General features: G+C 53.7%; 1 protein-coding gene across 2 annotated transcripts; it reads left to right on the top strand.

The window, feature by feature from the left end:
- Window positions 1-9,399: 9,399 nt before the first annotated feature.
- Window positions 9,400-69,766, top strand: RUNX3 (RUNX family transcription factor 3). 2 transcript variants are annotated; one of them, XM_006189509.3, is made up of 6 exons: window positions 9,400-9,912; window positions 41,183-41,457; window positions 43,284-43,440; window positions 51,076-51,180; window positions 62,024-62,182; window positions 66,941-69,766. In XM_006189509.3, exons 1-6 carry the CDS (start codon window positions 9,855-9,857, stop codon window positions 67,483-67,485), a joined length of 1,299 nt encoding a protein of 432 aa, XP_006189571.2. In that variant the 5' UTR covers window positions 9,400-9,854; the 3' UTR covers window positions 67,486-69,766. The 2 variants fall into 2 exon arrangements, with proteins under 2 accessions (XP_006189571.2, XP_032351406.1); XM_032495515.1 differs by having other exon boundaries at window positions 61,990-62,182.
- The last annotated feature ends 313 nt before the right edge of the window (window positions 69,767-70,079 follow it).

Raw genomic sequence — 70,079 nt, 5'->3', positions numbered from 1 at the left:
ATCTTCAAAGATTTCAGAGTGAAAAAAAATAGGCTATTTTCAGAGATTAAGAATTAAAATGCCTTTAGACTTATCAATAACAGCACAAGAAACAAGAAGACAACAGAGAAATACCTTTGAAGAGGGAAAATTATTTTAACCATGATCTTTATGCCCAGGCAGACTACCCATGAAGTATGACTAAAGATGTCATCAAATGTTACAAGCTCACAAATAAATCCACCTCCCATGTACCCTTGGGAAACTACTGCAAGATGTGCTCCATCAAAACAGGGGAGTAAATCAAGAAAGAGAAAAGACCCAGAAAACAGGGCCTCCAGTGTGAGGGGGCTAAGAGAACCCCAGAATAATAGTGTAGAAGGATCCCAAGCTGAAAGCTGAGTAGCAGACCTAGAGAGCAACCCAGTCTGGACTGGAGCAGGTTAGGAGATTCCAGAAGAGAGGACTCCAAAAAGATAAATGAAGAGATGTTATTGAATTTCCTAATAGGGGATTTGGACAATTAGTGGAGAGTTTGGGGATAAATTTGTGGTAAGCACACAGAAAATTATGCAAGTGAACAGCTAAACAAATAACAACTCCAGGGAAAACAAAAAGCCATGCAAGCAAGGAAATGTAATCAGAGCACACTCTATGACCCAGCTGTGAAAGCCTTTACCCAGTTGAAATACTAACCTTTACAAGGGAAATACTAACAGTTACATCTAACCAAAATAACTACTATCCTGGGAGGATAGAAATGGCACATGTTAAGGAGAAGGTGGAGTGGAAGGAACCAAATCCTCTTCCACAGTGGAACGTCAGTAGATAATGCCTAAAACTGAAAAATCACAATGGACTTGGTAAGAATTCTATTTAGAGAAATAGAGAAAATATGAAAAGAAACAGTTAAAGGAGTTGAAAGTGGTTTTCTCTGAGGAGTGGGAAGGAGTGCCTTAGAGGACTATTTATAAACCATGACCATGCATAACAGTTAAAATAAAAATGAAAAGACAAGCAAAGCAGACTTCTTTAGCCAAAGTGATGAAGGACAGAGTCCCTCTCCCCTCATTCAGCCTAATCCTTGGCACCTCCCTCCTCGAGGGCACCCTAAGCCACTAACTCACAGGCATCATTTAAGAACCAATGACCAACATGACGAAGTGTGGATAGGAGAAGCTCAGGCCCTGAGACAGGTGGTGAGGGAGTGATTGGTACCCCACCGACTGTGCCAACGCATCACTTCCCTGATGTCATGGCAGCTCAGACTGGTTGAGAGAGGATACTGATGAGGGTGCATATGAAATAATGAATCCTTACCTGCAGAGTGGAGAGACGCCCTAGAAATCACACACCTGCCTCGCACAGACAGTTCCCCTAAAGGACAGGCTGGCCTGAGGATGTTTTCTGGTCTAGAGTGAGCCTCGCCTAGCAGAGCAGCAAGAACTGCTGGAGAATCACGATTCTTAGAACAACCGTCAGTATTGAGAGCTGGAAGTTGGTGGATACACACGCCAGCTCCCTGGTTCCTGGGAAGCATTTCTGTGCGGACTCCTCCTAGTTCCTCTGAGGGTTCCCAGGAGGGTAGAGCTGCAGGTGTCAGAGCAGCAAGCTGTCACCCTTGCACCCTGTATGGGCTGCCTTACCTTCCCTGTGCCACTCCCCCCACTCCCTCACCCCTGCTTCATGGGATGACCTCCCAAAGACTGCTGACACTTATTCCTTAGATTCAAGGTCTGTTTTTGGAGGAATTCAGCCAAAGACAATGATCTCACCCTTCTTTTAACAGATAAGGAAAAATGACCCAGAGAGGGAAAAAGAACTTGTCTGACTTCACACATCAAGTTATTTGCAAAACTGGCATCATGGAAAGAGCATCAGGACACAAGTGAGGTGGTATAGAACTTGGTCTTAGCTGTGTGGCCAAGGGCAAGTTCCTGCCCCTCTCTGAGCCTTGGTTCCCTCAGCTGTCAGCCTTGGCCCGTAGCCTCACTGGCCAGGACATTCTCCTTACCCCTGAAAGCCCCTCTTCCTACAATGCTGCCACTTATGTGCAGATGCTCAAAGCGTCCTATTTAAAGTCAAGAAAATGCACACACACAGTGAGGAGGAAGCCACAGCCCTGGATGGTAGCTAATTCTTTAATTTCCTTGAGGGCTGCAGAAATTCCTGGGATGCTAGATCGGTGGCATATGAAATGCCCCACCATTTCCCAACCACATAATGACACCCCCCCTTCCTTTTGCTGGGTCAGCAAATTTGCTGGCCGGCACACCCCTGCAAACGGGGTCATTGTGATTGAAAGACAGAGAGAGAAAGGGAGAGAGATGGGGTGTTGGGCATTAAGATCAAATCATTTTTTTTTAAATTACAACCCTATCCAGGCTCCTCTAGGGGCCCAGGCCCCTCAAGGAAAGCAGCAGGGATTGGGGGGTGGGGTGGGAGGTGGGGATAGAGATGGCAGCTTCTAGCAAAGGCTTCAGGAATTTCAGCAGAGGAGGTTCAAATCCCAACTCCACTGCTTCCTAGAGCTGCAAACTCAGGCAGGTCCCTTTCCTCCTTGAAGCCTCAATTTCCTCCGCAGGAAAATGGGCATTAAGGAGAATAATTGTACCCCTCCCTCCCACACACACACCCCCCATTTGTTGGGAGAATTAATTGAGGCCCTAGGTGCCACGCCCTGGAAGCCCAGAGGTGGGGGTGAGTGTTGAAGCCAGGGGCCCAGGATCAGCAACACTGCCGAGAAGCCTGGACTCCCCGTTTGCTATCCAGGTGATTTTGAACCCCTTCATCCGTTTCTCTGAGACTCTGTTTCCTCAGCTGTAACGTAAGACCAACTAATGATAAAATAGACTGTCTGGGTTCAAATCCTGACTCCATGCCTTCTGAGCTGAACTTGGGTAAGTCACTTAACCTCTCTGAGACTCAGTCTCCTTATATGTTAAATGATCTGATTATTGTGAGAACTAAGTGAGTTAATTTACTAAGTCCTTGGAGGAGTAGCTGGCATGCAGGAAGGGCTAGTTTATGATTATTGTTAAGTTTGTGGGGAGAACACACTGAAAGAAGTGAGGTATGAGGTGGGGGCAGGCCCGGCCCTAAACAAGCGCTCCCTGAACAGGAAAGGAAGGAGCCCTGGGCCAGGTCTGGAGTGGTGTGGCACCGGGGGGGGGGGGGGGAACGGGGTGATGATGGGGGGGCCCTTCCTTGCTGCCCCCCCCCCCCCGCTGAGGAATGCCCACCTCCGGCAGGGTTTGTGGTCACACAAAGCTGGTCCCTCAGCAGGTCTAAGCCCCTGGCAGAGCTCTTTGATGCTAAAAATAGACTATTCCACTGAAAAACCCAAAGAAAAATCGTTTTATGAGCCAAAAGGGGCTGCAGTTTGGGGTTTTCTTTCTTCCTCTGAGGGGCCTGGGACTCTGAGGAGGAAGCAGGTTATGGGCGAGGCTTTCCAGGTCTCAAAGGACCACAGGAGAAGTCTCCTGTGAGAGCTGACCAGTGTCTCAGGAAGGACACCTTCGGCCGGGGTGACCTCTCCAGCCCTGTCCTGCAGACTGGGACCCAGGTTCATTCAGGTGGCCGTCGACTGGGGTCGGCTTCCAGAACCCAAGAGAGTCAGGGCTGCTGGAAGCAGAGCCTCGGTGGGACTGGGTGGCAGGAATCTTTTGGGGGCACCAAGGACACTGGGGAAGTTGCCAGTCAGCCACACGCCCCTCTCTGCCACCACCACCCAGCTCCACACGTGCCCTCCTCCCCTGCAAGCACAGCACCCTCACCCCCCACACACTGCCACCTGCCTGCCCAGGGCTCTCAGGCTGGTAGACAGAAAACAGTAACAGAAGAAGAGCTTACCCTGGCCAGGTGCCCACCTGTGCTCTTCCCAGGGGTTCCCTCCTCACCTGCACACCCTGGGAGAAGGCTTTTGATTTTCCCCATCTTACAGGTGAGGGAGGTGAGGTTCACATAGGACCAGCTGACATTGCATGGCCAGGAACTGCCAAAGTTGTGACCTGAACCCGCTTTCCTGACTCCAAGGCCCCAGCACTCAACCTCCCTAGGGGGAGAGAAAAGGGAGGTCAAGGGGGTGTCCTGGGGATGGCTGGACGTGGTGACAGTACACCTGCAGTAGAAAGCATCTTATCACACCTGTGACTGCCTGTGAGGCCCCCCCTTCTTCGAGCCTCAGTTTCCCTGGCTGTAAAATGGAGACAACCACCTCTGCTCTGTCTGCCTGGTGTGTTTGTGTGCAGGTGGCAGTGGGATGGCGACAGGGCAGGTGAGTGCAGGTGGCTCATTATTTCAAGCACAGGGAAAAGTCTGGCCAGAGAGAGAGGCAGCTTGCCTATTCTGGGGGAGCTGGGTAGAACCCAGCCTGTGCTCCTCTCCCAAGTTTGCTAACCCTGTTCAGGGGCTCTGTTACTTCTCCACCCTCTTCTTTTTGACAGAGGGCTATGGCTAAAATGTATCCAAACCCAAATGTGCACTAATGGTGGAATTTCCCCTAAGAGGAAAGGCTGAAAATGGAATTACTGGGGTCCCTGGTGAAGCAGACACTGAGAGGAAAGATCATTACAAGATTGTCTTCAATGCCACTAAGCCTATGGCAGCTATAGGGGATGGCAGCGAAGCGTCCAGCAAAGGGAGGGCCTGGAGAAGGGGGCTGAGACAGGAAGGTGGAGGAGAGGGAGGGGTTTGGTTTTGAAGGGGGCACCTTGAGCAGTTTTTCGAAACAAACAACAGGAAAGAGAGAGGTTGGGGGTGGGGAGGGGAGAAGCCCAGAAAGCAGGCGGAGGGCAGGTTGGGTTTGATCCTGCTTCCTCCACCTGCAAACTGGGTGACCTTGAGCAGGTCTCCTCAACTCTCTGACTGCCCTCTGAAAATGGCAGAAGTCCGCTGAGCATGGTTGGCTGTCTTGAGAGCCCACCATTGGAGACTTTGTGCGTAAAGCTCTCGCTATGTGCATCCCACGTGGTAGGTTCTTAGTCAACAATCTTTAGCTTGGCCTGGGTATCCCGGCCCCTAGGAGGGGCTGCGTGCTTGCAAGCCTCACCCCCTGCCCTGAGCTCCCAGTAGAGCTGGGATGGGGGGAGGGGGCATCTCATCTTGAAGTCTCTGTGCTAATCCCTGAAGGTGGAGGCCCTGGGCAGCCTGCAGCAGATCTCAAATATCATTCCAGCACCTTCCTCAGACCCAGCACTGTGACTGGCTGGTAGAAAGCCAGAATTTGAACTCTAAGACAAGTGTCCACCTCAAATCTGCTACCTGTTGGGTCCAAGCTGGCTGTACTGACTCCTGGAGGCTAAAATTGGGGATTAATCCCTGGGATTCGTCTTTTCCTCATCAGAAAAGAGAAGAGAGCCACATCTATCCAGCAGGTTGTTGGGCGGGTCCAGTGGGTTCAGGAATGTGCCATCTCTGTAAACTGTAAAGTTCATAGATGGGCCCAGCAGCCAATGCTCATAATTCTCCAATCACTGTCACCCAAGGTTGCAATGAAAGTATCAGCTCTGCACACAGGTTAAGAAGACGGATTTTACCACCATTCACAGTGGGTATTTTCCTAACGGACCCCCATGTAAATGGCTCATGGGGTCACTGGTACTTCTGGTATCATAAGCCAGTCGATGCCCTTGGCTAGCATATCCCTCACTGGGATCCACACCTTCTGGTCCCACCAGCCCACTGAGCTGTCAACTTGCCAAACATCTGATGGGTTTGTTCCCAAACCCGTTTATTCCAGTAGGGTTTCTGTGGTTACAGAACTTCATTGGGTACCACGCTAGTCCTGGGCCACTTGGTCCTCAGATCCATCTACTCCCTCCCTTGTTTGGCTCTATAATGCAGAGGTCTGATTCCACGAAGTTGGCTGGCTCCAGCTCCATTCGACTGATTGGAGGCACTGAGAGAGGATGATTAGATGAAAGAAAGAGAGAAGTTCCTTTATTCTTTGTTCCAGAGGACTCTGTGGCTCCAGCAAATGCTCCTGCTTCCACTGGGGACCCTCACGACACCACTTCTCCTTGTGTCCCTCTTGCCAAAAGATGGCAGTGGCTTCCTGCCCTGGCTGGTCTTGGGGCTCCCCACCACCTCTCTTTGGCTTCTCAGCTCTTCCATCACCTGGGTTTCTGATAACCCGGCACTAACGTCAGACCCTCAGTTTCCAGCACTCAAAGTGGCTTCTGTTTTCCAGACTGGGACCCTCACTAGTGGCGATGTGATGTTATCAATGATATGATGCAAGACAGGGTGTCTGTTTCTATGAAAACTAGGCTGAATACCTTGGAAAGACTCGGTGTAGGCAAGTTGCTAAAAAATGGATTAGGTATGGGTGGAACATTGTATAAGATTGGGCAAAAGAGTAAGATCTGGATGCTACCGGATGCTAACTGCTTCATAAGCATCTTTACATCCACATTCCACTTGAAAGAGCACAATCCTGGAAATTGTAGGAGATGCCTTCTAGGTTGGTTTAAGACAGAAGAACAAGAGGGAGGCCATTGGTGCATTTGGTGTAAGTTTAAGGGTAAAATAAATAGTTAAGGAACATTACTATTTTTTTAATGCTTCTATTATTCAACCAAATTTTTGTATTAACCTCATCTAAATGGTTCAGAGGTTTCTATGGTGTTGGATTTTTTTTTCCCCATTGGAGAACAGGAGGACTGCCCACCGCATGTTGAGAGAGTGCATGGTCAGAAGTGGCAGGAAAAGAGTCCTAGGAACTGGGCACCTACAACGTGCCAGACACACTCACAGTTGTTGCCCATTTACTCCCCTTTGCCATTTTGAGAAGTGAGTAAGGTAGTTGGTCCCATCTTACAGGCTAGGAAGTGGACTCAGAACTAAAAAAGCCTCTTGCCCACCATCTCGCAGCTCATAAGGACCAAAGTCAAGCTTCAGGAAGGTTCTTTCTGCTTCCCTGGGCAGCCTCCATTCCAGGGGTTCATTCAGAGTCTGGCCCATGCTTCTGAAGGGGCACACAGAGATGCTAAGCCTCTTGAGGGAAGGACCAAATCTGTCACTCAGTAAGCATTTGCCACATGGTCCCAGGAAGGCATTAAGCCACCTGCTGCACAGAGGTGACTCTGGGCTCAGCAACCCCTCCTGGGCCCCCTCCTGGGCCCCCTGCCTGGGCCTGAGCTCAGCTTCCCAGGCTGGGGGAGTCCCTCAGAGTGACCAAATTATAGGTGTAATGGGGGGCCCACTCTTGTGTGTGGAAAAAAACAGCGAAGTGTGTACGGTGGTATGTTAGAAACTGGAGGTGGTGGGGTCGGCACAATGGAAACAGCTCCTGGGCTGGGAAACAGAAGGCCCGGGTTCCACTGACTCACGGGGGAGCTCGGCTGAGTCTCCACCCCTCAGGGGACCTCAGTTTCCACTTCTGTTAAAGGAGGGGTCTTCCTAGTTGTGTCCATCTCTGACCTATTTCACAACATGGCTGACTCCAAAATGCTCCAAATTTAACCAGGGAGCCAAGGCCCCTTGGCAGGCTCTGCCTGTGCTGCTGACCCCTGCGAACCTGCCCAGGCTGGGCCAGCTGATGCATTTACAATGGGGACAGACTGTCCTCCTCTGTGACTGTGATGGTTCTTTTCCTGCGCTTACTCATAACGGAATCCCAATTGCATCACCGAGACTCAGGCAAGGAAACAGAACTTCATGGTGCTCTCACCCAGTTGCCTGTCCCTCTGAGGAATGTGTTATCCCCATTTTACAGGGAAGGAAACTGAGGCCCAGAGAAGGGAAGTGATTTGGTCCATGGTCTTGCAGCTCGGATTCAACAGAGCTGTGCCTGAACTTGAATCTGACTCCAAAGCCCTGTGGCTTTCACCATAAACCTGCTTCTTCCCTGGATGAATTAAACCCCTACCACCACCACCACTACCACCAATTCACCATTTAGGAATGGAAGAGTGAGCCTTCATGAGGATCCAGATGAGGCACAGACAGCAAATTTCCAAGGGTGTCCTCCTAATGATCCAGTGAGGCTGTGGGCAGAAGCAAGTCTCTGTGGGAACTTGGATAAGCCCCTCTCCCTCCTGGATGACCCTTCTGCTCCGTGTTAGCCTATAGAGGCCACCCTGAGTCCAAGGCTGGGGCTAGGGCCTGGCCCCAAGCTTGGGGTCCCTAAGAGAGGCCAAGAGGCTCTCGAAAGCCTTGGGATTTAGCTTAGAGGGCACTTCAGGGCCCTGCAGTGTCAGGGCTGAGGCCCAGGATGTGAGCCAGAGGTTGACATTCTAATTCCACTCACAATGCTGTGTGGCCTTGCACAAGCTGATGTCAATATTCAGGGTCTCAGTGGTCTGGCCCATGAAATGGGAGAGTAGAAATTGCAAAGGAAATGGTAAAGTCACCCCTCTCCCCTAACCTGGCTTCTGGAACACGGAAGTGGAGAGTTGAACCATCTTCCATGTCTTTTCTGCTTTTGCATCTGTCTGGGAATTGAAGGATTCAAAAAGAGGGCTGACAACGGGCCCAAAGGAGCCAGGGGAGGACACCGAGAGCAAAGGCGGGGAGGCAGGAAAGCCCAGGCACGTGAGGCTGGAACAGAGAACCCCAAAGGGGTGCACAGGTGGGCAAAATGAGCAAAGGGCCTCGAGTGACAAGCGTGGGCCTCAGACCTGAGCTCTGCATAGGGCCCCTGGCAAGGCCATGCACCCGCTTTCCCGAGGAAAGCCCTTCTCGGCAGACAGGCCTCAGCGTGAGTGCTGGTGACGCCCCTTCACGTGTTTCCCTTTGTACCTAATCCCAGCTCCCATAAAATTGCCCTGCAGTGCCACCCAGCCACACATGTGGACGCCTTTCCCAGCTGCAGGGGTGGTGGACAATAGCAGGGTGTCAGCTGCAAGCAGCCTGGGGCGGGGGGCTTGGAGGCGATCTGGGGTCCCAGCACCCAGTGCAGGCCCTGCGGGGCTCCGGGCTGCCCGGGCCGATACTGGACTTGATTAAAAAGGAGTCTCCCACAGGATCCAAACCACCGGCCCAGCCGCTCCCTCTCCTACCACTTTCGGTTCTGCTTCTGGGCCGCGTGCTGAGGCTAGCCCAACAAATAAAAGCCATCCCTTTTTTTCTCTCTCTCTCTTTCTTTCTTTCTTTCTTTTTTTTTTTTTTCTAAAAAGAGAGAGAGGCAACCACAAGATCTTCTAAGAGGCTGTGACATCACGACCCAGGTGACCACCACCCAGCCAATGGGCCAAGGCCGCGAGCTGGCTTCTTGCATCCTGTGAGCTGAGGTTGGGTTGACACTGTGAAGGCCTGGTCCCTCAACCACAGAACCACAAGGCCAGGCCCTCGGCTGCCTCCGGGGCCCTGCGCTGGAGCTGGTTGGCTCCCGGTCCTCCCACCCCCGGGCCGCCCTCGCACCCACTGAGCTGGGCTCTGCAGGGGGTGAGCCTCATTCATTCATTCCGTGGTGCTTGATGCTGGGCTGGCTTTGCTCTCACTGCCCTGCGACTCCTGCCTTGGCTGCTGAAAGCCCCTTCCCGCCATCTAATGATACACTCTGCATACGCTTCTGTTGAAAATTTGTGGCAAGACATTCCTGTGGGACCGGGAATCCAAATTCTTGGGTACAAACAGAAACTTACTTTCCTTGGGGATTTTTTTTCTCTCTCGCTCACACACACACACACACACACACACACACACACACACACACACATACACACACGCTTGCGTTCTTTCCTTTTTCTTTTTCACAGCAGTAGGGGGGGAAAAGAGACGAAACAAAACAAAACAAAACACAAAAAGCAACACCACCACCACCACCCTTTTATTTTCGAAAGTAGCTAGGAAAAAATAAAACAGCGGCCAACCAAGTCCATCCCAACCCAAGCCCCTGAAGGGCTGGAACCTCGCCTTCCTCCGAGCGGGGCATGGCATCCAACAGCATCTTCGATTCCTTCCCGACCTACTCTCCGACCTTCATTCGCGGTGAGTAACGATCGCCCTTTCGGGTGGGGAGCTGTGGCCAAGCCCCGGACTGTGTCCCTCCGCTGCCTGCCCTGGCTGCCTTCAAGCGCCTGGGCTGTCTACTTTAATCCGCTGGCTTCTGAAAGCCCAAGGTGGGAAGAGGGCTTGGTAGCCACCGTGGTCTCCTGGAGTAGAACATCTTTGTGGGACTTTGCTCCCCGCCTGGTGGGGACTGTTGGTGGTGGGGGCAACGGCTACCACGAGACCTCAAGACCTCAGAGGCCAGACCTTGGAGGGTCGTGGGGTGGGGAGGACACAGGGGTGTCCCAAGGCTTCCTGCCTCACCCATGGGGCTCTGCAGCCCTAGCCCCTGGCCCACCTGGAGAGCTCAGACCTTCCACCTGAGCTCAGACACTCAGACACCAGACACCTGGCTGGCTTCTGGCCAGAGGTGTGGAGCAGGCAGGGGGTAAAGCGACACCTTGGAATCCAGAGACCTTCTCCCACCTTGCATCTCCCGAGTAACCCCTGGGGTGAGAGAAGCAGAAGGAGGAGGAGGCTGCAGGCTTTTGCTGGGAACTTGCACAGCTCTGGGTTGCCCTGAAACTGGATCAGCTTGGTGGGGTGGGCCTCGGGAAGGTTCGTGGACTTAGTCACAGGGGAGAAATAAGTGCTTCTGGGGGGCTTCTGCCTGTATTCATGGCCTAGAGGGACCCAGAGGTCTGGGTTGTGTCCCTCAAAAAGGATAAGTTTCCAGGACACCCCACTTGGAGCCTCTGATTGAGCCTGGAACTCAAGGGGAGACTTTTTCTGCCTCTGTCTGGCCTGTAAGGTGCTATGCCTGGGCCTCGGACAACCCCCTGATGCCTTCCTCCCTGCCAGAGGGAGCCCAGGTGGGGCTGCGGCACCCAAAATTGGGGGTCAAGAGGCCCTGAGTCTGAGTCCCAGCTCAGTGGCTACCATGCTGAGTGGCCATAGATAAGTTACTTAACTTCTCTGTGCCTCAGATGGCAGTCCCTCTGGCTGTGACATTCTGATTACCTGAGACTGGGAGTGGACTCTGTATGAGGGTAGTGTCTCTGGGTTAGACACGGGGATGAGTTCTCCTCCAGAACAGGGGGAGAGAGTGGCATCCAGAACACCAGGGTTTGGACGGCTGTTGTTGCCTTTTCTCAGCTGAGGTGGTCAGCCGAGACACAGACGTCGGTCTGACTGTCCATCTGCCCTTCTGCCCATCCGCCTGTCCCACTGCTGGCTAACAGAGTGACTCAGAGCCGGCTCTGGGCAGGGACTGAGGCACACTTGGGTGCTTATTGTCCAAAGGTTTCTGCAAGGGCTTATCTGACATCTGAACCTTTTCCTCCTCCCGGGAGAGAAGCTGAGGCTGGCTATGTGGCTGCAGATGGGGACTGAGTTGGGGAGGGGGGCCTGCTGTCCCCGTGGCGGGGACACTCCCATCAGACCTGACTGTGGCTGGTAACCAGCAGCAGCCCCAGGTCTGGGATCCAAGAGCCGTGGGCTCCTTCCTTCAAGCTGCTCTTATTATAACGCTGTTTCCTTTGTAGTCCTCGGAGCTAATTAAAGGCAGTTCTGTGGCAAGAAAATAAGAGTTTATAAAAACCATTTGCTGGGTCTCTGTAATCTGTATTTCTCCTTCCACGAGCAAGAAGGAGAAATGTCGAGTTCAAAACAAAGGAATTTCGGGAGACCGGACTAATGGGCCACCCACCTAGGATGGGTTTCTGAGTCCACGGGGCCTGAGAAATGGTGGAAGGTGGCAGGGAGGGGAGGGAAAGGAGAGCTGGTGGCTTTGGGCCCAGGATGTGCACAGAAACAGGAGGCTGCTGGGCAGAGCCAGCTGCTTCCTGGAGGACAGGGGTGCAGATGTGCCTTGTACGCTGGGGTATGGGGAGGCCTCCTGGTCTGGGGTCTGAGGCTTTCCCTGCAGTTCCATGTTCTGTCCGCACTGTCTGGCCCCATCTCTCCAGCCCACTTCTATTCCCCATGTTCTGCTCCCTTCAGGGCATCTGTCTCCCAAATTCTGTCTCTGGGGCTCACAGGACTCAGCTGCCAATTCTCCCCCAAAGAGATCTGACCCCTGGGTCCTGCAGGGCTCAGCTACCTGCTGCCCATGCAGGGTCCTTAACCTGCTCTGAGCCACGGACCTTTCTGGAGTTTCAAGAAGCCAAGAATTGCATTTTCAAATGCATAAAACAAAATACAAAGTACTATGAAAAAACCTAAATCTATGGAAAGAGAGCTATCAAACTATAAAAAAGCAATTTTGTGACATCGTGACCACGTGCCTTTGCAGTAACAGAGTGAAAAGATAGTCACAGCGGAGACAGTTACGGAGTCACGCAGCTGTGATGAGCATGCACAGTATTTTAAGAGAAACTGTGATGGCCCTGATGGGACTGAAAAGTATTTGTGATTTCCTTTGGTGACAAAATCACTGTGGAAATTTGTTAGAGATCAGTGAAAGGAAAGATGTCATGTGTTTCCCCACCAAGTTCACGGGTCTCAAGACATGACTGCCCCTAGAGAGCTTTTTAAGTTGGATTCCAGATTCCAGAATGCCTCTCAGTTCCCTAGGACAAAGAGGTTTGGGAAGAGGGTGGAGAGACATTTGATTTTCACGTAAAGTAGAGGGTGGGGAGGAGCAAGAAGAGGATAATGTTTAATCCAAAGAGCTGGCAGACTGATGGCAGAATTCCAGGCACTGAGATGGAGGTGTGAGAAGGCGAAGGGAGATACTGGGGTGCCCCGGGCCCTGAGCAATTCTCCACCTCCCCTCCTCTCCTCTCTTGGGATTCTCCCAGGCAGGAGAAGGGATATGAGTCCTCTCTGGCAAACGGGGAAGCTGAGGCCTAATGACACACTGCGTGACTATGGGCAAGTCCCTTCCTGTCTCTAGGCCTTGGTTTCCCCACAAATATGGGTGATGGCCTTGAGGATGCCCGAGGGCCCGCCCACAGCTCCACCGAGGGCCGGCACCTTTATTCTGGACCTGCTGCATTAGGTCCTTCTCTGTATCCCCCAGGACGTCCCGCTTGCAGCAGGTCCCCCTCACAGCACCCCACAGGAAAATCACTCTCCCCAGGACACTGAGGAGGGAGGGAACCAGAGGAAATGGGCCTAAATTGCCACAGGCAGGAATCAGGAGGCCCCCGGGAGAGAGAGGTTTTTCTTTATTCAGTAATTCCACAAAAGCTTATCAAGGAGCAGAGTTCTGAGACTCCAGCTGGGGCTCTGGCATCAGACTGTCTGGGCTCAGGTCCTGACTCTGCCTTTCACTAACTGTGTAGCCCGGAGCAAGTTCCTTTACCTCTCTGTACCTCTGCTCCCCCATCTGTAAAATGGGAATGATGATTACACTAACCTCACGGGGCTTTGGAGGGAATTAAGTGAGCAGGGTGCCGGGCACAGAGTAAGTGCTCAATAAATGTGCTCATTTTTAAAAATTACCATAAGCCTGGAGCTCAGGTACAAGGGTGACTAGGTCAGGGTCTCTACCCTCAAAGAGGTCACAGTCTGGTGTAGAAAGAGATGAGTCAACCAAAAATTGCACTGAGGTATGATAAAAGTTCATCAGGGTACCAGGGGCTGGAAGATCACCTGGGGGGTTGAGAGGACAGTTCCCTGGAAAAGTGATGCTGGTGCTGGGTCTTGCAGGGTGAGGAGGTGACACATGGGGAAAGGACATGGGCCAACGTGTGGAGGCAAGAAAGGATGAGACAACGCAGGGCGCCTCCTGGGAGGGCTGGAGGGCACGGTGCAGGGTGAGCTGCCAGAGGGGGACCAGGACAGGACCGTCTGGCCGGAGCTCTCTCAGCCGTGGAGGGGGGGTAGTTGCCGGTAGCTGCTCCCCTGAGGACACCTGGGAGAAATGGGAAACGGCCTCTCAGGCAAGAGGCACGTCTGTGTGGAGGCAGAGGGTGAACCAGATGGCCCTGGGCAGGTCTCGCTGGGATGGTCTGACTCAGAGCTCACTGGACAGGGAGGGAGCTGCCCTGACCAGAGAGGTCACTCACTGCGTTCTTTGCTCAGCTCTGGGCAGTGGCCGAACATCGGGGACTCTCCCGAGTCCCAGGCACCCCAGGATGGTGGGTCACCCTGAGCAGGACACCCTTGATGGCCTCCCCTCCCCCACAACCCCAGGAGATGAAGGGACTGACCACCAGCCGTCCCACACCCACCATGGCGCTTGCCTGGCGCCACCTCTGCGGGGCCCCTTTGACGGCGGCTCCTGAGGCCGCCCTGCACACACCCGTCTCCTCAGACCACCCTGCCTGTCCAAAGTGCCCCCGGGGCTGGAAGGGCATTCCTGGGAGTCCCCCTCAGCCACAGGGTCTGGGCGGGCATGAGCTGGCCCCACACAGTGGGACTGTGTGTCCAGGCCTCACCCGCGCCCACTACGGCGGCCGGCGGCCCCCAGCAGCCCCACTGGTCACATAGAGAGCCCATTGACACCTCAGCCTTGAGGTGGCTGCATCAAAGCTGAGCTTGCTAGGCCACCTGAGGGGGTGGGGGAGTGTCCAGGAGGGGGGCGGCCAGGAGTCGGATGCCCCTGAGCAACAGGGCCTAAAAACCCGAACTTCCAGAAGGCTCTTCCAGAGGGCAGGGAGGCAGCAGCATGCCCTGACCCCAGCCTCACCTCTGAGCCAGTCTAGACTCCTCCATGGGTGGGGAGACAGAGGCCTGGGCTCAGGGTTCAGGGGGGCAGCTGTAACACAAGCCCTGACTCCCATCTCCTGGGGATGCCTTGTCTACAGACCCTTCCTCAAATCCCCCACGCAGAGTGTGCCCCACTGGCAGCTGGGGAGTCTCACCCAAACTTCAAGACTGCACTCATACTCACTCTCTGCCAGGAGTCTTCCCCGGGACCACCTGCAGCCACCAGGGAGCCCTGGCCGCCTGGATCTTCCAGGACCCGGGCAGCCGTGGGACTCAGCCACTCATTCCCACCTTAGCGCCGAGCAGCCTGCCTTCCATGGAGGAAGTGAAAGGGAGGAGGAAGGGAGGAAAGGAGGGCTTTACCTCTCAGGTGGTTTGGAACCCGGGCCCACTAGCACCTGCCTTGAACCAGCACCTCCTGCAGGAGGCCCCAGGACACAGCAGGGTTAGGAAAACGGGCCAGAGAGAGACCTGGTCCTGCCATGGGACACCACAAGGAGCAGGAACAGTGAGTGAATTCAGGACAATGTTGGAGCTGGCCGGTAGAGAGTGCCTCTGCCTTGTTTTATAGATGGGGAAACTGAGGTCCAAAGAGGTGTGTGGTCTTGTGTGAGGCTGAATTTCGCAGCAGGAACACTGACTTCTCTCAGCTACCCGAGGACCAGCCATCACCCTCGTGCATGGTTTAGGAGTCAGACCAGGTTTAAGCTGTTCAGTAGCCGGGGGACCTAACATGTTAGTTCACCTCTTTGAGTCTGTTTCCTCCTGTGTAAGACGGAGCTTCAGTGGTTGCAAGAGACAACGTGGCCCTGCCCTGAAGCCCCGCAAGCCACGCATGGTCTGTAGTGAGCGCTCACTCAGCACAACCACCTCCTCCAGCCCCTCGGCTCTGCCTCTTGCCACTTGGCAGATGTTCACACATCTCACCCCACTGCTCCATCTCCAACACTGACCCCCTTGTGTTGCAGACGTATGCATAGCAGAGACTGTAAAGGGACTTCCAGACTCCTTGTCAATGGCTCCCAGAATTGGGGATGGAGAAGAGGGTGCTCTCTGGGAAAGAGGCAACATGAAATGCAGTTATGAGCCCAGGCTGCAGCCAGGCCCTGCCACTTCCTCACCGTGTGGCCTCGGATAAAGTGCCTCACCTCTCTGAGCTCAGTTTTCTCATCCATAAAATGGGGGAGAAAACACAGTAGCTGCTTCAAGATTTGTTGGCTGAGATCATGTGTATTATGTGCTTAATACAAGGCTTGGTGCAGAGGCAAGGCCTCCATAAATGCTGGAAATTATTACTATTTCATGTTCTCGCTCCTCCTGGACAAAAGTCTGACTCTGAACAGGATGGGGCAGGTAATAAACCCACCTCTCTCCTCTCAAGGCCCAGCCTAATGGCCGCCTCTTCTGGGGAGCCTTCCCAGGTCCCCCCTTCTCCCCTCCAGGCCTCAGGAGTGCCCTGCCCCCACCCTCACCCACCCCAACCCCCCTCCTGTCCAGAATGGTGCTCCTGGGAGCAGGTGAGGTTCGGCGCTTCTTGCTGAGTGGATGGAGGAGAGGGAGGGTGAAAGGACCAACACTGACCCCCGAGAGGGTTCCAGCTTCTCCCTTCACTTCCCCCTTTGCTGTCTGGCTCATTCTTTGAAGTGCTTGCTGATGGGAGCCCAAGCTCTCACGTCCAATCGGCACAGCCTTGTGAAGGTTTAGGTTCCTCTTTGGGGTTTTCTTTTGCGTCTGGGAAAAGTGTTTTTGGCAAAAGGTTCAGACTTACGTGTGGGCGGACAGGGCAGATGCCTGTAACTTATGATTCGTAGGGGTGACTGAAGTCAGCCCCCCAGAACATCCTTCATTGTATGACACGGAGCCTGAAATTCCGTTGCAGCACTCTGCCCCTTGGGGGTCAAGTGTTGTCCAGCTGGGATTTTTCAGAACAAGTGTCCCTCTTGTCATGCACACTTCAGTGTCAGTGAGTCCACTGTCTGCTCATCTTTGTTAAGAGGAGACTAGCGACTGGGGTTCGAGCAAGCAGAAGGTGTTACAGGAAGGAAAACTTGGGGCACTCAAATGAAAGGAGGTGAAAGGAAAGGGAGGGGGAGGAGAGGAGAGATTCATTTTGGTCACGCCCTGCCCCAGCCGCAACTCACCCGAGTGCCCAGTGGCTAAAGACCAACACTCAAGAAGTGCCCCCACCCTGAGGGCTTCCCTTCCGCCTTCCGTCCTTCCTCAGTGAACCTGACATCTGCCCTCGCCCCCCACGCATGGAGGAAGCCCTGCTGAAGGCCTGCCCGCATCTCTGGGCTCCCTTGTGTCACTGGGTGACACCTCAGGGCCAGGATGGTTGGGGTAAGGAGCCCCATGTTCGGGGTGGTGGGGGCTCGTGGTGTGAGCCTGGTTCTCCCCTACAGAGCAGTCACATCCCTTCCCAGGGGCTGGAGGGGCATCTGTGGGAACGAGACCACCTTAGAGAAAAGACTGGGAGGAAAATGAAAATGTTGCAGTTGCTGCTACATGATGCAATGATGGTGGGGAGCCTTTATTTCTAGTTCTCTTGGTGATTGTAGGTTTTCCAAACTTTTAAACACTGAACATGTATTACTCGTAGATTAGCGGGAGCACTCTTTAAAAAAAAAAAAAAAAACAAGAGAGAGGAAGAGGCAGGCCCACTCTCCCAGGAGCAGGTGAGCTGGGCCTCCCGTCAGCCGGGGCTGCAGCATGGGGCTGGTCTGCTCCCACCCAGCCAAGGCGCCAATGGCCACCCTTCATCTTTCTGCCTCTTTCCAAGTTGCCGTGTCTGTCACCCTCCTCCGCAGCCCTCCCTCTCTGGCTGTGGAGCAAGGGTCTGCCTGGGCTGGGCAGAGCCGTGAATATAGCAGGTGCTTGGGAAATGCCTGTGGCCTGCATTGTGGTCCCAATCTGAAGACAGTTTCCCTGCACAGGGAGGGTTTCCCTGGGTTCTCCCATTCCCAGTGCCCAGGATTTGGGATGTGATGTGGGCCAGCTGGTGCTGCTGATCATTCAATGGACGTTTACTGAGCATCAGCTGCAGGCCAAACACTGTTCTGGGTACTGAGGATTCAGGAACGAACAAAACAGAGGTGCCTGCCCTCCTGGAGCCGAAATCCTAGTGATGTGTGGGAAGAACTGGCGTCAGGAAAATGCCCCAGGGAGAGAGGTTAGCTGAGAGGCTTATGCCCTTTCTATTGATGTAGAATCTCAGCCTTCTAGAACTTATGTAAACGCACCCATTACTGCACCCATCACAGCTCTGTGTCCTGGACATCACCACCTCCACTGCAGACATGAATAAACAAACAGATGCAGAGTGATGGGTGATGTGCCAAAACTAATATTTCAGAGGAGGAAGACACTGAGGAAGGGAGAAGGGAACCACATTTGTGGATGACCTTCTGTGTGTCAGGCACTGTGGTAGTTCCTTTGTGAACGTATCTCATTTCAGTTAATTAATTCATCTCTAATCCATGTAGTAGGTGTTATCGATATTATCCCCATTTTACAGTTGGGAAAACTGAGGTTCAGCTGAGGAAAGTAACCAAGGTCATATAGCTTGTAACTGGCGAAGCCCAAATTCATGGCAGAATCTGTCTGATATCAAAGCCAGCCCAACAAAACTCTTCTTTCTACCTGGCAGACATCTCTTAAGGTCCAGGCTCACCACCTCCATGGGGCCCTCCCTGATTCCTCCAGTCCAGATGACTCATACTCTCCCCTGTGCAACCAGAGTACCTTCAGACTCTTCTCAAAAACTTCCAGAAGGCTTCCTAAAAGGGGTAGAATCTGAGATAGGTAGATTTGGGCAGGAAGGAACATTGGTGGTCCAGGCAGAATTAATGGCATGGGCAAAGGTAGGGAAGAAGGACCATGTAGGGAAGACTTCTTAGAGATGGAAGGGCTTGTGGGTCTTATGGCGATGTTGAGGGAGAAGAGGCTGGAAAGCAGGTGGGCCGGGCCTAGAGTTTGGGCATGGCCTCAAGGCAGTAGGGGTCCAGGCAGGATCGAGCTGGGCAGTGATATAGGGCAGAGCATCCTGTGATGCACTGGGCCGCTCTCTGAAATAGGCCAATGTAGACGTGCGCCTTGAGCTCATATAAGTGTGTGAACAGAGACCACAGGGGCCCTCCCGCACCCGCCCGCGAGCCCTATTTTTATCACTCTCTAGACACACATCGGAGCAACCAAAGCAAACTTGTTCTCAGGCACGTAGAGTGCGCCATGGATCGGCATGTCTGTGGTCTGATGAGGACAAGTTGACGGTTCAGAGCCGTCAAAACAAGACCCAGGGAGAATCCCAGGACGAGTGCTGTCAACACAATTTGCAGGGCACAGTGCAAAAGGAAAATGCACAGCCCCTTGTTCAAAAGTCATTACGAATTTCAGGAAGGCAACCGTAGAACATGAAACCCAATGTTCAGCTCTTCTAAGCAAGGGACCTTTGTGACTGTGTGGCCTTCGCGCCAGTGAAGTCGGCCCTGCCTAGAACAGCCCGAGGCTGGAGGGGCCCTGGGCCTGAAAATAAACTTCTGTCTGCCTTTCATTCTTCTGGGCTTCATTCCTTTGACTTGTGCAGGCCTCCATTCTTCATGAGCCCACAGTTTAAAAAATAGTAATAATAAATGAAGTCTTGGGTGGGAACATACTTTGAAGCTTTTAGAACCAGCAAGAACATGAAGGAAAACATGAATCCGCCCAGCATCCCCACCCCACCTGCGTTTTAGGTTGTAGCTCACCTGAAGGACCTAGGAAATTTAAAAATAAATTCTGTAATCTCAAGACCCAGAGAAAACTGCTATCATTTAGTGTATTTCCTGCTAGACTTTTTTCCCTGAGTCTGGTTTTTGCCTCTAGAAGGTCTCTTCCCTCTATGGGTGAGGCCGCACAGAGACTTATGACATACCCAGTAACCTCACTGACAATGTTAATCATCGTTATGCATCTATGTCGGGATATGTAGTGGAAAAGTCTAGAGCAATGCAGTCCAGTCGGACTCTGATGATGAAAATGTTGTCTGCACTGCCTGATACTGTAGCCTCTCACTGCATGTGAATATTGAGCACTTAAAATGCACCTGCCAGGTCCACAACTAGTGCGACTGAGGGACTGAATTTGTAATATTTTATTTTAATTATTTTAATTTAAATAGCCACATGTGGCTAATGGCTACCTTGTTGGACCATCCAGCTCTAGAAGAGTGTATGCCCGACTGTGAGCCCAGGTTATCTCTTGAGGTGAGAGTATGGAGTTTTTCATTTTCCAAATCAAAATGTTTGAAAAATCTTATACACAATAGTCACAGATTGCTTTTGTAAGCAGAAGAAAGCTATGAAAGATTTTAAGTAATATATTCAATGCTATAGGGAAAACAAAACTTTAGATTTTTAAAAGCATGTCACCAAGGAAGACTGATCTGGGCAGAATGAGATCTATTTTTATTTTCGCTATCAATGTTCAGGAGAAAGACTGGGGTTTAGAATCAGAAGCTGTGGGTTTGCCTCCCGTATCTGCCTCTTACTGGCTGTGTGGCCACTGAACCTCTGTGAACCTCAATTTCCTCATCTGTAAGATGGGGATATTGATGCTACTGACCTCCCCGGGATGCTGTGGGGACTGAAATCAGACAATGGCTATGAGAATGGAGGGGACCAGCTGAGCTGTGGAAGCGAGTTACTGGAGGTGTTTTCTGTAGAGGTGGAAACTCTCATCTCTGTGAGGAATCTGCTCACAGCTCTCACTCCTGTCTGCCCATTCCTAGAAACCAGGAAATGAGGAGGACATCTCCCAGCGTGTGTTCAGCAGATGTCATCAGCGTGTGTTGAGCAGAAAGGCAGGGGACTCTGTGACCAGATAAGATTGAGAATGAGTGTATCAAACAATGTTCATTAGAGGGTTTTGTTGCAGGACTTTTCAGAGCTTTTGATATGCTAACGAACACTGGGTTCTCCAAGGGGCTGATGTGCTGAGAGCCCGCATTGGGAAAAGCTGCTTTGGAGAGAGCTGTCAAATCCACCGTGGCTACAAGTGCCGTGGGAGAAGAGAGTTATCTTTCCAAGGACTTAAGAAATTGTGTGAGACTTGAAAGGAAAATTTGCTGAGTCCTAAATACAAAAGGAAAAGTGCAAAATTGAAGCTAATAAATGCATCCTTGTCTAGAAAATATCAATTATGATAACTCAACTCTTTTTTTCAATAGGACCTGATTTTTTAATTTTTAATTTTTTTAACCTTTTTTATTGAATTATAGTCAGTTTACAATGTTGTGTCAAATTTCAGTGTAGAGCACAATTTTTCAGTTATACATGAATCACCTCTTAAATAGTCATATTAGCAGTAAACACTTACATAGCTCTTACCACATGCCAGGCACTAAGTGCTTCACATAGCTTTACTCATTTAATCCTCATTAGCCTACAAAATAAATGCTATTATTAAGCCTGTTTCATCGATGAGAAAACAGAAGCCCAGAGAGGTTAAACCACCTGCCCAAGATCATCCAGCCGCTCGATGAGATTGAGACCTGCATCCAGGGCCTTGCACCTCACCACAGCACAGTGGCTGAGAGTTAATCAAAATTTTCCCAGATCAAGGAACATCCCTTGGTTTCCACTGGCCTCCTTCCTGGGAAGAGCTGGGGGCACTTCCACAAGCCTGGCCAATCAGAATCAGCTCTGTCACTTTTTTGCTGAGTTGAGTTATTGCCTTTTCTGGGCTTTAGTTTCCTCATCTAAGAAGTGGGCCAGTAATCATTTGAGGACCAAGAAGGGGGCGGTTTGTAAAACACAGTGCACAGTCTAATTAGAAGGTGGTCCTCTCCTTCACCAGTGCATAGTTCGGGAAACTGAGGCATGGAGCAATGGGAACAGGGGGAGAGGTAGAGGGGAAGCTGAGCCAAAGTTGAGCTGAGAAAGTACTCAAGGAGCCAGGCCAAAATCCTGTGGCTGGCCCAAGTCCACACATGGCACAAGCAAAGGGCTCCCTTCTCATTTGGCAGGGCCCCTGCCATCCTTCTCATAGAAGCACTTTGGTGGGGGCCTCTCCCTCTGGGATCCTCTCCCTGAGCCTCCTAGCTCTCTTAGGGGTCCCTCCCATCTAGTGCAGGTTCCGTTTAATCCAGTACCTGCCCAAAGCCTACTGCCTGGGCATCCTGCAGAAGTCCTCTGGAATTCTCCTCTTGGGTCCCCTGTGCGGGGTGAGGGGCACACAGACGTGCCTTTGCCCCTGTTCATGGACCCCCTGGCTTGCCACAGGTATGCTCCTCTGCCCTGAGTCATCTCTGAAATTGACTGTGTGCCAGTACGGGGCTCGACACTTCATAGAACCAGCACTAACTCTCACAACCCCACAAACTCGGTGTTTTTCTCCCTATTTTGCAGAGGAATAAAGTGAGGCCCAGAGAAGTAAAGCCACTTGCCTAAGTTCACACAGTGTATAGGTTATGGAGGTGGGGTTCGAACCCAAGCTCTGCTCACCACCACCACGGAGTCCCCCATGGGCGCAGCCCAGTGCACAAAAGGCAGCTCTTGAGTACACATGCTCAACTACACACCCCATGCTCCCTCTGCACCCCTGCATGTCAAGGGCTTTGTTGCTGGGGTGGAAGTTGGGTGACTGGCCCTCCTGTCTGAGCTGGGTCCCTCCCTCAGAAAGGTCCATCTTCACAGGCTGTAACCCATGGGGTGGTGCAGGGCTCCAAGCTTGGAAGGGACCCCTGCACTTGGGTTTAATGCTCTGCGGTTGCCTTTTGCCATTCTTAAGAACTTTATCTTTGGACCGGTGCTTTATAAGCGAAGTCCAAGTCCGATGGGACAGTGGAGCATGTGCAGGGCCTTGGAGCTTGGGCTCTGTCCTGCTTCACCATGGGGAGTGGGCCCTGGGCATGAGTGGGGAGGACAGGTGCACATGACTCAGACGTAAGTTTTCGGGTGGGGACCTGGGTGTCTGTGAGGGTTGCACTCACCCTACAAGTATGTCCATGTCCAAGGAAGTGCCTGGAAGAAAGCAAAAGACTTTTTTTCTGCTTTTTGAATAGGGGCCTTGTATTTTCATTTTGCACCGGGTGCCACAAATGAAGTAACTGGCCCTGCCTGAGGACTGAGGGGAACATTGAAGGGGCCCCAAAGATACAGCGCAGGTTGAGAGGGAGCCCAGATCAGACCGGCGGTGCTTTTTCCTACGTGAGAGGAGGGAGAGATAGCTCCTAAAGTCTCCTGGGGTATCCCGGGCCTTGTCAGGAAGAAAAGACCCCGTTCAAAGGCTTGGGGACATGGAAGTCCCCTCATCAGTGGCTGCCCTGAACTCAGCAAGGCTACCTGGGGCTGCTGAGTGGGTGTGCTCCAGCTCAGACTCCTGGGTGGCCCCATGGTCTGCATGGAGGCTCACCCTTTGGCCAAGGCAAGAGAGGAGCTGGGCTTCTCTGCCCCTCTAATGGGGCAGGCCCCAGGCCTACACCCAGCCCCCTGCCCCAAGGAGGCTTGGCACAGAGTGGTGGGCCTGGGGTTGTGGGTGGGCTTCTGATGGCCTCCCTGCCCAAGGGGACAATGGACAGATGAGGAGGCACCTGATCTTGGATTTTGGGCACATCATGGCCAACGAAAAGCTCATAGAGGCCCCTGCTGATCAGAGGAGGCAGGACCACAGCTCAGTCAGTGACAACCTGGACAGGGATCAAGGTGTGGTCAGGGTTAGGGCTGTTTGTGGCTATCTGGGGGCTCCAATTAGGGCCTTGTCTGTCTTGTTCAGGGCCAAGTCCCCAGTGCTGAGCTAGATCTGATTCCTAGGAGGTGCTCAGCAAATACCACCGGAGGAATGAATAATCGAACAGTTCTCCCAGGGGAGTGGAGCCTTGGGCCCTGGGAGAATCTGCAGTTTCACACTAGCCAGACCTGGGTTCAAATCTTAGCTCTGCCGCTTACTCCCTGAGGGAAATATTTACCCTCCCTTTCACTCAGTTTCCTCACCTGCACAAGGGGGAGAATACAGTACAGAGAATTACCTAAGGCAATATTTAAAGTGTGCCCTCTGTGAAATGCTCAGGACCTGAGAAATAAGATGACTGTGTGTTAAGAAGTTCCACAGAGCCCTTCCTCCTCAACGATGCTCACAGTATTCACTCTGGCACTAAGATTTCAGGCCTCAACATTTTTTTAAGTGTTTTTCTATATTTTCCAGGTTTTTTTCATTGTGTGTATATTACTTGTATCCCAGGGGCAGGGTGTGTTATGTGAGGGACTCAATTAATGTTGTTTATTAACAGTATTGTTTTAAGCAGACAATAAAAAGGAGGCAAGTCAGAGTCAGCTCCCCTCAAGCCTTCACTGGGGTCCCAGCTCCCAAAGGCCCTGACAGCCTCCCATGCCCTCCCCAGCATGCACCCCTGCCCTCCCTGCACCCCTCCCTCACGTGCACCCCTTCCCCATGTGCATCCCACCTTCAGGTTAGACCAGCCCCAACCAAGCGGTTCTGGGTAGGATCTGAGGGTGTAGTGGGGCCTCTGTCACAAGCTGCCCCAGCACAGCAACCAACGTCTGGTCCTGCCTCCACCTGAGGCCCCCAGGCCCGAACCCCACGCTCGACGCACCCCCACCATGTGGGTGTGAACACACATGCACTCATAGAGGCAAACACACGTCAGAGGCCGCACCCACTGTGACAGACACTCGACTTTTCAGGAACCCCTGCCTGTGGGGACCAAGGGACACCTGGTGGTGTGGTCTGAGGGAGGCCACAGGGGAAGCGGCTTTGCCCCTACCCAGGCTGGTCCCCGCTTCTCTGGCCAAGAAGTTCTTCCTCTTCCTGAGGGTCCCCAGACACCTGCTTCTAGATGAGTAAGGCCTCACTGGAAACCCAGTAAGGCCTCACTGGAAACCCAGTTCAGAAGGAGGTTTTCCAGCTGGGAGACGCTTCAGAGATGGCCCGGAGCGGACCCATCATCTGACAAGTGGGGAAACTGAGGCCAAGATGGGAGAGACCTGCCCTGGGTCACCCCCGGAAGGAGAAGGCAGAGGAGGTGGAGGCACACAGGAGGGAGGGCGGTGAGGAAGGCAGGCGTGGTCCAACCTCTCTGGGCTTCGGTTTCCCCGCCCATCACATAGGAACTACTTGGGGACCTTCCAGCTCCAACAGTCCGATTGGCTGGGAGCTCTGGAAGGTTCCGGGCAGCTCCAGATGAAGTCCATTCAGCTCCCTGGCTGGTGGGGGAAAGAGGATGCAAATAGGAGGGGCCCCCAGGGACCTGGGTTAACCCCCTGAACTCATTTCTGGCCTCTTCTTCCTGTGGGGTGGGTTAAAAAATAGCCTCCCATCTGCCAGAGCTGGTTGGGGGAGGCTCCATCTGGGGCTACCAGGTCCTCCCAGCCCAGCCTGGGACTGAGACTTGCCCACTCCAACCCCCCAAGGACCAGGCTTGGCTGCCTGTGATGACGTGGCCTGTCTGACAGAGTTCTCTCTCCCTTTGACTCAGCGCTAAGTATTACCACGGCTGTGCTCAGGGCAGCCACAAGCCCAGGAGACCATTGTCTGAATCCCTGCTCTCTCATTTTATAGATGGAGAGGGCGAGGCACAGTGCTCTCAGGGCACACACGCGTCAGGACGGGGGCAGGATCTGGTCGCCCGGCTTTTAAGCTAAAGCTCTGTGCTTGCTTCCTGGGGATGCTGGAACTGTACGCTATCAAGTAGCAGGCAGCAGGGCAGTGGGAAAAGGTCTCTGCTTCCCCAGATTACAAGGCTCCCAGCTCCCTAGGGCAGAAAACAGTGGTCTACACAGGTACAGAAGAGTCAGCTTTATACCGAGTCAGGACAAACTGGGGTGGACCCCAGATGCCCTGATTCCCTGCCCTGTGACCTCAGCCAAGGCACTTAGTTCTCAGACCTTCAGTGTTCTCATCTATAAGATGGGACACAGCCATCCCTACCTCCCAGGGTGATTGTGAGGACACACTGAGATGCACAGGTCCACAGTGAAGCAGGATCAGGTTGTGATCGTGGTCATCTCTGAGGCTGTTTTGGTTGGAACCAAGTGTCTGAGATGGAAACAATGAGCCTTAGACCGTAATGTGGACAAATAGCTAAATAAATGGGTATTTTCAGCCTGGATGGAACGAGTAAGGCCTTGGATATAGATGGGGCTTTTCTTCGGAGGAAGTCAAATAATCCCCCTGGTTTTCTTCCAAGCCCAGAAGGCTGAGGCTGATGGTAAGAGTGGGACTGGAGACCAGTGGGCAGGCAGTGTCGAGAGCTCAACAGTGTCCACACTGGGCTCCCAGTCCTGGAACTTGTCCTAAGGGAAAAATCAGGGACGTGGCTAAGGTGTTCCCGGCAGTGTCTCCATAACTGAAATCCAAAAACACCCCAAAGAGCTGACCACGAGGGAACACCATGGTGGTCCAGCCAGAGGTGGGGGGCTCTTCACACTCTTAGCCCCACCATGCTCGGTCAGTGCAGTCACGTCACCTGTTGTCAGGGAGAGGATTAATCACACAGGGCAATGCACACTACATATTAGTGAGTGAGTTTCAAAAGCAGGTTCTAAACATGTACTCTATGTTCCCACCATTAGAAAAGAATGATGGAAGGGAGGGAGAGGGGAGGGAGGGAAGAAATTAAATCTATATATACAGTAAGAATACCAGAAGGCTAAAAGACAAAATATTAACAATTGTTCTGGGTGGCAGAATTATGAGTGGTTTTAATTTTCCTCTTCATAATTTTATTACTTTCCAATTTTTCTTTAATGAATGTGTATTATTCTTATAATCAGGAAAAAATGTGTTTTGTTTCAAGAGATGGGAGTGGGTAAGGATTAGAGACTGACCTTCCCCTTTCACAGATTCTAAAACTGAGTCCCAGAATGAGAAAGATGTTCACTCATTCACTCACCCATTCATTCACTGCTCACTCATTCATTCCTTTGCCCTTAAAAGCTTCTGGAAAGCCCCCTAGAGCCAGGCTCAGCTTAAGTTCCACAGACAAAGAGCTGAAAGCGACTCAGTTCTGTACTCAGGGAGGGCACAGTCTAGGGGAGCCAAGGACACAACAGCAAGTCTTCACGGTGCATTCAGACAGGGGCCACGGAGTAGTGAAGAGAGAGGGGCCAAGTCCATCTCCTCTGATGGGAGCATCAGAGACAGCCTCACAGTGAAGCAGGATCAGGACAGGGCTTTGATGTATGAACGGGAGTTCTGCACTCAGGAAAAGGAGGAAGCCACCCCTCACAGAGGCACCATGAACCATTCGAGGGAAAGGATCCACTGTGTGTGGGGAAGTATACCAGAAAATAAAGCTGAGCCAGGTTCTTCAAGTGTCCTGAACTGTCTGGCTCTGCCACTCCATGGCTGTGTGACTGAGCAAGTTACCATGCCTTCTGGGCCTCAGTTTCCTCACCTGGGAAATGGGCTAACGACCTCATTGGGTTACTGCAAGAACTGAGTAAATTGACAATTGTAGTGGACTCAGAACAGCACCTCATCTGTAGGAAGGGCTGTGGAGTTGTTTGCTTTTATTATTTGCTGTTATTTATACTTGATCCTGTAGGCATTCTGGAAGCCAAAAGGATTTTTAGCTAGAATTTAATGTTCATTCACTCATTTATTTATTTCACTCATTCAACAGATATTTACTGAGATCCTAGTTGGAACCCAAGCACGTTTTTAGGCACTGGGAGTAGAGTTGCCATACAAAATACAGGACACTCAAATTATTTGAACTTCAGATAAATAATGAATAATTGCAATCATTGGGACAACTGTATACTAAAAATGTGTTTGTTGTTTATCTGAAATTCAATTTAACTGAGTGTTCTGTATTTTTATTTGCTAAATCTGGCAACTCTAACTGGGAAAGTGAAACCAAATGAAAAATACCTGGAGTTGGCATTCTGGGAGGAAAAGAGACAATTCATACTTGAAGGTGTAATTTATTAGGCAACAACAAATGTGCCGCAGAAGTATAAACCAGGGAAGAAGGAGGTATTAGTAACCTGATGCTGCTGTAACAAATTACCACAAATGCAGTGGCTTAAAACAACACTCATGTACTGTCTTACAGATCTAGGGGCCAGAAGTCCTATGTGAGTCTCACTAAGATCAAGGTGTTGGTAGAGCTGTGTTTCTTTCTGAAGGCTACGGGAGAATCCATTTCCTCATCTTGTCCAGCTTCTATAGGCCATTCGCTTTCCTTGGTTAGTGGCCCCTTTCTCTGTCTTCACAGCCAGCAACATCAGGCCAAGTCCTCCTCATGCTGCCACCCTGTGGTTCTCCAATCAGTTTTCCATATCACATCTCCTGTCTTCTTCTGTGCCTCTCTCTTCCACTTATAAGGACCCTTGTGATGTACCGGGCCCAACCAGATCATCCAGGCTAATCTCCCCATCTCAAAGTCCTTAACCTTCATCATATCTGCAAAGTCCCTTTTACCATGTGAGGTGACACATTTGGTTTCAGGGGTTGGGATGTGGGCATCTTTGGGGGTCATTATTCTGCCTACCACTGGGGCTCAGAGAAGGTCTCTCACTGGGGTGTCAAGAGACCTAACTGAGGTGGGGAGTTGAGCCATGAAGACTGAATGTAAAGGCTTTCCAGGCAGAGGGAACAGCATGTACACAGGCACTGCGGTAGGGGTATGATTGTGTGTTTGAGGGCCAGGATGAGGGACGGGGAGAGTGGAAACAGATGAGGTCAGAGAGATGGAAGCGGGGGCATGGTTGTGCAGAAGCCCATAAGCCTGATAGGAAGAGGAGAATCAGTGATACTCCTTCCCACTCCTGTCCCTCAATTTCCCCCAGCCCTGCCCCCAGTACCATCCTGTCCTGCTAAGCTGACACCCCTCACATCAAAGGCCAAACTCCCCTCAGAAGTATTGGAAGATGAGAAGGAAAAGGGATTCAAGGGAGTTGGACTCAAGGATCTTCAAGTTCTTCCCAACATCGAACAGCTGTGAGTCTCAACTGTGTGACTTTAGGCAGGTTGCTTAACCCTGCTGAGCCTCAGTTTCCTGGCCTATAACCACTTAAGTGGGGGTGATCATAGACCCCAGCCTCCTGGGGCCAGGTAAGGATGAAAGGAATTAAACCCTATAAAGTGCCCAGCCCGTGCATGGCACACAGTGAGTGCTCATGAAATGTGAGTCCCAATGACAAAGATTCTGACATTCTGGGAGACCAGAGCCTGGCCCCCCCAGGAGCCTGACGCTGGCTGACGGTGGGATTCCAAGTCTCCGCCCACCCCAACACTGCCAGCGTGCTCCCGACGCCCCGGCCTCCCCCACGTGCTGGGTGGCATGCCTACCCCACAACCACATGAAAGGCCATTTCCCCAGGGTGTCCCCACACCTGGGAAAACCGGCAGCCTGCCCGGCGCTAGCCCCGCCCGGTGGCTGGAACACCGGGCAAGATCAATGCAGCCGGGCTGGGCTCCCGGTGCCGCCACCTTGTTCCAATCAGGGTCGGGCGCCTTCCGCTCCGGACCCCGGCCCGGCCCCCAGCGCTGCCCCTCCCGGGCCCTGCCCAGCAGCCCACGTTTCCAGCCCCGTGACCCCTGAGGAGCGGTGCCCAGGGCCTGACTCCACGTTGGCTGCCGCCTGCCTGGGCTTGGGGGTTGAAGAACGTGCTGGACGGTGCGCCAGCCCGAGGACCCGCGGCGATGCCGGGTCTGGTCCTGGCCTCCTGGCACGAAGTAGTGCTGGACAAGCCCCTCCCACTTCTTGCCTCAGTTTCCTCAGCTATAGGTCAGGCTACTTAATTTCACCCCATCTGGTTCTCAGGCCTATGGTGGGAGAAGCAAAAAGCGAGAAAACAGAGAAAAAGTTTCAGAAATCGTGGGCACACCCAGAGCAGAGGAGAGGGGAGAAAGCAGGTGGGAGGAGCCGGTTCCAGCCGTGCAGGGAACCTCCTACCAGCTCCCCTCTCCCTTCCTCTACCTGGGTCCTTCTCAACGCTCAGGTCTATGCTCAGATGTCACCTCCTCTGAGAGACCTTCATTGATGCCTCCGTCTAAGGAATTAGCGACCACCCACTCTCTATGACCTGTTTATTTATTTGCCTCCTTGTTTATCTCCTGCCTTCCCTGCTGGAATCAAAGCTATCTTGTCCATTGCTGTATCTCCAGCACCTAAAATAACCCCTGACACATAATAGGTGCTCAAAAAATGTTTGTTGACTGAATGAATCTAGCACCTCCTCCATCCTTGCTTATTTCTCCTTTTCCTTTCCATCCCAGCAATTCCCCCATCAAGTGCAGGGCTCCCCAAGGATAGGACTGGGAACATTTTCCCTTGTGCTCCTGGGATGGGGCCAGGCATCTGGGAGCCAAGGACTTTCAGACCATCAGGCCCACCCCTGACTTGACTGAGGTTCAGAGATAGGGCAGTAAGAGGGCCCAGCCCCTGCCCAGGGTCTGATCAATTCCATGATCCCCTTCCAGAAGCTCACTCGGGGACCCAGAGATGCGCAGGTAGTGAACGCCGCATTCTTGCCAGTGACAAACTCATACCAACAGCAAATGACAAAGAATGCCCAGTGTCTGAGCCTGTGGCCCAGACATGCCAGGTGGGGATTTATGAGCTTGCTCTAGCCTCTACTCAGCTCTGCCCACATCCTCAGCACCTCCCAGAGGGCCATGAAGGGGGACAACTCATTGAATTGGGCGGGTGTTACTCTGGGAGCAGATCTCCCTGGTGCATCCTCCAACCCCAGCCATCAACCCCTGCTGGCCTTTGGTCGTCCCTGGGGGTCGTCTGCAGACCCTCAGCCACAGCACGGTCTTGCTTCCACAGTGTCTCTGCTCCCCATGGGCCAGGCAGGGCAGCATAGGCTGCCTAGGTTCAAAGCTCAGCCCTGACACTTGCCCGGGGTGTGAACGGGGGCAAGTAATTAACCTTTCTGTGACTCAGTTTTCCTAGTGTTACAATGGAAGTGATAATAAGGATACCTAACACATAAGGAGGCTGTAAGGCTAGATGAAATAATACATGCAAAGTGTGGATAGCATTAGTTATTATAAAGAGAGGCCTGGCCCCTGGGGTAAGGCTGCTGCATTCAGCAGGGCACAATTTTAGCATCAATAGATCTTGGTTCAAATCCCAGCTCTGCCCCTTCCTAGCTGGGCTCAGGAGACTTACTCAATGAACTTCAGTCCCTTGCCTGTAAAGGAGCCCAATGACAGGTACCTGGAAGGCAGTGGGTAAGACTTAAGGAGCCTGGTAGGGAGCATGTTCAGCAGGGCTGGGTACCCAGGAACACTCCACATGGGGGGTTGCCATGGTGAGGATGGCTTCAAGGGCCACCAGATGATTCAGCTGAGAGTGAGCTGGTAGACAGGACAACTTGGTTGAAACAGTGATTTGGCCAAGAATAAACACTCCCCAACTTTGATGCAGTTTTGCAACTCTATGCAAATTTAAGCATTTTTGTCCATTCTTTTTTCAGAGGTTTGGGGGAGGGAGGACTTTTTCTATTTTTTATCTTTTGCTTTTCTTCTAAAACATTTTATTGTGAAGTATAGTAACAGGGATGTATATAAATATTGTTTAAATAATAATAATAAAACATACATCCATATACCCACCACCCCATTTTTAAAAAACCCCACTAAGTGGACCTTAGGGCTCCCACCAGCGTCCCCTCCCCAACCACATCCCTCCATCTCCCTTCCCCTGCAATGGCAGGGTGGGGGAACCACTCTTCTGATTTTTGTATTAACCATCATCTTGCTTGTCTGCATGCTTTTTGCTTTCAATGTCATCTTCCATTTTTAAGAGCAAAACTTTAGAGTAAACTGAAAGGCAGCAATAGAGGATATGAGCTATTGAACTACTAAAGTTGACATGGGCGGAAGGAGTATCTTGGCATCACTTGAATTCCCTCTACAATATCCTGATCTCAACTTGAATACCTCCCATGACAGGGAGCTCTCTACCTCCAGAGGAATTTCTCATTCTGTCTCTGGCTGGTGCTCAATGCTCCTTCTCCTCTTGTGGAGCTCAATACCCACTGGCCCTAGTTCTATCCCCAGCATTCACATGGTCCCCTACCACCCAGGAGCTCTCCATAGATCTGAAAGTAGAGCTCTCAGCCCCCAGACCCACTCTTCTCCATGACGAAGTCCCCAGTTGCTTTAACAGTTCATCAAATGACATGGCTTCAGTACTCTTCTCCATGCTGAGGTCCCTGGGGGTGTCACATAGGCCCTAACAGAGGGGGCTCAAGCTGACCTGCTCTCCAGGGGTGGTCGGGCTGTGACAGTTGCTGTTTCTGAGCTCCCACTGCACACCAGAAGCCCCATTCACAACCTGCTTGAGCAACAATAATTGCCCCCATTGTTACAGGTGAGGTGGCTGAAGCTCAGGGAGGTGATAAGTCACGCCCTGACCCTGCCTGGGCCTCAGTTTCCCCCCAGAACTGTCATAGATTAACATGGAATTCTAGAACATTGAAGATGGACAGTCCTCCTGGGGATCAAGTGTGGTCCAATGTATTTCTCTCCCTGGTGAGGTGTTTGAGGCCCAGAGAGGGAAGTGACTTGTCTGGGGTCACCTAGCAAGGAATAAGGGGATAGTTCCCCTGGAGCCAGCAACCATATCATAGGTCATGAACAACTTTAACCTCCATTCAGCCCCAACTTTCTACCATTCATGGAAGACTGGGATTCCTCTGAGTTTATCAAGATTCAAGGCACAACTGCTTCCCCAACCAATGAAGGTAGCAGAGGAAAACTGGAGCATGAGAGACTGGACGGTGTCACCAAGAAGGACTTCCAGATGTTTTAGAACAGAGAGCTGAGGGGGTCAGGACTCCCACTACATCCCAGGCCAGACTCAAGGCAATGACCCACATAGAAGAGATAATAAATTTACAAGTGGAATAAACAACTATAAAACTGGGACACCCTCACCCCACCCCAGCTCTATGGTCCAGGCCCAGGTTCACTGTTGCATAGCCAAGGACTGAGTTCCCCACCCCCACTGCCTGGGTGTGACCATGAACACTTTCCCTTGTCTGGCCTCAGTTATCCTTTCTGTTATTTGGGAATAAAAAAGCCTGATTGCATGTGTCACCATCCCGACTGGGACTGGTGATGATGAAATATGACAGAATGGGGAGTGGTTAAGACACTCACTTGCTTTGGAGTCAGAGGGACCTGACTCCAAATCTAGGCTTCCTCGCTGCATGGAAGCCTCTCTGAGCCTCAGCTTCCACATTGGCCCAATTTACAAGGTTTTGAAGTTCATCTCAGACAATAAAGGCAAAGTAGGTGCTAAAAAAATCATTCTTCTGAGGCCTGGGCACCTGGAAGGGGCCAGGAGAAATGTGGCAACTGGCTGATGGGGTGACAGGTTACATCATTTGAGGGACCCAGTGTGAAATGAAAATGCAGCCCCCTTGTTCAAAAAAGTATGAAGAATCTCAAGGCAGTGACGGCAGAACATTAAACTGTGCGCAAGGCCCTTCTGAGAGCGATGCTCTGTGTGACTGCCCAGATCACAGACCCAGGAAGCTGTCTTGCCTGTGAGACATGCGGGGCCGCTCAAACTCAGTTCAGGTTGAGGAGCAGAGGCTTCCACCACTGTGCTGAGTGAGGGCCGCCCCGTCTCCAGGCTGCAGCTGGGATCACGACCGCTGGGCCCTGCCACTCTTGGTGGCCATCGGAGGCCGCATAAAAGACCAACTGTTCTCCACCTCGCTCTGCCCCGTTTTTATCTCATGCCATGCATACAGCACATAGTTGATTTCTTTCCGCAACGGGCTGCGCTTTTTTTCTTTTCCAAGGGCGACGCTGGAAAGCCATGTGGCTTTTATTGCTGGCAGGAATGTCTGAGGCGTTCCTCCGCCACCACATGAAATGGAGCTGTAATCTTCATCTGCGTAAGGCCAAAGCCCCCGGTCTCCTCAGAGCCATGGGCCTCTGAGATTAATTAAGGCTTCACAAGGACTGACAGTCATTAGGACCTTTTTGGGGAGGTGGAAAAATCCCTAATGGGACTGTCTGGGTCCGGGAGCCACTGGGTGGGTGGGTTGGGGGGGCGGGGCAAGGAGGGCCTGCTATGGAGTGGAAGGCACCCTGAACCAGAGTCAGTGGCAAGGGGGATAGTGGAAGGCGGGATTCCAGACTCTGCCTTTGGCCTAGGCTGTGACCTTGAGTTAGACCCTTCCCCTCCATAGGCCTTGGTTCTGTCATGTGATAAATGGGAGATTTGGATATGATATCTCAGAGCCCTGTGGAGTCTGACATTATAAAATTCTGAATCCTGCCCACAATTCTCATGCCAGGATTCTAATTCTATTCCATGACTATAACTTCAAGCATCTGATTCTGGTTCACGAGAACAGAGTGTGGTAGTCAGGAACGTGGGCTCTGGGGCCAGGCTGCCTGGTTGGAATTCGAGCTCCACAGTTTCCCAGCTGTGTGTTCTTGGGCAAGTTACTTAACCTCTCTGTCTTCAGTTTTCTCACCTGTAAAATGAGGGTGATAACTTCCTGCATAAAAGTATTGTGAGATACAGATGAACTTAACTGTTGTGAGTAATCGTTAATACAGCTCAGAATGCTAATGCTGTGGTTCTGATCTTATTCCAAAAATTGAATTTGGAATACCAGTTTCTTGGACTCCTATTCTTGCCACCTGATTAAGGTTTGGAGGCACTTTGAACCTGGAAATCCTCCTGTCTTTCCTCCACTATAGGGGACGCAAGAGGCGGCAGCCACCCAGAAGGGCCCCTTTTTTCCTTGACTGCCAGAGCTGAAGTCCCATCCTGGGGCTGGGGAAAGGCCATGCCCTTCCCAGAAGCCCTCTTGGGCTCCAAGCTACCCAGGTCTCTCTCATCACTCTCCCCACTCTCTCTTGCCCCCAACAGAAGAGTCCTCTGATTTGATGGCTCTGCACCCATGCACTGCTGTGGATGGAGGCGCTGTGACCAGCCAGCAGGACAGAGTCAGAGCCTGGATCAAGGAGTCATGGTGAAAGAAGGGTCCCTGAGAAATTTTTATTTGAACCTCTCAGGTTCAGAGGCCCAGAGGGGAAAAGCTTTTCACTCTCTGAGCCTCAATGTCCCCTTCTGTAAAGTGGAGAGAACAAAAATCTCTACCCTGCAGAAGCACCATGAGGGTTAGCAATAATTGGGGTAGCACTCCCAGCACACAGCAGGAGTCCAATAACTTAGGATAATTATTAGTCATTGACCAAAGGGCTCTGCTAGAATTATTTCCTTGTTTTATAGATGAGTGAAGTGAGGGGCAGGGAGAGTGGTAGGAAGACAAGACCCAGTGGTTGACCAGAAGCCAAAATCCACTTCCCTGGCTACTGAGGGGGCCCACTTCCTGTACCCTGGCCAAGTTTGTGCTGAGACCACCTCCTGCCCTCCTTCCTCCCTCTCAATTCCTGAAGCTAGGTGCCCTCTCACGGGGGAGGTGGCAGTAGGAGTGGGGGGCTCCACAGCTGCAGGGACAGGAAAGAGCCAGTGCCCCGAGTCTCCCACCCGAGGCCACAGTGAAAATCATCTAGGGTACCTTGGGGAGCCAGTCCCACGCCTAGAGCACCAGTGGAAGCAAGGCCTGCAGGGACACACGGCATTCCCCCTGGAGCGATGGGTGTTCAGGGTCGCATCTGGCCAGGAGGGGGTGCCCATAGGACATCGTGCTGATCCTGGCTAGGGGCTCCGCCTGCAGGTTGTAGCAGGGCAGTAGCAGCCACCCCCACCCCCGCCCCCACATTCGGGGGGGGGGGGGCCTGCACTTTGCTGCCCCCTGGTCTTGCTTGAGCTCCTTCCAAGTCTTGCTTCTTCCTTGATGACTGAGGTCAAGTCTCTCCCCATTCTGGACCTCAGTATTCCCATTTGTAAATTGGGGACTATAGCTGTGTCTTTGCAGGTGGGTTCCGAGGTGGAAGGAGAGCGGGTGGTGGGTGCAGACAACCCCTGCAGCCCCTTTCTGGAGTTTGAAGGGTCTGCTGATTTCCAAGTCCACAGCTGTTTAACAGATTTTATTGCCTCTAGCTCCACCCTCGTCATAACAGCTAACCGTATTGAGCGCTTTCAGTAGCCTTACACTGGGCTCTTCCCATTTCTTCATTTAACCAGTGGGGGGCAGGTGAAGGAACGTGCATAACCATTTGGGGTGCCTCCTCCCCAAATTTTGAGTCAGATGGAGCTTTTAACCTGGCCCTGGTCCTCCTTAGCCCAGAAAACCTTGGGCAGCCTTCCTCTTCATTTAAATGGACCTAACAGCTATCACATACATATGAGGATTAAAAAACGAACTTAAAGCCCAAACACATTGTGGTTGCCAAGGGGGCGGAAGGTGGGAAGGGATAGACAGAATTTCAAAATTGTAGAATAGATAAGCAAGATTATACTGTATAGCACAGGGAAATATACACAAGATCTTATGGTAGCTCACAGAGAAAAAAATGTGACAATGAATATATATAAGTTAATGTATAACTGAAAAATTGTGCTCTACACTGGAATTTGACACAGCATTGTAAAATGATTATAAATCAATAAAAAATGTTAAAAAAAGAAAAAAAAAGCCCAAACACAGTGCCCGGACATGGTAACGCGGCAGCCAACGTGGCTATTACTGTTCTCCCCACTTTAGTGCCCAGGGGACCATAGGCTCAGAGAGGTGCAGACCCTGGGCGAAGTTACACAGCCAGTCAACGGCAAAGCCTATAGTGTGTCCTAACCACCATGCTCACCCCAGCTCCCTCTCCCTCCCCTAGAGTCTGGCCCTTTCTAAAAAAGGAAAAAAAAAAAAACCTGTAATTTGAGAAGCCACTTGTCCTCCTCCTCCTTCACAACTGCAGAAGCCTTCCCCAGAGGCTGCCCAGGAGGGATGGCTTCAGAGCTGGATTCTCTGAGGTGAAAGCCCCCAACCTCAAAGGCAGCAACCCCTCAACCATATTACTGTTTTTCATGACCCTGTCTCACTAATTATATATGTATATTTTAAGATGTAATATAATATCTATTATATGTAATATATCATAAAATTTATATATATACATATATATGAAATCAAGACGGAAGTCCTACTTTTATTAGCAGCATTTCTTTCTTTTCCTTTCACGGGGAACAATTGATGGTATTTTTGATACGGTGAAACACAATGCCCCTCCCTCTCCTAGGTGGAGTCTTTAATCCTCTGGATTGTGAAATGGAGTAATTAGAACGATCTCCACTCACAAAAGAGGAAATTGAGGCTCAGGGAGGGACAAGAATGTCCCACCTTGGGTTCCAGGGCACTAGGCAAGAGATAGGTTTCACCTGGGTCCCTCTGGAGTGGATATGTGGAGGCCAGACTGGGAGAAATTGTTAGCTTCTGGATGGACTGTCCTCCGTGCTATTCACTGGACTGGGGCTCCCCTGAGACTTGGGATAAAGGGAACAGACACCTCCTGGAGCCAAGGGAGGTGGCTGACAGTGTTGTCTGAGGCTAGTTTCTACTTAGGAAGGTGTCTGCCTGTGGGGAGGTAGGGGTGGGGCTGGTGGGTTTCCAGAGAGAGGGTCTGAGAGCCCAAGGGAAGGTAAGTCCTCAAGATGAAGGCACGGGCAGCCCTGTGACCGTTGCTGAAAAGCCCTCCTGCAAGCGGCGTCCGCCTGGAGACAGATGACAGACAGTCCTTAGCTCCCCCAAGCAGCCCCCAGGCGAACCAAGGAGGACAGCATGGCCGTGGACGGGGCTCCGAGTCCTCACAAGCTTTGAATGTGAGAATTGGTATTTCACAGATGGGAAATGTGAGGCCCAGAGAGGGGAAGGGACTTGCCAAAGGCCCTGGAGAAGGGGTGATCAGGACTTGTTTTTTCAGTATAACAACAGTGCTGGCTCGCATGGATGGAGCACCACCTATGTGCCAGGCCTGTGCTAAACACTTTATAAACTATTTTATGAAGAGGTCACTATTATTACCCCCACTTCACAGATGAAATGGATGAGGCTCAGAGAGGTTTTAAGCAATTTTCCCGAGATCACGGCATGTATTAGAAGAACTCAGGCAGTGGAACTGCAGACTCAAGCTCCTTCCACAACCAATAGCTCTCTTAGAAGGTTTTCCAGAGCATATACGTCGTCCACTGTCTGGCACACCTGGGGAATTCTGCCTCCTCCCCAGGCACCAGGACTCCCTAGAAATCAGACATGTCCTCTGAAGCTCTCTAGCAGGAGGGGAGACACGTGTGGGCACCTTGCTACCAGGAACACACTAGAAGTGCACTCCTAGACACCCTCCAGCAGCAGGAGGAGGGCACCCCACACAGGGTCATATTGACCCCATGGATCCCCTTCCGGGGTGAACACTGGCGGGAGGAGCGGCCCCCAGAAGCCAGGCTCTGCAGGCTCCAGGTTGTGTCCCTGTTTACCCAGTTCTGGGCAAAGGTAGGTCCAGACCCCCTGGCTTCCTCTCCTTGCTGCAGACAATCTGGCATGTTCTTAAATGAGAGAGCTGAGTGTTTGTCCACTGGTATGGGTAAGAAGGAGAGAAGATGGTTGTCCACACACGCTGGGGAAAGGAGAGGGTATCTGCTGTCCCAGGTAGGGTAATGGGGCAGTGGGAGTTTTTCAACTGTAACTTTCAAAAATGGAGGGAGAGAGAGAGAGGGAGGGAGAGGGAGAGGGGGAGTGGGAGAGAGACAGTGACAGAGAGAGAGCGCCAGCCTCTAGTTCTACCAGTCTGGATGGGGACAAAGTAGGTTGGCCTTAGGTTGAAACTGGGAACGAGCTGGTCGGTTCATCTGTGTGTCCTCCAAAACTCCGGTTCCCCGGAACGGGACAGGAAAGGACTGTTCATTTCTGCCAGGGACAACGGTCTGCGGGTCTGAGGGCGCAGGATCCCTTCGGTGTCCAAGATGCGAAGGCAGAGAGCGGCCGTCTATGGTGGATGGGAAAGGCAGCCTTCGGTTTACCACAAAGCCATTGGTTTGTCCGCGACATGGCCGCACAGATGGTGAGGAATCGGACGGGAGGTCTGTCCAGAAAGGGCAGTTTGTAGGAGGCGGCCCGCGACGCCTGAACACGGGACCGCAGCTGGCGCACATCTGTGCGCGGAGCCTGGCGGGGCAGCTCTGCGGCTGGCAGAGTGCAGGCGTCAACTAGCGGTGGATCTCGGAACTGCTCCCGCCCCGGCGGCCCGGGCGACCCCCTCGCTGGGGACCTAAGCGTCAACAACCCAGGTCCCCTGGTTCTGGCGCCCACCGGCAGTGAACGCCTTTCCTAGGGCTGGAGCCGGGTCAAGTCCTGTGCCAAGACCCACAGGAGCCCTATTTTCAGGAAACCCGTTTGTAAACCTGCCTTAGGATGAGAGGGAGAGACAAGTAAGGGCACGGACGCAAACCAAAACCACTCGACAAATCGAATTTACAAACCCCAGACGCAGCGGGTCCTGGTCCCAAAGCCACATCAGGGCACACGGCGTCGCCCGCCCTCCCTGGCCCCGGGCCCTACCTGGCTACGACGAGGTGGGCCTTTCGGCGGGAAACTCCCAGAGGTCGGATGCTCCAAGGCCTGGGCTCCCCACTTTCTTCTAGTTCTGCCGCTAGTGTCAGCACTCCCGAGATCGCGCGGCCCCGGGCCCCGGTGATCAGCAACTCCGACGTGTAGGCTCTCTAAAAAGGTCCAGGAAGGAACTCTAACTGTCCCCGCTCTCTGAATGGCCTGAGGGACTGACGTGGGGCTCCTACAGAGGTAGGGACCAGCTCTCCAGGTGGTCGAGGTTGAGCCAGAGCCCGTCCGCCCTGGAGTGCACGCGACGCTTGATTTCGTTTGGCAACGACGAAATGGCGCGCGCTGGGCCGGGGTCAGATCCAGGGCGGGATCTTGCAGCCACCATCGGATCCTATGCTTCTTTGCTCCTGAGTCTTGGAACCCGTCGTTTTGCACCTGTCGAGCGGCAGGAACAACGAATATCCAACCCGATCTCCAAAACCGCAGGGAGACTCAGCACGCATTCGTTCCCCTGACTCCAGGGAGCGCATCTGGGGCGATAATCCAGAGTAAATGGGGGCTTGATCTTTCCAGTTTCCCTCCCCGATGTAGCCTCTTCCTAGGCCCGCTCGCCCGGCCTAGGAGGCAGGTGACGAAGGGACTGTTTGCCTATTTGCCGTCGGGGAGTGTTTGGACCCAGGGCGGGAGAGCAGACAGTGCCTCGGCAGAGCTGACTGCGTCCCGGCGGCGCGGCCAGAGCGCACTGTCTGGGAAGACATGGGCGTGGACCCACGGGGGCCAGTTTGCATCCACATGGTGCATGAAAATTTCCCTCCTTTGGAACCCGGGGCCCTTATTTTGAGGCAATTCCCGCGTTCTCTGCACAATTTTCTTCTCCCCTACGGACTCGCGTCCTCTTCCACGACGCAGAAGCGTGGTTACATGTGCGCAGAGGTAGGGGAAAATCGGGGGGAAACACTCGTGTTTTCCAAGCCCCATCGTGTTTTTGAAACAGCCATAGGCCGCCACAACGAAGACCGAGTCAGCGAGGCCTGCGCGATCCTGGAAGTTGTTTTGAGGAGAGAGCGGAGAAGAATAGGGTTGCTCGCCCCCAAGCCGATACTGGCGCGTGGGAGACACCCTTCCCTCTGTTGCCGGATTGGCACTGGGGCCACCGAAGCCCGGACGAAAGTCGTGCTGGGCTGGGAGCTGCAGAGGCCGCTGGCTCACGCGCAATCTCGTGTGCGATGTAGGCTCTTGAGTCAAGATAATTTGTGGGGAGAGTAGGGGCGCTGAGAAGCCTCTTTGGGGCAATTCCCCGCTCGATGTTACGGGCCTTGAGGCCCCGGCGGCCCCCAGCTGAGGGTGCAGGTTTAACAACCCGAAAGCAGCTGGGGCTGGGGAGGCCTGGCTGAGGGCGGCGGGGAAAGGCGACAAAGGGGAGCTGTAGCCCCGGCGTCAGGAGACGGCGGCAAATGAGCCTTATGTAGGGCCTGGATGTTTTAAACAAATTCTTAGCCCGGGCTCCGGCTCCCCAGAACTCTCGAGGAGCCTCGGGCTGTCGCGCTGGGGGCCCCCTGACCGCGGGCGTCCTTGGCAGGGCGGAGCCTTCCGCCCCTCCCTGTTGGGCGGCCTTCGGCGGTCCCCGTTCCTCCCCCGCGAGCGCTGCCGAGGTGCCCGCGATGGGGGCTCCGATTGGCTGAGCGACGCGTCGCTCGGGCCAGCCCCGCCCTCGCGGGCCCCCGGGTACTAACCCCGCGCGGGCGGCTGCGGCGCCGCCACTTGATTCTCGAGGATTTGTTCTGGGGCTGCGGCCGCCGAGTCGGTGGGGCGGCCGCGAGCGGGCTGCGGGGGCGGGAGGCGGTGGCTGCGCCACAGCCCGCGCGGGCCCCGCCGCGGCCGAGGCACCCGAGACCAAAGCAAAGGGTGGCCGCACGCGGGCCGCGCGCCCAGGATGCGGGACTAGCGGGCCGGCTGCGCGAGGCCGTCGGGGCAGCGAGGCTTCGCAGCGGGCGGGCCCCGGCGGGGCGTCCCCGGGCGCCGCCCCCTGCGCCCTGAGGCCCCGGCCCGGCTGCTTCTGCTTTCCCGCTTCTCGCGGCAGCGGCGGCCGAGGAGGCGCCCGCGCCGGCCGCCCCCGGGGGAGCCGCGCCGCCGCCGCCTGCCCGGCGCCCTGACGGCCGCTGTTATGCGTATTCCTGTAGACCCGAGCACCAGCCGCCGCTTCACACCTCCCTCCACGGCCTTCCCCTGCGGCGGCGGCGGCGGCGGCGGCGGCAAGATGGGCGAGAACAGCGGCGCGCTGAGCGCGCAGGCGGCCGTGGGGCCCGGCGGGCGCTCCCGGCCCGAGGTGCGCTCGATGGTGGACGTGCTGGCGGACCACGCGGGTGAACTTGTGCGCACCGACAGCCCCAACTTCCTCTGCTCCGTGCTGCCCTCGCACTGGCGGTGCAACAAGACGCTGCCCGTCGCCTTCAAGGTGAGTGACACCGACCCTGCGCCTCCGGGCGTCTCAGCTGCAGGAGCTAGGGCCCCAGGAAGGGAGGGGAGGAGACGTGCCCGCCACCCCGCGGCGAGAGCCCAGCAGCCGGGCCAAGGGCGCTTTCGTTCTCTTTGCGCGCTCTGCCGGACTTCGGTGTTCCCTCTTGGATGCACCCGACACGGATGACTTTTAGGACATTTGCCCTCTCCACCCTTCGGGAGCCCTGCGGGGAGATGCTGATGCGGAAACGGGCAGATAGGGCTTCGCTCTTCTCCAACCCGGATCCCTCGGACACAGCCCTGCGGCAGCAGGGTAGAGGAGCCCCGGGACCAGGGCGAGGACAGTGGAGGTTGGTGCGGAGGGTGAAGGGGGCCTACCCTCCATTGCCAGCACCCTTCCTCCTGCACCGCTTCAGAAACACTTCCTACTCACACTGTCAACCTCTGGCTTCTGAAATTTTACTCTAAGGCCAAGATGGGGGCACTGAACCCTAAACGGTTGCGGCCAGGATCCCGAATGTCAAGCAGAGATTGGGGGCGCTCCCACCCCTGGCAGCCCCCAGTCATTCAGAGGAGCTTTTTCTCTTTACTGGGGAGTAGGCGACTGTTTCATTTTCATTTTTTTAAGGGGGCAGCGAGATGAAACGAAAACGCCTTGGTTTTCCCCTAAACCTCTCACAGCTGCCGTGAGAAAGGGCAAGGCAGGAAGGGCCAGCCGCTGGGGGCGGCGGGTGCCTGAGGTGGCTGGAAACAGCGGCTCCTGGCAGCTGAGGCCGTCCTTGGTCCCATTAAGACGACTCCAAATTGGAAAAAAGGATGAGTGGCTCTTTGAGGTCTCCCGGGTGACATCTTAAAATACCAGTGGGGAAAATCTCCCGGGGAGGAGGGGGAGGGGGAGGCCCGTGTGACTTTAATCCTCAGATTGGAGGTTTTACTGTCACTTGGAGCTTAAAAGGAATCTTTGAAATTAAAAGAAGACAGGATGTTGACAGGAAATCTGGCCTTTTTAATCAGACCCCAAACATTTTCTCCTTGAAATTTTTACCATCTGGATGCCTAGTCCCTGCACGCGGTGGCCACGTTTAAATGGCTGTGACTGCATTTGCAGTCTGATTCCTTTTCAGAAGGCATCTGCCTCTCCTCGCTCCTTGGGGGAGACTGTAGTAAGGGGGGATCTCCACCTTCATCCTGCAATTCCCAGCAGGTGCATCCTCCTGCTATCAAAAGCCCCTCTCTCACTTTAAAGGGGTTTTCTGTACAAGCCCTCTCCAAACACCAGTTTGTTTTGCATTTTGCATTTTTCCTGCATAACGAATTCAGGCTCTGCAGAGGCAGATAAACTGGGCCTGGGCCGCATTTCAGGGCCAAATTTCATACCCCAAAGGCCTCTCACATGAATTGAATGTGGGGAGCAGTCCCACTATTATTGTTGTTGATATTATTTTTACTTAGTGACTTGGTTGCTAGGAGCATGTTGATTCCTCTTTTGCTTAAGCCAAAGGGAAGAGAGGAACTGCACCCCACAACGTAGTGCCTGGGCTCTTTCACCGCGTTCGATTGTATTTAATTTTATTGAAAGGATACCGTTTTCAGGACGTGGCTTAACCTGTTAATTTGGATGTGGAAGGTAGAGATTTTGTCTTCTGGTTTTTGTCGTATTGGGAGGGGGGCAGGTCTCTATTGTCTTTAAGCCTCTTCTCCACCTGGCTTTTGAAAAATCCGCAGTGCGCTTGGGAGTGAGGGGAGGTGCGGGCCCAGCCCTTCCCCTTCTTTCCCTGGCCTCCCCTCCCTCCCTAAGCTGTCCCCCTCCCCCCATGCCCTCAGGTGGTGGCGCTGGGGGACGTGCCAGATGGAACAGTGGTGACAGTGATGGCGGGCAACGATGAGAACTATTCCGCTGAGCTACGCAATGCCTCGGCTGTCATGAAGAACCAGGTGGCCAGGTTCAACGACCTTCGCTTCGTGGGCCGCAGTGGGCGAGGTAAGCGGAGGAAAGGAGTCCCTGCGCCAGCCCACCTTTGGCAACAGCAAAGGTGGGGGGAAGGCAGCTGAGAGCCAGGCCTTGGGGTCCCAGCGGCAGCCCCAGAAACAGGTCTTCAGGCCCAGCTATGTCTAAAACAGTGGTGTAGAGTCCCTTAGGGTGTTACAGACTCTTTTGAAGATGTGGGGAAAGTTAGGGTCTCTTGCCAGAAAAGACACAATTTTCTCCCAGTTTCTGGGGCTTCCAAGCCTTCCTCTCTTTCCCGATTGTGCCCTGGTCTCACAAAAGGTGCTGGGAGAAAATCGTGGATTAAGAAGCTCAAAATGGGGCCTCATCATTCTTTTTTGGCAGGATGCTTACAGGCTGGTTTAGACAAATCCTTGGTCTTTGGGGCCCAAGCACCCCAGCCACTCTCCCCATGGGGGTGGTGTCTCTCCCACGCTTTGAGGCTGCCTCTCCCCAGCTGTGGTCTCCCCGAAGCCACAGTTTCGCCAGTCCTTTGAGCCTTAAGGTGGTTTAGAAAAGAAACAAATACAGTGCAGGATGCTGAGTGTTGGAAAGCATAGCTTGAAGGCTGCCGTCTCCCACCCTAGAATCAAGGCTGGTGTGCCTCTCTGCCTGTCTGATCTTCGTTGGGCAGTCTGAAGGAAGGCAGGACCAGACGCCACTATGGCCGCTGCCAGGGGATGTTGAGTGGGAGGCTGCTGGGACCTGAAACCCATCATCACTTCTGGGTGGAGAAGTCCTAGAAACCCTTCCCCAGGCGAAATGGAGACTTGAGGGCTCGCTGGCCCTTTAAGACCAGCCGGCTGTAAAGTGGGGAGTGCCCTTCCCAAGCTCCAGCCTGCCCCTCCAGCTTGTTAAGAAAGTCAGCTAGGTTCCCCCTACTTCCAGTCTCGACAGAGGCTGAGGCAGAATTGTACTTTTCATCACCAATAAACAAGACCTTCTTAAGGTTTTAGTTCCCTCTGAGCCGCCAGTCCTGCTCGGAGACGGGCATCTGGGCACCATTTTTTTCTCTCTAGCCGTTCAATGTATACATACAAATGTCAAACATATTTTGACTTTTCAGCATTAATTAAAACCAGGGCATTATTTGCATGTAATAACTGTTTACTTGTTACTTTTTATGAAACTGAAATAGTTTACATTCTTTCAAACATTTCCTGTTCCTGTTGGCTCCCTTCCCCACGCACAGATTTCTTTCAAACGTTGCCCTTAACTGGTTGCAGGTTGATGGATGGAAAATGTTTGCTTTTATGAATTAAGCTTTCATTGCTGCTCCTAATTAGTCTCCAAGCTCCTTTTGTCATCCCCAATCTCTCAAGCCTTTTGCAACTTAATCCCAGCCCCAGCCCTGGGTAGACAGTCACTTGCCACTGGTCGGTGGTGGCTCTTTCAGATGCAGCTGCACGGCTGGGTGGTGGCTGGGCCGCTGCCCCAGGTGGCAGTGGCGAGGGAGGCCAACTATAGCTGCAGCATAAGGGGAGGTCAGTCCTGAGAGCCAAGCAGAGCATCAGGAATGGGGCACCCTACTCCCCCTCCTGGGAGGTGGACTATAGAAAGAGAAGAAATGATTCTCTGCGTTACTGAGACCTTGTCTGGTCATTCTGCCACTGATTTCTTGGTGGTATTTATGCTCACAGACTTGCGCCCACCCTACGAGGCCCTCGGAGAGGGAGATAGGTTTCCAAAGCATTGTTTAGCAACAGTGTGCTCTTGGGGCGGGCATGGCTGAGGCTGGGATCGTGGCTTTGGGAGATGCAGGAGACTGAGGTTGTAAACCATCCTCCCAGCCTTTCTTTCACCTGACTCAGTGGTCCTGGGAGACAGAAGAAGCCTGAGTGGGAGTTCCAATGCCTGTGGAAATTGACCAGATTTTCAGACCTCAGAGGCTCATAATATTAAACAGCCTGGGCTCTACAACCAGCCTACCTGGATTTCAGTCCCAGCTCTGCCAGTGACTTGCTGGATGACATTGGGCAAATGGCTTAACCTCTCTGTGCCTCGGTTTCCTCAGCTGTAAAATGGGGATGATAATGGTACCTACCTGGTGGGATTTTGTGAGGATTAAGGAAGCTGGTACAGTATATCAGCTGGCACATACTGAGAGCTGGATACATGTTAGAGATTTTGTTACTTCAAATGCCTGGGACTGGAGGAGATCTTTGAAGTCCCTTTGAGTGGTGACAGTCACTGATTCTCTGATTATCGTGCGGTTTGGGCGGGGGTGGGGGAAACCCAGAAGGTGTGAATTGTTGACTGGGAGAAGTGGAGGCGGCTGGCAGTGAGGGAGGAGGGCGCGGGGGTCCTGTGGCATGCAGCTGTGCATCAGCCGTGCCCATCCTGGCCGTGGGGAAATTCCCTCTGAGGACAAATCCTTGACTGACACAGACAGTTTGGGCTGCTCTAGGAGTCCGGATAGACTGGAGTTTGGGACTCAGAGCCTTTCCGTGGCTCTCTGACTTCTGCCAAGACTAAGAAGCCAGATGGAAACTTGCTTTTTATTTCTCAATCCTGTCTTAATTCTGAGAGCTTTCTATGCAAGACATACACACAATACCCCCACGGAGCTCTCACGATAAGCCTGGAGGTATAAACTGAGGCAAGAAAGGGAAAGAAACCAAGTTATTCTCCTGCAGTGATTAGGGCCCGGGTCCCTGCCCTGCCCAACACAGCGCCCTGTCTTACAACAAATTTTTTGCAACTTGCACTCTACCATCGTACAGTTGAAATGTGTAGATAACGTAATCTACCCATCTACATGCATCTTCAAAACCTGTATAATTCCATAGCTATAATGGAAAGAAAAAGGAAAAGTAACTTATAGTAATATCTCTGTTTGAATATGTAAACGTTGGAGTGAGATGACAGATGGACGCTGTGAGGTGCATGGATGCTTGCACCCCAGCCCTAGCCCCGTGACCCCCACAGCAGGCCAGGGGTGCATGACTTAAAGTCTGAACGCGGCGCTGCCATCAGTGACATGATTTTCTGAAATTGTGAGCAATTCTTGGCAAAATTCTGAGCGAAATTAAAAACAAAAACAAAAAAACTGTCTTCCTTCCTTGAAAATTCAGTAGATGTTAAAAGTGCACAAAAACTTTTGTCTTGTTTTATGTAAAATGGAGTTAGGTTCATGGCTCAAAGATTCCTTATAAGCAAGTTTTTCACACACAGGAAGAATGAATAGTTCATTGCCCTGTGCGGTGCTAGACACTTGCATCCCCTTCCTGCCCCCCACATCCCACTTCTTGAGAACCATGTACCACAAATCCCCAAAATGCCCTCTAGGAGGGGCCGTGGGCCCAAGTGAAGATGAAAAGTCAGGAGTGTGGCTTCCTGAACTGTCACTAACCGGTTAGAAAGAAACTGTAATGTGTGGAGAGAGATTTGGGATGAGATGTGTGCATGTGGGCTTAGGGGACCGCTGGTGGGAGAAGGGTAGATTGCTTCTTAGCCTATATTGAAAAAACCCAGAAGTCTCCAGAGATGCCCTCTCCTGCTATCCACCAAGTCCCAGTGGTTGGGGCTTGTCACAAGGAACCCAGGCCGAGAGGGACTGGGACTTGCTCAAGGCCTTACTGCCAGACCTGCAGGAATGCCTGGGGCGGCTCACAGCCCCCACACGCAGCTACTTCCAGGACAAGACATCCCCCTCTGCCACCAGGGCCGGCAGTGGGAGCACCTTGATTTGCAATTCATAGACTCCTGGCTGATTGCAAGTTTGCCCCAGGTTCTTGCACAAAGCTGTCCACCTCCTTTGTCTTCTCAGATGTCTGCTCTAAGAGAGGGGAGAGATGGGTGGATGAGCTGGTTGGCCGCTGGTAGAGAGAGAGGTGATGGGCACTCAGGGTGACATCTTTCCCCTACGCCTGGTTCATGGGGCCCCTGCCTCCTGTGGCACCTGACACCTACCCCTCCCTCCACCTCATGCTTCCAGGCCCCAGCCCCTCCCTTCCTCCCTCCTCCCACCCTCCTCTCTGTGGGTACCTGTGAGGGGTGGTGTCAGGCCTGGAAACTGGGAGGAAGCTGTTGAGGTGGGCTGGTGACCTCAGGGCTGGCCTGTGGTTTGCTGCCTGGTGGGGTGGGGGCTTCTCACTTCCCAGGAGTAGGTGCTTAGGGTCTGTGTGGGGGACCAGCTCCAGGACATCCTAACCTTTCTGGCCCCTGCCTGGATACTATGTAACCTAGTCAACTCATTGCCCCCTGTGAGTCTCAGTTTTCTTATCTGTAAAATGGGAGCAGTAATTTCTGCCCTTAATTCATTTAACAAACATTTATTGAGCACTTGCTATATGCCAGGTGCTCTCTTAGGGGCTGGGGACACAGCAATGAACAAGACAAAAATTCTGGCCCCTGGGGAGTTTATAGTCTAGTGGAGGGAGACAGTAAGATAAGTAAATAGATGGATTATTAGAAGTAAGAAGCATTAGGAGGAAATTGTAGCAGATCAAGTGGGAGTGGGAAGGTCTGTGATGCTTCAGAGTGAGTCTTAACCTTTTATCACCCCACAGACCCCTTTGACAGTCTCAGAATGGTGTTTTTAAAGAATGAAATGAAATACAAAGGATGACAATGAACATCGATTATATTAAAACGTAGTTAGCAAGACTTTAAAAATTGTGGTAAATATACTGCCTTGTTAGGGTGTTAAATAACAAGATCTAGCAAAGGGCTTGATGACGACCGTAATTTTGAAGTTGCGACGAACATCAAAGATATTTAAAGAAATATGCAACGTCTGTAATGTGATACGTAAATATCTGTGACGTCTTCTGGTGACAAGGTCACAGGGACTGCTGTAATGCCTCTGTGGTTTGTTGCCTACGTTCACTGGAGAGAGATGTTAAATTTTGGCTAGAGGTTAGGGGCAATACCATTGCCTTTTTTTTTTTTTTTCTATCCCAGTTCTTGGACTGACTCGATTCTAAAAGGGATGCCAAGTTTAAATGCTCCTTTTAAAAATGACAACAACAACAAAAGTTGTCCTCTAGATAAAGTGATCAGGGAGGGCCTCACTAGGAAGGTGACTTTTCAGTGGTGACCTGAAGGAAGCGAGGTGAGAAACAAAGCACTTCCTTGGGGAATGGGGCCCATCTGACTCTGGGCTGTCCACCGAAATTACCCATCCGCTAGGCGCCCTGAGGAACCAAGGAGGTGATGGGAAGGTCAGAGGCCCAGGGACCCCTGAGAGTGCCTGACTGGTTGTGGGGAGGGTCCAGGAGGAAACCAGTAGGAGGGAGGGAGGGTCCCTGGGAGTGAGTGGGCCAGGAGCCAGAAGCCACCTGCCTGGCATTTCCTGAGACATTCTGTACTTTCCGTTTCCAGAAACCATGGAAAGTGCCCCTGTGGTCTGAGACTGAGGGGCCAGATTGGTTTCTCTGGCCAAGGACTCCAGGTCAGGTGCGATTTGCATTTCCATCCCTGCCTCCAGATGGCAGCTCCCAAAAATTCTCAGAGAGGCCCCACTCTTTCCCAGATCGAGTCACACCTCAACTTAAACCCCCTGCATCCCCCTACCCACCACCTTCCCCGAAGTCTCAGAAGTCCTTTGGTTCCTTGGTGTGGCCCCAGCAGCCTGGCTGGTTTACTTTTGTTCTGGGGTCTCCTGTTTCTCGGGCTGGAGTGTTCACTTGCTCTCTGGACCAGCAAGTACCCAGCCTTGCATAGAGAACCATAAACTGTTGGTCCCTCCACCCCACGAAACTTTCCTCTCCCACCTGTGAAGTAGGAATTTGGAAACAAGCCTACCTGCCTGTGAGAGTTGTTGGGAGGACTGGGACAGCCGGGTCAGCAGCCCGAGCCACTCGGGCAGCCGCCCTCTGTGCCTGCCCTGGACCAGCCTCAGGGGACGCAGGTCCAGGAACCCTCGGCCCCTGCCCTCAGGGAGTCCCCAGACCTATAACTGGGGTTCAGAGATAGGAATGCTCAGAGGAAGAGCAGGGGGAACCAGGTTTGACTTGGGAATGAGTGAAGCTCCCCCCAGACCCTCCCAATCTCATTCAGTCTGGAGGCTTTTTTGATAACAGGATAGGGCAAGAGACCGGGCTCCTACTTCAGTAAAGCTGCTGGTAAAATTGGGTTACCCTTTGAGAAAAAACCCTTACCTCATACCACATCAACCAGTAAACCCCAGAAGAATCAAAGAATTTAATGTCGAAGGTAGAGAGGACAGTGCTTATGGAAGGTAACCTTTAGATACTTGTGGGGAAACCTCCCTACACATCAAAACGGCGGGAGAAATCACTAACGAGAGGTGGAACTGAAAATGCAAAACAGCTCAGTGTCAGAAAGCGAAATATAACGGCCAGTGAACTAGGAAACCCATCGCCACAAACAGGACAAGGAAAGTGTTAAGCTTGATAGAATCGAGTGATTTTTTTTTAAGGCACTGAAACCTTCATAGAAAAGCATAAAGGACCAAGAAGCAATAATTTGTGTTGGATTAGGCAGGGTGATAAACATATTAAAAGTTTCAATCTCGCCAGTAGTAGAACAAAGGCAATGAAGTCGGGAGCGTTGAAGAGCTCTCCCCACCTCACCCCACCCGTGACAGGCGGGGTTACGGTGGTGCTGCCAGCCCCGGTGGGACTCCACACGCATCATGATGATTCTGTCTGGAGAGATCAGTGCCCCCACGTCTGTCTCAACCCTCTGATGCAATGAAATCACTCACTGCTTCTTGGAATCTAGTCTAAGGAAATAAGCAGAGATGTAGACAAAGATTTTTATAAACAGAAGGTCATTTTCATTTTATTTTAAATGGTAAAAAAAAAATTATTATTTTAAAAGTTTTTTCCCCTCTCAGGAATTTTGAATGGAGACTTTGGAGCCAAATGTTTATCTAAAAATAGAACAGCATTCTGGAAATAACAGTTTTGTCTACAAATGAAATGTCTGCAGCTCCCAAATCAGTCCTTTTTCAGCCCCCGCCGCACACGCCAATAAGAAATTAGCAGCGTCGTAAATACCCGAGAGTAAGGAGATGGATAAATAAAAGATGAGGCTTCCGTGAGTTGAAATATTTTGCCACCATTAAAAATGAAATTTATGAAGAATTTTTAATGACATAAGTGCTTATGATATGATGTTAAATGAACAAGAAAGAGGGTACGGAAATTTTATTTTACTATCATTGCAACTGTGTAAAAATACAGTCACCTGAAAAAGGTTGCAATAGAGAACACTCAAATGTTAATAGTGTTTTTTTCTGGCTAGTGTAACTATGGGTGATTTTTTTCTTCTATTTTATATTTTCTGTGTTCTTAAAATTTTCTATAAAGATCACGAATTACTTCCATAAAAAAACAGTGTGTACCCATCCTAGCCCCCCATCCCTATATCGTGAGGATCCCTGGATAGAAGGATCAGCACAAAGGCAAGAAGCAGGGAGGAAATAAGCCAAGATGGCCAGAGCTTGGGGTGATAAGCTCTTGAGGAAAGGGATAAAGTTGGGGCCAGACCTCCTGGAGCCTTGAATGCCAGCCCCAGCAGCTTGAATTTCAGCCAGAGCCCTATCTTCTGCCCAGGTTCAAAGGAGAGAGACTTGCTCCTTCTCAAAGGCTAGGGCTTCAGGATGTTGTGAATGGCTCCAGGTGCCAACCTCCTGCCTTTATTTCCCACTCTCGCCAGGGAAGAGTTTCACACTGACCATCACTGTGTTCACCAACCCCACCCAAGTGGCCACCTACCACCGAGCCATCAAGGTGACCGTGGATGGACCCCGGGAGCCCAGACGTAAGTGCCAGAGCCACTGAGCCCCCAGGGGTTGGGGAAGGAGGAGGGCTGTGGGGGAGGCAGGGGGGGTAGGGCAGCAGCCGAGGTCAAACAGAGGGCACTGGGTCCCAGGAGCACTCTTGTGCGGGATTGTGGTCCTCTGCTCAACAACTGCCCCCCCGCCCCAATACTGAGTGCCTGGCAGCAAAACCTGAAGCTCTCTGTGCTTACCCCTGGGCTGTAGGAAGCCAGGAAGGAGGCTGGGAAGGGGAGATGAGAGAATCAACATGACCCCCTCCCCGCTCCCCAGAGATGACTGCCCACTGGGGGCCAGGGGCTGGGAAACTATGGATTTGCATCCTTTAAGGAGAGGAAAAAGATGGAAAAGACTTCAGAAGAGGGGTGTGTGTGTGTGTGTGTGTGTGTGTGTATGATCGTGCGTGTGTGATTGTGTGTGTGTTTGGGGGTAGAGTCCAGGTTTGTTCTACTCCACCCCACGTTCGTCTGCCAGTGGCAGAGGGAGGCAGTCATCAAAAGCAGGAGCTGCTCTGGCTGTGAGGCCAGATCCCCTCCTTGGAAATGTTCTTTGAATCTCAGTGTGTGACTTACTCAAGCCGCCCAGAGCCCAGACGCTGACCCAGGACCCACATCTCAAGATTAGCAATGCAAGTTTGATTCTGCAAATGTTTATTGAGCGCCTGTTCTGTCCCGAGAGCCCTGATCTGTGCATTTTAGCATCAGAGAGAGTTTGTGTTTCATTGCTTCTGCCCACTGAATGACCGGGGATTTGCAGATTCAGATTGAGGAAACTGGAGGGGCTGCTTCCACAGAGTGGGCCAGAGGCCTGTGTTCCCTGAATGAATGAATGAATGAATGAAACAAAGAACCAGCTGGTCATCACTGGACTGGCTGCTTCTTGAGCTTCAACCAGAGCTCTTATCTGGACTGGCCCTACTCACAGCATGCTCAGCCTGGTGTATTAAGAGCTGCCTGGTCCTTCTGTTTGTAACTGTGGCCCTTTACAGTTTAGTAAACATTTATTGTCTCCTGGGATCCTGAGCTAAAGAGTCACCTCAGTTTCAGGGAGGAGAGAATCCAGGCTCTGGGACATTGAGAAGCTGACCAGGGCCTCACACTGTCTTAGGTGCAGGGAGGTGCCCAGTCTTCCAGGAGACAGCCTTCCATTCCAATCCATTCTAATTCCGGAGCTGAGTGGGCAGGAGGACAAGCTCCTGGTCTGTCCTCAGTGCCCAGGAGGCTGAGAACAGGTGTGTAGCTGTGCCAGGGCATCACCAGTGGGGGCCCCACACCTGGCCCTGGGCCGCCCTCCCTTCTTGGGTATCAGGCAGGCCTGCCTCCCTATCTGTCCAATTCCTGAGCCAGCTCCAGCACCTGGCCACTTGGGAAAGGCTCAGAGCTGAGCCCAGCAGCCCTGGAAGAATTTCCCTCCTGGCTTCTCAGGGCCACCTCCTCCAGCCTGCCCTGAGCTCCTGAGCGTCGTCATCAGGCCCACAGTTATTCACCTCCCAGCTGGCACCTGCCCTGGCCAAATTCCTGCTGCTTCCTTCCTGATGGGATTGGATATGGATGGATCTGTGCCCCTGGCCTTGGGCTTTGTGGCTCTGGACAAGTCATGCCTCCTTTTTGGCCTCAGTTTTGTCATCTGTGAACCAGGTCAGTGACCCCAAGAGTCTCAAGGTGGTGATGGCTGGGAAGCCCCTGTGAGCCATCGGCCCATGGTACAGAGAGCAGAATCTGAGCCAGCTGGCCTGGCTGGGGGACCTTGGGCAAGTCCCTGACCTCTCTGGGCCTCAGCTCCCTCCTTCAGGAAGTGGGATGATACCACGCAGCCCACAGGCCTGGAAATCAGTGATGGCATGTGGCTAGCATCTGGCTGTAGCAGAGGGAGGGTCCTTGTGAGTCACTGGATCTGTGGTGTTCTGTCATCCCTAGTAGCTGGCCACCACCCTGCACTCCCACCACCACCACCATTAGTCAATGGTGAACCTCTTTTTATCAGCATCAGGGTGGCTGCTGAGAAACCCAGGTCATTATAATAGAGGTATCACATCTCTGTTGAAGGAGGTGATATCTTTCTCTAAGCCTCTAGGAGTAGATTCAGTATGAACAGGAGCCACAGGCTCAATGTGATGATGAGCACTTAGGAGCCACTCCACAAAGCAGGGAGCACACGGTGTGTAGAGGCATGCAAGCTGAGTCTTAGAGCAGGTGGTCAGGCTCCCAGGGGCCAGGTGATGCTTGGAATCCCTCAGGGTTCAGCCCTGCCCAGCCCAGAGCTGCCCACCCTCCCCTACTGAGACTGCTTGGATGAGGGTGGAGAAGCCCTGCCCTTGGGAGCCCCCAGTCATGTGCTTACCAGCTCTTCTCCCCTGAGGTCCCCAGACCTGAGACAGCCCCTTCTTGGGGGAAGGGGAAGAAGTCAGGCCCAGAGACGAGCCAGAGTCAGAGGCCAGCCCCGCTGCATGACCTGAGACAGATCAGTGGTTTTAAAGTGATTTGTTGAAACAAAATCTTAGCAGTAGCTCATTTATAGAAAATAGCAGATGTAGGAGGGGATGCTTCTCCTGGTCTCCCACCTAAGCACCTGCTTGCTCTGGCCCCGCCCACTCTGGCCCTCAGGTCAGGTCTCACCAACACCTGGGTTCCAGCCCCAACCTGGCCTTCACTCTGTGACCATGGGCAAATCCTCCTCCTTTCTAGACTTCCCGCCTTTGAGTGATAAGAGGCCAGCTCAGCCGCTGCTGGTCACTGAGCGCTCCCTGTGGGCCAGGCCCTATGCAGAGTCTCCTCAGTGATCCTCAACAACCCCCGGAGGAGACGGGCCAGGAGGCAAGTCACTTGCCCAAGGGTGAGCTTTGGTGCACCCCAGGGGCTCCAGCCTGGGGTTCAGGGAAGCAAGGGCCACTTGGAGGGACCTTGCCACCTCAGTGTGCTCATCTGTAAGATGGGCGTGATACTAGCCTCTGCTCTGGAAGGTGAGCATTAAGTGAGTTTCTAGCTGCCTGTCCCGCTGGAAGTGGGTTATTAATAGTGTTTCCCTTCTGTTCTTTTCTCCTGCTCTGTGACCCCCGACCCCACATGAAGGCTGAGCCTCCTGTGCGGAGCGGTGGAGGTAGAGGCTGGCCCTGGGAGCCAAGGAGTGGGCGCCTGCAGGTCCCCGAGGCCCGGCTGTGGGTTCTGTGGCCAGGTCGTTCCCCTCCGCTGCCCTGCAGAGCGTGCCCGGTCTGCAGCCAGGTGGCCGGCTGGGTTTGAAGGCTGGCTTGGTGGCTTCCTGCCTGTGTGGCCTCCTCGGTTTCTGAGGTTCTCAGTGCTGATGTCCCTCCTAGTCACCGGGGGCTGGTTAAGAAGCAGGTGGAGCAGGATCCAGGACACGGGCAGGAGGTGGTGCAGCACCCGGCGATCCTGGTGTGGAACCCAGTTTGGGAACCGCTCACCCCGTCTCCCAGGGCACAGTACCTGGAAGGGCAGGACGCAGGTTCTTCAGGGCTGCCAGAGGCAGAGGGGCGGCTCTGGCATCTTGCCTGGGGGCTTTTTCTTCCCCAAAATGTACATGAGATGATTTCAACAAGTATTTTCCTGGGTACCTACCATGTGTCAGGCACTGTTCTGGAAGCTGGGTACACCACACAAAACCCAACAAACGGGCTGTGGCCCTCTTGGCTCTCTAGGGGTGACAGCAGGGGTGGGGAGAGATGGTAAACTGTGCTGTTGTCACCGTGGCCCACAAGGCCCAATCTTGTCTGTGCCCGTTAGCCCTCTGCCTTCCTCTCAGACACCTCCTCCTCCTTGCTTACCCAACTCTGGCCACCCTGGCCTCCTAGCCAGTCTTTGAACTGGGCAGCCACATTTCTGCCTCAGGGCCTTTGCACTGCTATTCCCTCCAACCTGAGACACTTTTTCCCAGACACCCCCAGATTTATGGCTCACTCCTTCCCACCTTGGAGTCTTTGCTCATGCTTCTCAGTGAGCCCTTCCCTGACACATTGTTTCAGATCACACACACAGGCATCCCCCAACCCCCCTTTTACTTCCCAGCTTTAATTTTATTTATCACTTTCATTTATTCATTCACTCATTCATTTCATTTATTTTTCATCTTCCCTGACTACTGTATATGCTCCGCAGGGCAGGGGTTCTGTCCTCTGCTTTGCCAGGCACTGGTGTAGACCCTGGAACACAGATGTGAGCACTTAGTAGGTGCTCAGGAAATATTTGTTGAATGGATAAGCGAGGTAAACAAATGATTAGCTAGTTTAATTTCAGGCTATGAGAAGTCCTATGAAGAATACTGAAGCTAGGGGAGGGGAGGAGAGCGAGGGGATGGGACTCACAGGAGGAGGGGGAACAAGGGAGGCCTCCTGAAGAGGTGACATTTGAACAGAGGCCTGAGGGAGGTGAGCAGCCACTGTGGCTACTGGGGGCAGGAAAAGTGACCCTAAGCTGGCAGCTAAATTGTGGCCATCCGGCCATCCAGCCATCCTAAAGTTGCCGCAGTTCCGTCCTCAGCTCCAGGTGTGGGGATTGGAGGGATGACCAGGTTGAGACAACTGCTCCCCACACCTGGCTCCTAGGTCCCCTCTTCCCCGGGGGAGTGCTCCTAGCAAGAGGGAAGGGGTTAGCCTCAGACCTCCCGGGTTCCCCGAATCAACCCCAGGCTGCTGGAAGCCCCAGCTGTGGCCCTGGGAAGGGGCTAGTTGCCTCCCTGCCTGCTGGCCCTCCTGCCAGCCCGGTTCTCTGCCCAGCCACCAAGCAGCTTCCGTCTGCTCACAGGGGGCCGATTCATGGCAGACCACCCCGGGCCTGGTACCAGCTTGCGATTCCACGCGGCTGTTAAGAGTCGGGTGTAAATCTCCTGACAGGCCGCAGAGTGGGCCTTGGGCCTGGGTGCCCCACCCCAGGGCTGGGCAGACAGTGGCTGCTGTGTCTGGGTTGTGGCTGCACCAGGGCCAGGCCCAACAACCAAGGAGGTGGCCGAGCGGCCTCAGATGGGTGAGGGGCCCCACAGTGGGGCCCACATTGTTCCCCACAGGCCAAGCTGCTCCTGTGGCCCTGCCCAGTGTTGCTCTCCCTGCTCCCTGCCCTCGTTGGCCTCCTGCTCCCTCCCACCCAGCTGCAGCAGGACCCTGAGCTGGCCTCTTGCCAGTCAGACCTCACTGCCAAGGAACCCAGCTCTCCTCTCTTGGAGGTCTTGAGAAGCCAAGACCTTAGCAAGCAAACTCCATGCAATATGCTGACCATTCTAGGTTTGACCTTTATCATGTGCCTCCACTTTTCCATCTGTAAAATGAATGTGATGGTAGTGGCCCCTCAGAGGGTCATGGCCCTTGGAAACGATATATGTGTCCCACCTGGCACAGTGCTCAGCATGTCGTGGATGCCTGCTCAAGTGGTTGCCACTCTCATCACAGGGGCTTGTGTTGGGCCAGCGTGAAGGCAGGGAGATGGCCTTGATGGCCTCTGGGTTTCCCCTCAAAGCACCAGGTGCCTGGCAAGTGTGCAGACCCAGGACTGGCCTAGCTGGTGATGCCCTGGGAATGGTGGTAAGGTAGCCCCGCCCAGAATCCAGCCCTTGTCCTCAAGCTCCTGCTGGTGTGACCCTGGGTGAATCACCCACCTGGATGGACCCCACTCTGATCCTTCTCACACACTTACAACTTTGGGCAACCCACGGTCTAAGTGAATTGAGGAGGAGTTGTGAACCCAGTACGCCTTCTTTGAGGGTCAGGTCCAGGCGGGCTGTTTAATTCTTGCAATCTGTTCACACCCTCCAGATTTAGGGTGTGATCCCCATTTCACAGATGGGACAACCGAGGCCCAGAAGGAGAGAGTGACCTGCCCACATCACCAGTGGGTAAGAGCTGTAGGGACAGGCCTTTGCCAGTGGGCCCTGGAGGGTCATAAATGAGGTTCAGAGCACTAATCAAGGTGACATTGGAGCTGTCAGTAAGTTGAGCTCAGCTGCTGGAGGCTTGATGGGCAGCCCAAGCCAGGTCCAGAGGGCCAAGGTAGGGCCTTCCTGAGGCAGTCTCCATCCTCCCCACAAAGCACTCTGCTTTGAAACGCTTGGGGCCTGTCCTCCAGGTCATCCTCACCTCAGGGGTTAGACAATGTGATACCCACTTGCCAGGTGTAGAAACTGAAGTCCAGAGGAGGAGAGGGACTTGGTGGGTTAGAACAGGTTGTGATTAGAGGGTTAGACTCTTAGCACTGAGCTTCAGAGCAGGGCAGGGCTGCTGGTGGAGTCCACTGAGACCCTCTCATCTTCTTCCCAGGCCCACCCTCCTGCACCTGCAGGGAGCAGCTTTGGGCCCTGAGCCTGGGCTGGGTCCTAACATCCTTTGTTTGGAGCCCAATTTTCCAAACCCAGGCTCTTTTCCTGCAGGATGGCTCCAGGAAGACACCGTGGCCAGGTGCTTTCTGTGTGGGACTTCAAGCATGTCGCTGACCATCACTGAGCCTCAGTTTTCTCACCTGTGAACTGGGGACAGTGGTAGACCTCCCTCATGGGGATAATGCAGGTGAAAGAAGGCAGAGCATGTCAGCTGCTTAGACACTGGAGTGGAGGAAGTATTCGGTAAAAGTCAGCTGCTGTTTTATTTCCGTTCCTGCTAGTACTGCTCTTAACCTGCAGAGGTTCTGGGGGAAGGGGACTTCCTGGAGGAGGGGCTCCCAGGATGAGCCCCAAAGGCAGGAAGGCATTCCTGACTGGGGCCATGCCTGAGCTGCAGCTCTGAAATATGGGAGGCAGAGAATCCTTGGGACCAGCAGCAGCAGGAGGAGGTGACGGGAGGGCCCCGGCGCAAGCAGCCCTGCCTCCCTTCCACCCTGCCTCCCTTCCTTCTGGGGGCCCTTGTCTGGCCAGTGGCTGATTCTTGCAGTCAAGTCAGGGACTTTCAAAGCTCAAAGGGCCTCAGTGAGCAGGTTGTGCAGAGGGGAAACTGAGGCATGGCATGAAAGGGCTGGGCCCCTGTTGACCAAGTGAGCCAGGCCAGGGCTCCCCACCCAGCTCTCACTGTGGGCAGCCGAATGAAAGAGATCTTTTCTGAAGGCCCATCTTCTTTCCTCGGGCACAGGAAGTTCCGTTCTGCTCCCAGTGTGAAGGCCGACCCCGTGGCTCTGAGACTCTCTGGCGCCCTGGCCACGTGTCGCCGCCTTGGCCCCCCTTGGCCCCTCCCTGGCCGTGGCTCCAGCGTTCCACAGCAACAGGGAAGCGAGTCCCAAAGTGCTGTTAAAACTCCCCCCTCCAGAAAGTCTGCCCTACGTGGAGGCAGAATAGCCCATGGTGGGAGTGTGTGCTCTGGGGCCACATTACCTCCTTTGTATCTCAGGGCAGCCGCTTAGCACAGGACTCATCTTGAAGCCTCAGTGGCCCCATCTGTAAAGTGGGGCCAAAAGGAGAGTGTCAGGAGAAAAAGCAGTGGACTCAGAGTCGGGGCCTGGGTGCCGATGCTGGCTCTGCTGTCCTGGCTGTGTGTCCCAGACTGGACTTACCATCCTGGCCTCAGTGCCCTGGTCTCTATGTGGGGGTATAATCCTGCCTCCCTTGGCACCAGCTAGTGTAGAAGTGACCTTGCAGATGACAGTGACCTGTGCGGGTGAGGAGAGTCCAGAGACCTTGTTTGGCCAGCACCATGACCTGTGAGGGCACCATGATGTGGACACTGGCTTGGGGTGGGGCAAAGGGGTGTGACTTGAGTGAGGCCACTAGGCTGCAAGCGGCAAAGCCCATCCTCGAACCCAGGCCAGCTGTGAACCCCGCCCTCCTTCCGCTGGGCCACAGGAGTATCTGTAAACACTTTGTACACAGTGTAACTCAGAAACGGGACTTTATTCACCAGTGGTGATGATAGCAAGGCCTGAGGTTTTGCACCAGCTTTTGTGTAGCCCCATTGGCTCACATCAGGCTTGTGGTTGACTAAGACACCCAGATCCTCTGCACCCAAGCTGCTGTCAGGTCAGTCTGCGGTCTCCAGAGCTATCCAGCCGGCTTCCTGCCTGTTGAGATTGTTCTGAATTCATTCGTGCCCCAGCTCATCCACATTGCCCTGCCATTTTCAGTGGCCTCAGCAACAAGGGCAGTTTCCTCCAAGGCCTGTCAGGACTGGGGCCTAACCCTGCAGCACTCCACCAGAGCCTGCCTCCTGAGGGGTATCCATCACCCAGTCCTCGGTAGCTAAGGTTAGACAACCAACCAGAAAATGATATCTCAGACTTGGAGATTGCAAACTTGCAGCCCCTGGGCAGGACACGTCCTATAAAGCGGGTGGGTTTGTTGTTGTTGTTGTTGTTGTTGTTGTGTTCAGTATTTGAATTAATTGCCAACATGTAAAATCTGGGAGATTTCACATACAAGCTGGTTTTTGGCTTCTGGTAAATTAGAAGCTCTGGCAACACTGGGCCCACCCCAAGCAGGGCTCCAGTCAGCTGGACTGGATGGCAACTGCCCCTTCTGCAAGGCATACCCTCTCCAGCCTGCCCCAGTCCCCACCCATCCCACATGCTTCATTTATGTGACTTGCCCGGTCCCCATAGTCATCTGAGTTTGCAGCCCCAGCTCCAGCCAGAGCTACCTCAGTCCAGTTTCCCTGTTGCCAAGGATCCTGGGAGAGAGCAGCAGGGTTGAGGGGGGGCCTGGCTGGGGGCCAGGTGGTCTCATTTTGGCTGCCAAGTGTCCCATGGGCTCGGGCCTGGGGCTTCCTCAGAGAAAGTGGGTTCCCTGGTCCTTGGTGACTTGCTGAGCCCACTGTGGCTCCCAGGGCAACCTGTTGCATCTCTGAGGGCTCTCAGAGGCCTATTTGAGCTTGTGGCTAGGATGTGCAACGAGCCTGGGGGTCTGCGGGTACCCGAATCCCTTGCATCCCCATTTTAAAAATCAGAAATCAGGCCCATTCTGAAGCCTCCAGCTCTGTCCCCTCATTCCCATCAGCAGTGAAGAGTCATCTCACACTTTTCCAGGCCCCCAGGATGACATCTTCCAAGCCTCAGGAAGCACGGTGTGTTTTATTTTACCTCCCACCTACTTCTCTCTTCTCTCGCCCTCAATCTAGAAACTTTCACATGTCACTGCAGACCCCAGGACTCAATCAAGCCTTTCCATCTCCCCTAGCCCCTCCCTAATGCTTTGTTTCCAGGGATCCTAGATCTTGGAGATCCTTCCCCCTTCTCACTGTGTGACCTCAGGCAAGACTTCTCACCACTCTGAGTCGTAGTTCTCTTGTCTGTAAAAAGAGGACTGGGCCAGCCTGCCTGCCTGGCCTCCTCCCTCAAGGATGGGGTGGAGCAGAATGGGCCAGCCTTCGCCAACAGGCTGATCAGTGGAAGGCTGTTCATCCCTCGCAGTGAGCAGTCTATTCAAATGTCTGCCCTGGAGAAATCCCCCGACACAAGAAGGTTTGTGATCAGAAACTTTCTTGGGAATGTCTCATGCGAGGGAATAATGGAGGTAAAACAGCCTAAGTGTCCATCTGAGAGGAACAGCTGAGTGGACAGCGGCCTCCAGTGGATGTGACAAGCAGGAGCAAGGGACACCCATGGGCTTAGCAGTGCCACACCACCCTCCTCCCTCTAGTGATCCTCACTGTGTCCCAGGTGGGCTCCCAGGGTTTCCCAGGAACTCTGTTGTTTCTGTGGGGCTGGGTCACTCTCCCCATCTTACAGATAAGCAAACTGAGGTGGCCCCCCAGGGTGTGCTACTCAAGGAGCAAATTACAGAATGATACAACCAGGCTGAGACCATTCCAGAAAGTTCCATGAGAAGCTTGCTCTGTTTTACATGTATGAAAAGACAAAAAAAGGGGTGGGGGGAGCTAGAAAGAGAGACCTCCAAATTGATCACATGGGTATTTCTAGGCAGGGATTGAGAGTGGGTCAGGGGAGCCATTAGCCTTACCTGTAATGCTTTTATTTTTGTAGATATTCACATGTTGCTTGTGAAATCTAAAAGGAGTAATTGAAAAAGTGTGTGTGTGTGTGTGTGTGTGTGTGTCCCTGCAAGCTTAATGTCATTTGAGAAGCCTTGAGGGTGGCCTTGGCTGGCTGCTTGAAGGCAGGGCCTGGCCACCTTGACCCTGCCAGCACCTCTGAGGTCTTGGAGGCGAGGCTGGGGTCCATCTGGTGTGGGCCATGGCAGAGGATAATGGGAAAGGCTGGCAGTTTCTCCAGGTGTGATGTCTCAAGCCAGGTACACTGGTCCCCTGTACCCAGCTTCTGGACAGAGATGGGAGTCCAGCCCCTCACATAGTGCCCCACACCACTTCCCAGCATCCTGCTGAGTTTCCCCTCCTGTCTGAGGCCCAGAGAAGAGAAGACATGTTCTGGGTCCCAGGGCAGCTCCAGGCTGGAGGAGCCCACATTCCCATTCTGGGGCCGTCCCCATTACCCTCGCAGGTGTGTGGCGGGAGCGGCGCTGGGAGGCAGATGGTAGCAGCAGCCCTGCGTCCTCTCCCTGACTCCCACAGGGGCCTGCTTGAGCCCCTTTCTCATGCCTACTGCCTCAGATTCTCCTGCCAAAAAGTGTATCGTAGAGGTTCAGGTCACAGGTTTTGATTTGAAACTGCACATTCAAATCTTGACCCCCACAACTCCAGGCTCTGTGGCCTGGAGCCCCTCTCTGAGGGTCACCTATGGAATAAGTGAGTATTCCTGCTCACAGGTCAGAGTGAGATCATGGCAGCGCCAGGGTGGCACATACTGACCATTCTCTGTTCAGAAAAGAGGTTGGTGGTGACCTACCCTGCAGAGACGTAAGGTTGGACCTCACGGAGAACTTCCCAGCAGAACAAGGCATTTCTGTCCCCCTGAGACTCTCAGGAACCAGCTGCTCATGGGCTCCCATGCTCTGCAGGCCATCGGCAGAAGCTGGAGGACCAGACCAAGGCGTTCCCCGACCGCTTCGGGGACCTGGAGCGTCTGCGCATGCGGGTGACGCCAAGCACGCCCAGCCCCCGCGGCTCACTCAGCACCACAAGCCACTTCAGCAGCCAGGCCCAGACCCCCATCCAAGGTACGGCACAGCGGGACTGCAGTGGGGAAGGTGGATGGGGACCTGGACCTGGATGTGGTCCTTCTGCTCCAGACCAGTAGCTCATCAGAGGTCATTCACTGCTCTGCCCTGGTTTAATAAGGAGGCACATGGTGCCCATTCTTTCCTACACATCTGCTCTGGGGGCCTGCTCTGTGCCTGGTCCTGGGCTCGGCCCTTCCTTCATTCACTCGGCAAACGTTTATTGTCACCCACCATGTGTCATTGCGGGGCCTGGCCCCAGGGACCAGCATGAATGGTTAGACAGAGTCCAGGCTCTCCCTGTTACCTCAGGGAACAGTGCACCCGTCAAAATTGGGCAGGACTTGCCCAAGGAGCCTGAGATAGACGCTTGTCTGATGAGGACACCATGGCCCCCAAGCCCCAGCTTTCTTGTCTGAAAGTGGGGTGGTGGTGGATGCCTCTGCCTGGACCCAGGATGACATTACCACACTCAAACAGACTTTTGAGTAAACTGTAAAGTGATGTTGCAGGCTTGGAGAGACACACAGCATCCCCTGAGAAAGGGCCCCATGCAGCCTAGAGACTCTTCCCAAACATGAAGGAGGAGGGAGACCTCTGGGCTGAAGCCCAAGGTGGAGTCTACCCTCATGGCTGGATGAACGCAGTGGGCACAACTGAACCTGATCTTGGGCAGGCCACCCAGTTGTGCAGGTGTGCAGGCGCCAGGCACATGGCAGGTGCTCAGCAGATGGCTGGATGATGAATATTGGCCCTCCAGGTTCTCTTGGCCAGGGCGCTGGGGTTAAGGAGGCTGAGTGCAGAGCTGGCCCTCAGGCCAGGCGACGGCAGAGAGCGCTCGTCACCAGGACTGGACGGAGGTGGGAGGGCTGGCTGCTGTCATGCACTGTGGGTGTCCTTGAGGCCCTGGTTAGAACCCATATGGCAGATGAGTGAATTGAGGCTTAAGAGGTTAAGAGCCACACTTGGGTCACACAGCCCATCAACAACCAGGTTCAAAGTGTCCACAGCACCTGCCCCCAGGAACTTCCTGCACTTCTGAGAGCAAAGGCAAGGGAGCCCCTACTGGGAGCCACCAGCCCTTGCCATGTGTGCCAGGTACGATGCCACGATGAGGGGACTTGGTGCAGCCTCCTGGTGTGAAGAGAAGGTACCTCCCTTCTGGCCTGGGAAGCTGGGCCTTGGCCCTGCTGAGCCCCCAAGGAGAGGAGAGGCCCCAGGTCCAGCCGCCCTGAGCCATGGGCCATGGAGTTTGAGACACTCAGCAGCTCTCGAGCCCAGGGGCTGCAGGGAGGGTCCGACCTCAGGAGGCTGCGGCTGGTGCTCGGGGCTCATGCCCACCCCTGCCGAAAGCTGTCTGTGCTCCAGTGCCCCACAGGCCAGCATTTGTCCAGGCACAGCAGCCTGATACTCCAGGCCTTTGCCTGCCATGAGTGGAGCTGGGACCCAGCCAGGGAGCTCTGGACTCCAACAGGTGAGGGCAAACAGTGGTGTCCTTTCCTGTCCAGCAGCTCGCGTGAAAGAAGAGCCCACCACTCTTCCCAGCTGTGTGGACAGAACTTGGGAATCAGCACCTGATGGGGCCTGAGGCAGGCCTGCCCACCCTCTGTCCAGCCCACTAGGGCCAGACCTGGCCCAGCAGCGGGCAGAGCCCTTGTCTCCCCCGGACTGGGAGGAAAGGAGGTTGGGCCTGTGTTGGGCAGTGGCTGACGCAGTCCATCCCCTTCTGCTGTATCCTGAGGCAGGGTGCTCCCTAACCACCCACAGCACTAGAGTGCAGGCAGCCTACGGGGTCCTTCACACAAGCCATGTCCCTCGTCCTCAGGCCTGTCCCCTTTGGAGTGAGAGGAAGGGCTTTTGACCACCAAGACCAAGGAGGCAGCAGTCAGGTAGACCTAGCTAGGAATTTGAGCTCTACCACATACTGACTGTATGATCTTAGGCAACTTGCTTCATCCCTCTGAGCCTCAGTTTTCTCATCTGTAAAGTGGGAAGAAGGAATATCGATCACAGAGGGGTATTAGGAGGGTCAGGCTTGGGGAGTCACTCTCACTGGCCCTCCCTCCTGGTGGGACAAGCCTCTGCTTTCAGACTCCATCTTGGGGGCCCCCCTCAGGATGCTCCACCACCACTTCTCTGGGTTCCTGTTAATAGCTTTGACCCCCCAGCTTTGGTCACTGGCAAGCAGTGCTGAGGCCCCAACCCGTCTGTACCCCAGTCCCCAGCCCCCCAGCTGCGGCCGCCCACAATGGGGGCTTCTCACAGCTCAAAGGGCTCATTCAGCCACCACACAGCAGCTGGGGCAATTTGGAGAAGAAAATAAACATTTCCTTCCAGTGTTGGGATTGGCTGCTCGACAGCGGCCTGGCCAGCTCTGGTTTCCTGGGGCTACTGGACTGGAGGGGGTGGGGATGGGGGCAGGAGCTGAGAGGGTGCTGAGGGCAGACACTCCCCTTACCCTGGGAGGAGGCAGGATGGGACAGCAGCAGATCAGGCTGGTCTGCCTGCAGCCCATGTGACCCCCAAGTGCCACACACACAGGCCCACCTGGCCTGGCTTTCTGTTTCCGGGACTGCAGCCCCCCCACACCAGGCCCCCCTATCGCATCCTGGGGTCCCTGTTTAGGTTTCCTTTGTTTTGAAAATGGGTTCCTGTCAGCCGAGCAGCACTCACTTTGCTGGGCTCAGAGCAGGTGTCAGCCCCCTACTCTGCTGTGCTTGAGGGGCCAGGCGCTGCCGACAAGGCTTCTCCCCTGGGGTTTGGAAGTGAGCGCATGAGCCAGGCTCCCCTGAAGCCATAGGCTTCCAAGCAACACTGACCAACCAAGGGGTCTGTTAGGAAGGGTTCCAGATGTGCCAGAAGGCCCCAGTCACCCAGACCCTTGTCCCCACATCTCTCCACCTTGAGCCTGGGAGCATCATTCCATTCTGATCCACATACAGGACCAGAGCCTGCCGCTGAGGAACCATCCCCGCCCCCAGCTGAATCAGGAAGACCCCAAAGGCCAGAGAAGTTACAAGTGTCATCTGAGGTCATACAGCACCTCAGGCAGATCTGGGAAGCAAGGCCTGAAGGCACCCACAGCTCTAGCCTCAGCCACACATCAGTGACGGCAGGCTGTGCCCACCTGGAGCTGGCCAGGGACGGAGGCTGGCCTCCTCCTGAGTCCTCTCCAGCCTTTAGTCTTTGGTGGGTAGAGGGCATGGGGACAGACAGACTTCATCTTGGGACTGCTGCTGGGGACTCATCCACCTACCGCTGCTGCTCAGAGTCACCCTCTTGGCCTGGTACAAGGAACGCCGAGTGTCAGGGGTGCACCTTCGCAGGGCCCTGAATGGGCCAGGTCTCCTGTGTGCCCAGAACAACACAAACCCTCATCAGGCCCCTACTCTGCCCAGTGGAAGCACCTTACGTGTATTAACTAATTTAATCCTAGGGACTGTTATCGTCTCCATTTTTCATGTGGGACAACTGATGTACAGAGAGGTTAAGTGACTTGCCCAAGGACACACATCTAGTAAGTGTCAGGACCGAGATAAGTTTCTAACCTCAGAGACCACACAGTTAACTTCCATTCTGTGCTGCTTCAAAGATGAGACAGCTACCTCTCAGGCACATATCAGAGCTCAGGACTGAGAACCCCAAGATTCTATGCCACTTCCAATGTGCTGTGTGACCCTTAGGCAAGTGCCTCACCCTCGCTGAGTCTCAGTTTTCCTATTAAGGAGTTTAGACTCAATCTTGAAGCCCCTTTGAATGTTGAGGTTTCAGGGGTCTGTGATTACAGAAGTATGGGGCAGAGACTGGTGTACGTTTGTCTTGGAGCCCTTGGGGAGCCAAACTCCTGTGAGAGCCAGGGCGGAGCCTGGGCTGGACCCTGGGTCTCTCTGTGACAAGGGCAAGGTTCAGGCCACCAAGCCCCTCTGGCTGCCATCTCACTTTGCTGCAGGGGCAGGTGAGTGTGGCATCTGATCCTTGTCTGGCCACTAGTCAGCTTCAGCCTGCAGGGCAGCCCTGGAGACACAGGTCCAGGGTGAAGTGAGGGGTGGGAGTGGCAGACAGAGCTGCTGTGGACCCAGACCCCCCACTACCAGCAGAAGCTCATGTAACCTAACTGAGCCCCACCTGGGCTGGAGAGGTGCAGGCCCAGCAGAGAGCAGAAAGCAGAGGCCTCATGACGAGTTCCAGTGCTTTCTGTGCAACCTCAGGAGAATGGATCTTTCTCTGCCTCTGTTTCCTTATCTGCAAAAGCAGGGCCTAACTCCCAATCTCACAGGAATGTTGGAGACCCTCTTCATACCCACAGTTGTGCTAGCTCTTAACGGGGAGGGAGGGAGGGAGGCGGGAGCTGACGGGCCAGGCTGCAGGGCGCCGTGTCCTGGCCTGTCCTCAGCTCCCCACACACCAACAGCCCAGCTGGGGGCCCACCTTCACCCCCTCAACAGGCCTCTGCTCTGGTAGGATGTGAAGAGGATTCCAGGAGGAGAAAGAACAGCCCTCCTCCTTCTCTGCCTGCACCAGCGACCCCCTTGGCCACCTGCGGCCCAGTCACCTGCTCTCACCTGTTTCCCAGGTGGGGCAGTGTTCTGAGTCAGGCAGGCTCCAGCCCCCAAGTGACTCGGGGCTATCGGACAGAACCAGAACTAGAGCCAAGGATCCCCCCAACAGGCCTGTGAACCAGAACCTGAGGTCATTTTTAAAGAAGGATCCCCAGGGTGATGTTGGGCTGCGACTGACCATCCTCCTTGCTGTCCCCAGGCACCTCGGACCTGAACCCTTTCTCCGACCCCCGCCAGTTCGACCGCTCCTTCTCAGCGCTGCCAGCTCTCACGGAGAGCCGCTTCCCCGATCCCAGGATGCATTACCCGGGGGCCATGTCAGCCGCCTTCCCCTACAGCGCCACGCCCTCGGGCACGAGCATCAGCAGCCTCAGCGTGGCCAGCATGCCGGCCACCAGCCGCTTCCACCACACTTACCTCCCGCCGCCCTACCCGGGAGCCCCGCAGAACCAGAGCGGGCCCTTCCAGGCCAACCCGTCCCCCTACCACCTCTACTACGGCGCGTCCTCCGGCTCCTACCAGTTCTCCATGGTGGCCGGCAGCAGCAGCGGGGGCGACCGCTCGCCCACCCGCATGCTGGCCTCCTGCACCAGCAGCGCTGCCTCTGTCGCCGCCGGCAACCTCATGAACCCCAGCCTCGGCGGCCAGAGCGACGGCGTGGAGGCTGATGGCAGCCACAGCAACTCGCCCACCGCCCTGAGCACACCCGGCCGCATGGACGAGGCCGTGTGGCGGCCCTACTGACCACCCAGGTCAAAGTGGACTGCTTCTGCCGGCAGCCGGGACCCCAAGAACCTTCTGGACAAGTGGCTGGTCCAGCTCCTAGGCTCAGGGCAGTCATAGGCCCAGAGTCCACAGTCCTTGGAGCCCCGAGCTGGTGGCTGGCTCTGAGAGCATCTAGTTCAGCCATGTCTTTGTACAGAGGGCTAGGGACCTCCCCTAGGACACCGCCCCCAGCCCAGATCCTACTCATCTCATCCCACGTTCCTGTGGGCACAGTATCTTTCTCCTGCCAGCTCCCCCGGAATGCCTTGGCTGTCCCCAGCTACGCTCGCTGCTGTCATGGGGCCCAAGCCTCCTGGGACAGAGACCATCTCTGTTTCAAAAAGAGGTGGCATTTGCCCATACGGTTTGGCCTCTTATCTGCGGGGTGCTGGAAATACCTCCCCACCTCACCTTCCTGAGTTACCCCACACCCCATGGGCCCAGCCCTCCCTCCACGTTTACGCAAGTTGAGTTAAAACTGGAAAGTCCCCCAGCCCTGAGAGGGGGTCCCTCATTGTATGGGTGGGGAAGGAACCCATCTGGAGGACCCAGGAAATTGCTGGCAGAGGTGGAGTGAGAACACTCCAAAGCCCACCCCTCACTCTGCTCCCTCACAACTCCCAGCAGCTAAGAGGCCCTGACCCCATCCCAGCTGGCTATGGATCCCAGTCCCCAGAGCAGACTAGCCTGTGGCAGCAAGTCCCTAAAACCAGGGAAAACATCTGCAGACGGGTCCTCCATGCACTTTACCAGCCCAAGGCATTCATCCGCTGTTCTCCGTAGAGGCAGGGAAGGGTCCCTTCCCTCTAGGCTGGTCTCACAATTGCCATTTTTGGAGAGAGCACAGGGACCAGATAGGTCCCAGCAGAAAGCTTTGGGGTGAGGGGTCATGGAGTCAGATGTCAGCATCCCTGTCCCACCTAGGTCCAGCCAAGCTGGGCACACCCGCAACCCCCAGCCTCCCAGCCTCTAATGTACAGCTCTCCGTCTGTAACCAGACTGCTCCCAAAGCAGTTTTGAGCAAAAAACAGTTTTTAAAGATGATTTTAGGGAAAGAAAAAAAAGCTTGTCAACCATTTTCAGACACAAAGTCTCTTATAGGGACCTTACCCCATGGTAGTAAGCTATACCCTCCCCGCTCTGAGAGTGTGGAATTGTTAGGGTCCTAGTACCTCCTCAGGAGGCCACATTCCTTCAACAGCATCCCACCAACTTCCACTGAAGGCCAGCCCTGGTGCGGAAAGAGGGAAACCCTGGTGAGATGCTGAAGTCTCACGTCCGTCACTCTCGGGCACTTGTCCGAGAGGGTGTGTGGGTGTTCCGGTGGAGGTGAGAGGCGGAGTGTGGCGGCTGCGTCGTGGCAGAACACAAGAGCTGTAAGGGGCTCGCCAGGTCTCCCCTGCAAAATACTCCTCAGTGGTTGTCTCTGTGATGGCCCTTGGTCTGCCGTATCACCCCAGGCCGTGGCAACAGCCAGATAAGCACACAGGAGACGCACTGACAGGAAGCCCTTCAGGTGGTCTTATTCAAACCCCTCCTGCTCCAGTTTCTCTTGTCCTACCCACACTGGAAAAGGCAGTCTCCATCTCTTCAAAATAGCCGCTGGGGGTGTCTTCTGACTCCCTTCAGCCAGGGGGGCTCTCCACCCCTTCTCAGGAAGCAGCTGCAAGACCATTGCCCTCGTGTCTTCACCCCTGTTCTCTGTGGTTGTAGACTGGCCCCAGGCCCGCATGGGAGGCACCCTTGGGTTCCCAGTGCGCAGCACTTTTAGCCCCTCCCCAGGTTACTACCCCTTCCTGATGTCCGAGCCCTGATGGGGGCAGGCACAGGAAATAAATTGACCCCCCACCTCCCACTCCCTGACTGAAAGTGATGGCAGCCATGCTGAGTCTGTTTTTTAAGGCCCGTAGTGGGTTCCAATGGCTCAGGCTGGTAAAAATGGGTCCTTATTTACAAGGCTGCTTTAAAGTTGTACTAGGCAAACACACTGATTTAGAAAGCACAAAGAAGTGAAGAAGTTTGGGTACCATGTTACTATAAGCTTGTTGGTGGTGAGTTCAGATGTTTTGTGACATATTGTCATGCTGAGGTGTCCATACCTGCTACGCTCATATCTTCTGTAAAACTGTCCCAGAGCTGGAAAGAGGGTGGAGAGGGGTGAAAACTGCTTTGCACTATAATTTGCTTAATGTGTTTGTTTTTAATGCACAACTTACTTGTACAGTAAACTGTCTGTCTTCTGTACTATTTAACTGTAAAATGGAATTTTGAGTGATTTGTTACAATAATATAAGTCTGAGATGTGCTGAAGGATCCAATGCCAACTTCTAGGGCTGTGTGCATGGCGGCTGGGAGAGGATGGAGCCCTCTCACCGTGGCCAAGGAGGAGTGAGGCGGGGCCTGGGGGCAGGAACAGGGCTAACCTCACTGCCTTGGAGATCCCCAGTGCCCTGGCCTCCTTGCACCCAGCTCTATCAGGAATGGCCGTCAAGGCCACCCTAGGCAAGTGCAGCTGGTGAGGCCTCCTCCTAGTGTGGCTAAAACCCTAAGGGTCGTCAGACAGGTCCTCAAGA

Source organism: Camelus ferus, chromosome 13, assembly GCF_009834535.1.
Source record: "Camelus ferus isolate YT-003-E chromosome 13, BCGSAC_Cfer_1.0, whole genome shotgun sequence".
NCBI lineage: Eukaryota > Metazoa > Chordata > Mammalia > Artiodactyla > Camelidae > Camelus > Camelus ferus.
Note: the sequence above shows the minus strand (reverse complement) of the source record. Positions and strands in the feature narration are given on the sequence as shown.

What these genes read in the sequence shown, in the direction of transcription:
- RUNX3 (XM_006189509.3), top strand. Translation starts at nt 9,855, where the DNA reads ATGGCATCCAACAGCATCTTCGATTCCTTCCCGACCTACTCTCCGACC. An exon ending in CGCTGCCCGTCGCCTTCAAG is followed by an intron (nt 41,458 to 43,283) that starts GTGAGTGACACC and finishes CCATGCCCTCAG; the next exon opens with GTGGTGGCGCTGGGGGACGT. An exon ending in TGGACCCCGGGAGCCCAGAC is followed by an intron (nt 51,181 to 62,023) that starts GTAAGTGCCAGA and finishes CATGCTCTGCAG; the next exon opens with GCCATCGGCAGAAGCTGGAG.